Below are 55,834 nucleotides of genomic sequence, written 5' to 3'. Positions count from 1 at the left end.
TAAACGTGATCTCAGCGTTTCCGCCGACGTCAATGCTCTCTTCAGTCGGCGCAGCAGACGAGTGGGAAGGCAGACAGACGCTGGTGGAGTTGCACAGAGTTAAAAAAAGAAACATTAATTGTCCAATGGGGAGATGAGGGAGAGGTTATACCTCAGGTTTTTGTGTGTGTATCGAGCTTCCTTCATGAAGAGATCATACTCTGCCTGTTGTACTGTGGGTGGATGATATTCTCTGTCATGCTAGATTAGTATTAATAAGAATAAAATCATCTTATCACAGAAATGTGCATCTATGCTAGAGTAATGCTATGAAGAGGATGTATGACGGTAAAAAAATCAGCCTGTTCTAGTCGATTAACAAGGCCACATTTTAAGATATAACCGATTTAAAGGGCCATGTTGTTGAAGAAGGGAAGGGGTGATTACTATTCTTCAACCACTTAAAACGTTTTTTTTTTTGTCTAATTTTTATCCCATGTTTGTTGTGATAGGCCCCTTTTTTTTTTTTTACAACCATCCAATCAAATCCATCCTAATGTTGTGTCCCACCTTCGAACTTGTGATTGGTTCCATCCTGTTTCAATAGGAAATTTGCCACGACATGCTCTCAAAGTTCAGTTTAATGGGGACTTTAAATGTTCCAAACCGAGCACGTTGTGAGGCATTTGATGGGCCAGGTGATAGTTTAGCTTTAAACACATACACACTCTCATTAGTTTAGTTTTATGTTAGAAACACCAGGTTGATTTGGGCCATTTGAGTAGTAAGTTTGGGTTTTATTTTCATTTATTTCCACTAATTAGGAAGTTAGTTTCACACTCTGGTTTGGATCCACGTTCTGTTTAACTATGTTGGTGATTTGACCTTTGTTTGCCTCACTCTGTTTTGTTACTCAGTTTGTCTTCTTTTGTAATAAATAACTTCATTTTACCTCACACATCTATTTTTCATGTTCCCTTTCCCCCACATGAGCTGGGTTGTGCCATCAATCGATTGCGCCAAAACACAACTAATTAACGTCTTGAAATTCAAGCAGTCTAGACGAAATTTTAAAATACTTGACAGAGGCCCTACATTAGTCCAATAAGGAGCGAACACTTGGCAAAAAAAAAGCAAGGACCAGTGTCACTGAGGGAATAAACGTTCTACTTGCACAGAAACATTGAACAGTAGCAGACTCATTAATTGGACCCCATGCAGTCGGAAAGAAATCCTTTTAACAGACATGAACCTCCAACAAATCCAGACTCACTGGTAGACATTCATCAAACAATCAACATTCAGGGGCGCTGATGGCCGGGTGGTTCGTTTGCACGCCCCATGTACAGGGGCTGGTCAGCCCGGGTCAAAATCCGACCTCTGCCTTCTTTCCATCATGTCATTTCACACTCTCTCTTGCCCAAATTTCTAACTCTTTCCACTCTCCTGTCTATCCAAGAAAGACACAAAAATATCAATCTTTATTTGATTTCAAAACAAATGTTGTCACAAGACACTTTACAAAAGAGCAAGTCGAACCTTACTCTTTGTTATATTATCTACAAAGATCCAACATTGATCCATCAGGAGCACAGCACTAAGCAGCATTTAGCAAAGTTACAGTGGCAAGAAAAAACGTCCTTGAGCTTGGAAAATGAAAGAAAGAATCAGATGGACAGAAACAACAGACAGAGCAACAACAACAAGGAATACGATATTTTAATAGCTATAATGTCAGTAATAATGTTAAAAGTATGTGTAATGTTAGCAGTAACCGCTAAGTATGATAATAGACTGATCAGTCTAATATTAACATTAGCTACTGTAATGATGATGAAACAGGGAGGACTGGTTTTGTTAATTATCGAGGTTGAAGTTGAGCAGCTCTGAGATGTACTTTAATATTTATGATAATGATGATAGAAGAAAGGCTGATATTAATAGTTGTAGCAGTTAGAGGCAGAGGGGTTCACAGCAGCAGGCCGTCCACACCAACGATCCAGAGGAACCTACAGGACCAAGGAGCTCAGGAGAGAGAGGGAAAGAGAGAGAGAGAGAGGGATATGGAGAAATAAAAAAACAGAGACAGTGCACATAATACAGGGTTTTTAGCTGCGACGCATACTAACAGTAGAAATATGAGCCTACATCAACTGTGCCGTAAATACAGGAATACTAATGCATTCTTGTATTTCTTATAGTGTGTGTGTGTGTGTGTGTGTGTGTGTGTGTGTGTGTGTGTGTGTTTTTACACATTTGCATGTGTATGTGACAGCTCCCGTCAGCATTTTCTGTCCGCTCATGCAGCTGGAGCTGGACCGTGCCTGTTCAGTGTGCGTCTGCATAATTTTGTGAGTGTCAGAATGAACATTTCATCGCAGCAGGTTTCCATTATAGCCGTCCAGATTTAGCATATTATGTGTCATCTGGAGCTCGCCTGCTTTGACCTTGAGGGTCTCTTACAGTACTAAGAAGACATGTTGTACCTTATTCTGCTCAGGTGCTGCTCTCTCTCATTCCTATCTCTCCTGCATTTTTATTTTCAGCTTGAAAGGATTCTGTTTTAGTAGGAAGATCCACCCACCCTTACCCAACCACTGATGCTAGCCCTGAATTAATTTCACTCTGCCGATGTGTCATGACGTTTTGTCTGAAGTAACCCAAGCTTTCAAAGGACTGTCGCATCTAATCAAAGAAGACAGCAGCTCCACATTCGGTCTCATCGCTGGATAGTTTGTGACAGCGGAGGCCTTCACATCGGGAGTTTTGTCGGCTTAGTCATCGCCGAAGACGTGTGTTTGCAGGTGGGCACATTGTTGTTTTGACAGCGCTCACATTAGTGTAAATGAACTGAACCTGCACTAAACAGGTAAAGTTCACATTGCGCCGCAAGGAGTCTCTCAGTGAAAGCAACAACAGAGAGAGAGAATAAAAGGAGTTTAATGATTATGTCGAGTTGGTCAAAGGTGTTGTTGACTTCAACAATTTTAACAGAAGCAAGGTCACGTATTTAAGTTTTGTTGACACTGGCTTGACCTCTGTCATTCTGAGGTTACCTCATGATTTAAAAGGTGATGCCTAGACTCTGATGTCTTGTGCAGAAGTATTCATCGATGCTTGGTTGAGGATGTCAAACAGCAGTGTTTCTCTGATTTCTGAAGATTCTCCTCTCATGCTCGGTTTTCATTGAACTTTTATAACTTTTACGTACTTTATTAAAAAAGGGGACATTCTGGTTTTACACTCTGTTATTGAGAGACATGCTTCTCACACACATGTACAAACGGGACCTGCTGTGGACATGCATTAGTGGAGCAGATGTCAGAGTGGGGCTGCTACATACTATGCCTGTGTAGGAAGTTTACCAACTACTATGCTCAATCGTGTTGCTCATGCAGGTTGCTGCTGTGAGCTGCTTCTGTTGACTTTTTGCAGAGGCTTCGAGGGGTAGGAGTTACAATGACTCATTTCCGAAAGAGACTAAACTGAGAAGCTGCACAAAGCCCGAGTTAAAGATATAATAAGGATTGTTTTCAACTGTAAGTTATGTAAAGCGACTCGAGTGGAATCCCAAAAGAAAGAGCCAGAAATTGACACAATTGTTCGTCTCTAAACACACAGTATGTGATCCACATCCATAACTCTTCACCAGTTTTTACCTTGTAGGAGTTCTAGTTCTTGTACTTTTAGTTTGTACATGTGAAAGCATGTGTTTCCCTGTGTATGGTTACAAGTACTAAAAATCCTCCACATCACAAGGAGACCCCCCACTGTTGTACCAGGATGCATCAAAGCATCTGCAGAATGACTTCAGGCTGCCTTATGGCAAGAGTCCCTCCAAAACCCAGTCCAGAATGTGTGTGTGTGTGTGTGTGTGTGTGTGTGTGTGAGAGTGTTAGCTGTAACACTATGCAACAGTAGCATAACAGGACGTATCATTGCTGTTTGTTTTGTTCAAAATCCTTTTATAACCTTCTTCCTCGTGTGTTTGTTTTTCTCACAAGCTGCCTGATTACACGGTCATCAATCACAACTGATGGAAACTCCAACCGCAGCTAATGCTCCAGCAAAACACACACTGTGGTCGCTCTTAGTGTACCCACTGTTAGTTGAAGCGAGATATCCATCCACCCCACACACACACACACACACACACACACACACCCTTAGGTAATCACTGCTCTAAGGTCAAATCGTGTAGTGACGGGGAGTCTTAATTTAATGTTGTCATTCACTTGGATTTACAATCGAGGTCTTTCAGTTGCAAAAACATGCCCTTTAGCTGCTTGATTGGCTCACCTTGTATATGCACCAAAGGATTACATTGCAGCTGTTACACTTGTGCTGCGGTTGCTGTCTGATGCAATCTACTGGAGCATTTCAAAATCTTCAAATTATTTACATGCCCTAATCTATTAAATAGGAAAATGCTGTAATTCCCTTTAAGAGCAATCAATACCAAATGAATTGCTTGTACTGAAGTCTGCTTGACGTTCCACAGAGACCCAAACTCCTACCCCTCTTCAGTGCGAGTTTGTGTCGGAGAAGCTTGAGGGTGGATGAAAGGAAGTTGCAGATATGAAAGATCAACGAGTGAGGAGGGAGTCTGCCCTCCGAGGACGCCTAACTATTTGGGGATTTCAGATTCAGACAATATCTGACATCAGTGGAAGAACTGAAATGTACATTTAGCAGCTGTTTATTCACCCACACATAAACACACGCTCTCTTTTGTTATGGGCTCCAGTGGGAAGCCTGGGATGCCCACTGTTGCAGAGATGTTCGCCTGGCATCCTCTGCTCCCCTCCATTATTAGCTAAAGAGTTTTTTATCAGCCAATCACACGCCTCCCTCACAAGCCCACCCATGTCCTGTTTTCCACCCTCTTCTGACTCACTTTTTGCATAGCACTTTTTAACCACCGAGTGCAGGCGTGCGTGCGTGTGTGCGTGCGTGCGTGTGTGTGTGTGAACATGCACATACCAGTATCTCAAAAGATCCCTGATCAATGCTTTATGATTAGTTTTATGCTGTAAACTTAAAAAAAATAACAAATAATTTCCTGTCTTACTGAGGTAATGTTCTGTTCTAGTTCTTGGCTGGGAGCAGTAACTGTTTGAAGTCTCTTTAAGAAGAACAAGAGATACTTAACCCATTTCTACTCCAATAGATGATCTATTACATGTCCGAAAATTGATTTTCCTTTTTTTCCCCCTCTACCTTTTGTTATTGATTATTGCCACCTTTCCTGCGGTGGTTGACGATTGATTATCCTTACTTTAAAAGGTAGAGAATGAGCTGCACTCCAATTAGAGAAATGTCAAACTAAATGATAGACTTTTCTGAGACATGATGGACAACAACAATACACAACATTCCCTGCATGTTTAATGTTTAATGTTTTTTAATGCATAACCTGTTAACACTTTTGTGGATCTTTGTATTGTAATGGTTTGGGTCTGTGCCTCTTCCTTAATGCTGTTTTGGAGAATTCTGCAGACGGTTAAGTTAGCCACACGTGTCTGGGGTTTGCTTGTTGTTTCTTACAAACTACACATCAACCTTACAAAGCCCGTTTGTACGGCTTCTATTTTATCATACATGAGCAAAATAGTGTCTAAATAAACCCTCACATCACTTTTTTGCTATAGAATCAAGATTAGACATTGGACCTTCCTGATAAGCACATAGTACAAAAAGCAGTAGTGCTGTGTGTAAATAAAATAAAGGTCAAAGTATGTGACGATCCATTAAACCAAAAGGTAAAGAGAGAATGTTCTAGTGGCATAATGATCCTCATTAATCAAATTCATGTGTTGCAGGTGTCTATAAGTGCATTCTTTGTGTTGTATATTTGCTATAAGCAGGGGTCCCATTGTATCTGAAGGTCAGAACTGTCCAGGAAGTCTGTAGAAAAGACACTAGGGGGTGCTTGGGGTCCCAATGGGTCCAGTGTCATGGCTTCCTTTGTCTTTTGTCCTCCCACGTTGAAATCCAACCAATTTATACTGTCCGGGCCTTGCTCCCCCTCGGCATCTATGTCAAGGGTATTCATTGGAGATGGGGGAGGGTCCAGGATGCTTGGAGTGCACAGCATTTCACTGTGCAGGTCATCAATTAATGTCAGCGCACCGCCAGGCTCCACCCCAAGGAGAGGCTTACCGGTGGTGCTTTCGAGAAAGTCCTCAAGTCGTCCTCGACTGATGTGCCGCTTCTCATCTGTTGTGTCCGCCAGTGATTGAAGCTCGGACTGCCCAAAAGGGGCAGGTTGCGGGATGCCCAAGCAGGGTTGGATGGAAGGGTTTGGATGTTGACTGTCCTGAAAGAAGTCTGGGGCTTGTTTGAAGGTGGACAACATTTCTGAAGGGAAAAAAACCCAGAAAAGAAATAAAACACTGCTCTGAAAAAACTAAAAAAACTAAAAACCATCAAGGCTCAAAGTAAAAATAATTTTAAAAAAAAACCCTGCAAACAGCATTCATTTATTTTGTGCATCTTACCTCCTGTCTGCAAAAAGTCGTCAAGAAAATCTTCTTCATACCCTGTATCCTAGGAACAGTAGTCATCAGTGATACATTTTAAAACTGCCATGTACAGTTCACCACCCACATGCCATTCACATCCAACATGTTATATTATAAAAACTCAGTTCATTAAGCACAATGATACTGTCAAATGATGGTGTTTACTTTGCATTCAGATGATGGAGCAGGTGTCTTCAAGGAGGCTGAAGACAGAGGACTCAACAAATCATCCAGACTAGGGCACACCTCCTAAAGTAGTGTAGAAAGAAGTGCAAAAAAACATCAATGTTATCCACTTTCCAAAGACTGAGTTAATAATGAAAATCATTTACAGTCTGCTCAGGTTATGTAGGTCACTTGAAAGATTGTCCATGTCGTGTGGAGATTACTTACTCCTTTTTGAGAGGAAGGGAAGGTGTTTCTTTGTGAGACAGATTTCTCCTGGTGCTTGTTGAAAGGCTCACGGGTGGAAGGTGGTGATGCAACTTCCTTCTGTTCCTGGTATAAAGACACCTGAAGTCCCCCATTCACTGCCTTATAATAATAAAACAACAGAGTGGAAGGATTAAGATTTCTCACTGGGAAACAGTATTCAGTGGCACACACATCATTTTAGAAACATCTGATATCAAACGGCATCTTTCCCTACACAACCCTGAGACATTATTTAAGCAGTAGATGTGGATGAAACGGTAACATCTACCTTCCTTTTATGAAATGTTTTGAAGCCTCTCAATTGTATTTGGGATTTTTTTTCTGGTTGCATTTTGGAAAATTAGAAAATTAGAGCAAACTATTGGTTGGTAGAAAACCGCTCTGATGCCTTAGTTTATTGGCTGTTGCCATTTTGGTATTCTGGAGCCAGATGTGAGCATTATATTTGGACAAGATGGTGACACTGGATAGGAGCCAAGGGCTATTAAAACAAAGATGATTAGATGACACTAGCAATATTTTGGTTAAAAAGGTACATCCCAAATTTACTGCAACTGTAGATTTAATAAAGATGCTAATTTGGCTTGGAACATTTTTAATATATCATTCAAGTCCCATTTAAAAAAAAAAAAAAAAAAAAAAGAAAACCCTAAACAAGGCATTTTTAAGACTGCAGTGGGAGCCATGTCAATAACTTCTAGCTAAAGCTATAGCTTACTAATTTTACACAAACGGAAACCATTATTTTATTTTTTTTAAACCATCATGTTCTGTTGAAGAAAATGTAAAACAAGCCATTGAGACCATGATGTCATTACAAAAATGTTTACTGTTGAAATAAAAGTAGAAAGAAGAAAGTTATTTTGTCATAGACTTCTATACAATTGGACTATTTATTGCTAGCGACACAGCAGCCACTGTCATTAGGAAGACTGCAGCTATAAGGCACTTCCACATTGGCTGAAACTTTTGGGGTAAATTTGTTTTTTATTTTCATTCTATGCTTCCAGACTAAAATAATTGCTGCCATGGGACAGGTAAGGAAAACAAAATAGATTGCTTATAACAATAATATCAGCTCAGAGTATTCCACTAAATCTTGACTTCTTCCTTTTTTTTTGCATACTTTTATTTGGCACACCTGCACTCGAGGAGAGATGCTGTATATCTCAGTCAGCAGTGACACAATGTTGTCTTTGTTCATCTTCGTTTAACAACATTAATCACATTAATGGAGGATGTCGTCTGAGTAATTAGCAAAGCAATAATTATCAGCATCATGATAGTGTCAGACACTATTATCAAGTGATGCTGTCACTGTCTCAAACAGCATACATCATTAATTTCCACTGCTGTTGGACTTACTGGCGCAGTTCTGTCGCCCTTGGCTTTTTCTTTATGGAGTATTAACAGTCTGCTCTGTTGTTCAAGTGTCAGGAGCTTTGTCAAGAATGAAGTGTGTGTCTACATTAGTTTGATGAAATATAGAAAATAAGAAGTGTGTAAACATTGAAATTGTCTCTCTGTTCCTAAATTATTTCACATACTTGTTTTAAAATCAATCCACAGATGTTGACCATTTTCAACCCCTAACTTTTCACTGTATTTACCCAGCAGCCATTTTCCTCTTGAGTCACGCTCAGAAAATGTTATGTTGTTTCAACAGCATATTGTTGCACTGATGTGTTCATGATTGCAAATTGTATCAATGTAAGGAATCTGCCAATTTGTTGTCATGTCGTCGCTTTCTTATTGATAAGCAGCTGAAAAGATAATGGATTGTTGGAGGGACAATAGGCCACATTTCCAAGTCCTTTTGATAATGGTAAAGGTATTAATATAGAAAGCAGAAATGTTGCATGTCATCATATCTAGCTTACTAGCAAGGTTACTTTACAGCATTGCTTAGTTTCCAAGCTGACGGGCAACACCGCAGTGGCTAACATTAATGTTCGCTTGGAATTAACTCCAGTCTTATCCTATCATGTAACATTACATAAAGCAGTAATGTTAACTAAGAAATTAACTTAACAACATTAATTGTTGTCTGTCGGGAACTTGCAAGTTATCAAGTAGCCTATATGGTGTTCAACTTGAAACAAACACAGATTACAGCCATTTTTTTTTACTATCTTGTGCCAGTAGTTGCTAACCAATAAAAAGAGAAAAATGGCTGCCATGTGCATATGCCTAGTCACACCGTATCATATATTTGAGAAAGGTTTTTTTTTTCCTGTTGTAGTGAACTGAACCACTAGTATCTTGACAAGAATACGTCTTTGACTCTCGTTGTTACTGAAGTCCGGTATGCTAACTATGTTTGGTTTGATTATCAACTCGAAAAGCTGAAAACGTTTGTGTTCAGGAAGTTTAGCTGAAGTACACTTTTTCCCATGAGGATAATGTTCATGTTAAGAGAGTTGTTAGAATAACCATTGCAAAAGGCTGAATATAATTATCAAAGCACACCAGAAAATAGCAGGTTGATGAATCATGTGCGTACCTGTAGTCCGTTGTGATTGGCTGCTTTGCTCACAGGTGCATCTGCTCTTTGGTTGTCAGTGATGTGACTTGTCAGTGCAATGAGAAAATGGTTACCATGGATGTCGGTGACCAGAGTTTGATTGGAGTCCCTCTTAAGGAGATGTAGAGTTAAAGGGGCTGAACCTGTTTGCTGGTTTAGGTTTGCTTGAGGTACCTGTGGGAAACCAACAGAAAATCTGTAAGTGAAAAACTTGATACTTCTCCAAAAAAAAAATCTTCCCGGTAATTCAACAAATACCTTGAAACTGTGTATAAAAATTCAGTGTATTATCAATGATGTTGACATTTCCTAACCTGTTGTTGCTTGAACTGTTTCTCTGTTTGTAACTTTGCTGTTTGCGTCTGCTCCATCTTCTGCTGTTTATTTTGCTGCTGCAGAAATGACTTCAGTTGCTTCAGCTGCATCTGGTGATGCTCCTGTTTAAACTGTTTTTTGTTACTTTGATTTTTTCTCCGCTGAGGAAGTTTCTGCAGGTTCTGCTGATCCTCCGCCTTCAGATCCCGGTTCTGAGGCTTCTGCTGCCGGCTCTGACTGTTGTGATGATGCTTTAGCAAGTGTTTCTGTATGGCCACTGGCTGCGCCACTTGAGGGCTTTGATGGAGATGTAAGAGTTGTTTTGTGTGAGTGCTTGTCTGCTCTGACTTGATTTGGAGATGAATTTGCTCCTGCGCTTCCGGAGTTTGGGTGGAAGATTTTGGTAATCCCTGGGCATCTGGTATTTGCACAGATGCCTCAGAAACACATTCCTCAGCCTCGGGGGTTTCCAGTTTGACAGAAACCTTTGCAACATCCATCTCACATTGAAAGGACTCTGGTGTGGAGTTGAATGGTTGATGGTGAAATGATAGAGGGGGACTGGGCTTATCAGGTGCTTCCTGTTTAACTTTTACTAGAATGTGTGTCTCTGGTACATGTCCTCCACTCTTACCATGCTCCAGCTGCATACTCAGCATCTCCACCACCACCTGTATCTGCCTCAGCATCTTAGTCAACTCCTCTATCTGCTTGTCTTTTTCCTTCAGCACCTTGTCCTTGTCTATTGTCACTACTGGAGCTGCGGTTGTAGTGTTGAGGCCAGCTAATGAGACCGTGTGATGTTTCTGGAGACAGGCTGGCTTTAAAGAAACATTACAAGGTGCTGAGGTGGAGCACATCTGCTCTTCTTTAATATTTGTTGGAAGTGGAGCAGCTGAACATGCCGGAGGGCTCAGCTGGGTGTGAGGTGAATTCATCTGAACAGAAAGAGATGAAAAGAAAGGTAAGCAGACCTTGAAATTTAATTATAAATAACTGCAAGAACTGCAAGACCAAACTTATTTTGGTTAGAAATTGTCTACAGCCATAGAGCCAAATGAATCTATAAATAAACTTTTTCAAAATGATTATTTAACATGATGTTAAGCTAAACATCATGTGCAGCAGCATGAGTGGCATATGCCGGTCTGGCCCACTCATGTGCTGCGGGATATGCTGCATGTGAGTGGCATATGCCGCCGGTCTGAACCACTCGTGCCGCGGCGTATGACGCATATTAGTGGCATATGCCGGTCTGGCCCAAGTCAATAACTATGCTCAACTGTTAGAGATTATTTTCATTAAAAGGTGGAGGTTATCTAAGATCAGACTAATGTTTGCAAGAAAGTACAAGAGAAAAAAATCAGACCGTTTCCTCAAATTGGTGGGTTAGTAAAGTAAAGCTGCCGTCTCCTGGACTTATGGAGCTCTGCGAGTACTTTGAGGGGATGAGTGGGACAGATGTTGAGGAGAACGAGGCTGAAACATAAATAAAGGAAAATCACAGCAAAAATCAAATACATTATCTTTACAGCTCCATCATCTTTTAACTCTTATGAAGAGGAGCTGTGATTGATTGACTCATGTGACTGACCAGTCAGGAGAGAAGTTTGATTTTGTGATGTGTTGTTATTTTTGATGGTGGTGGTTGAAGCAGTTTTAGAGGGTTTTCCTTCTTCTCCAGCAGTCAGCCCTGTGGTACCCCCTACTGTTGGAGACGAGGAACTGTTGCAGCCTCCATTCAGTTCCTGGTATGTTCTCAGCCTCTCAATTAGGTCGACTTTGGTGCCAGAGACGGGCAAACTGCGCAGCTTTAACTCGTTCTTCAGTTCTGCAACCTGACAGATGATTAATGAAAAACAGAGAAATTAAGATTGGAGTACAATCTTAATAATCTTAAAGAGATAAGGATGAATATAAGGAAGGAAAAATTGTTAAAAGGCAACAAAGACAGACTAATCAATCACACTTTCTTAGCTCTGAGGCGGTGAGCATCTTTGGGGCCTTTTTTCAATATAGAAAATGTTCCTTTCATTCACAAGTTACTCAATCAGCTCTAGCTTTTTAAACAGCAAAAAGAGCAAATAGTGTTAGCTGTACTGAATTAACAATGCACTCTTCAAAATGTGTGTGTTTGTGAAGTTAACCTTCATTTCATCCAGGTTTGGAGGTAAAGATGCTGGTTTTGTCCCACCTAAAGGAGCAGAACTCAGAAGCCTGCGACAGCCCTGCTTAGAGGGGGCTGTTGAAGGGGCAGATGCAGGTGGAGTTGAGAAGGAGGAGACGGAGGTGATGGAATCAGTGGAAGAAGATAAGGATGACTGCTGATCTGGCTGAGGTCTAGTGGAGAGAATAACAAGCCAAAATCCTTTACAAAAGATACCAAACAATTGTTTATTAAAAACAAACACTGCTCAATCCCAGGCATCCCAACATCTGTTTCCCACCATTACAACCACACACTGGGAACTTGGTCATCCGTTAAAAGAAAAAACAACAAAGAATAATTACTTGGGTGGTGCAAGCAGGATGGCATGGTAATTCTGCTGCTGTTGATTGATAATCTGGAGCTGCAAGAAGAGCTGCTGCTGCTGGACAATTTTGGTGTAAGACATGTCCAGACTGGGAGAAGGCTCCTTACCTCCCTTTTGGTCAGGAGGGATGTACTGATGGTACTTTAACTTTTTAATCTAGGTTACACATATAAAATAACAAAGAAATGTTTTAGCCATTAGCATGAACACTTTCTTACTCTTCTACTGTTCGAAACAGGCTTTGTCTGTATGTCAGGAAACAAAACTCTACCTTTGGTCTGTCATCCTTTGGTTTCTTCTGTTTCTGCGCGGAGTGCTCCGAGTTCGGTTTTAGCTGGGACTGAAAAGAAAGGTGGGACGCTAGGTGGTAAGTATGTACCGTAAACTTTTATACAACAATCTATCTAGTTTTAATTATCCATCTGAATAACAAGAAACTTTACCATCAGAGTGCAGCACAACAAGATGTTCACACAAACTTATGCGGATAAGGCAAACAGCAGACGCTGCTCACCTTTGTCAATCACTAATAGAATCGTGTTTCTAATATTTGTAAGTCTGTATTTAATTATACTTTTAACTCTGTTTTTTTGGTCACTTCTAGTTCAGTAGAAGATAATATTAGGTATGCATAAATAAAGAGGGTCCCAAGAACAGTATACAGGTGTGCGTGTTCGACAGCTGAGACAATATTGCTGGGGCTGATTGTTGATCCTACCCGTGCAGGAAATGGGGGGGAGGACAGAGGGAGCAGGACCAGAGAAGACTCCTGGTTCACCGGTAGTTCTGGAGACAGACTGTAACAGCTGTCCTCATCACATGACCAGTTATCACCTGTAGCCTCTGGAAATTGTGTCTCTGAGAGAGAGAGGGGGGGGGGGGTTGACATTTAGGCAGGTGATACATCAAAACAAGCACCTGGGTCCTACAGTGACAGGCAGACATGCAGCATTGTGACAGTGAAGCATACCGGTGTTTTGAAGGTTGTTACAAAGGGGGCACTATATGCCAATACTGCATAAAAGGCATACTGTAGTCAGGTACGGTATCAGTGTCAGAAGTACTGCTTTTTGTACTTTTTCAACATGAGACGAGGTGCACCTCTGCCTCTTGTGGCTGAAATGTTCATCAGCACAACAAAAACGATCCAATCACAACTAAAGATCATGTTTCAATATCCTCCAGCATTAGTTAGAAATGAATCCAAGCTGCTCATTTTTTCCCTCAGGTATCAAATAATCATGTCATTAATATGCACAGTTCTCAGTCTTTGCATGGCTTCAAAGAGTACAGGCATGATCACACAGACTTATGATAGAGACTTTTCCTTTGCAGGTGGGTGTGTGTTATTTCATTATAAGAGCTTCTGTGGGCTGGAGCAGACAGCTATATGAAATGACCCGCTAGCCATTAATTCACCATCAGCAGGCGATGATGAAAAGACGACACGGGGGCTGATTTAACAGCCTCATCCAATAATGTGACGACGTCCCTGCTGCTGCACTGTGCTTGTGCGTGCCTGTGGTTCGTAGTATGTTTGTATCTTTGCCTGTCAGCTCTGTGTAACTCAAATGTAATGCAAGTGTGTGTGTGTTGTGCAGCGGTGACAGAGATAGATAATCCCGTGACACTGTACGTTATTGAGTCTCAGGATTCATCCCTGTGCACATCAATCAGGTGGCCGGACCTACTGTCTCTGATGTTTTCATCTAATATGTAGCACAACCGGCACTAGACCAATCATACATCATACACAATTAAATCAAACAGTACGGCATTTTTTCTATTCTTTTTTTTTTTTTTTGTTGATGTTGGAATGGAAAAGGACTAAATTGGCTACAAAGTGAATTCCCTTTCAATTTATTCCCAGCTCTTTATTTAGAATCGAATTCTCCTCCTAACATTTTTCGACGTTTAAAGTTCACGAGAGAAAAGGAAAGGAATATCTTAAATTCTTTACTGTCAAATATGAAGCATCAAGACTCAGGTGGCAAAGTGTGTTCTTACTGCATGGCAATGTGCATTTGTTCTAGGAGTCTTTAATTATGGGTGTGTATTGACATAATTTTCTTCTATATGTATGCAGGACATGGAGAGGTCATTAAAACAACAAAACAAGTAGAGCTGTTCCATTGACATCCATATCGGTATCACCCTGCTACTGCTCAAAATCAATATAAGTTCATGCGTGAATATTACCATATCAAAAAGCCCCCAAACAATCGACAGATTTCACTTAAATTACCATGTGACAATAAATTACAACAGCGTGGTGCTAGCAGATAGCACAGTGTTCCTCAACCAGTGTTATCCAACTTTTTTTATTGCCCTTATATCAGAGGGGTTAATGACATCGACTAATACTCAGGTCTACTATCTGAGTTGTCGACGGGGAAAAGTTGTACCGAAACAAACAGTCGAGAGGCTGTAAAGGCACTTTAACAAAAGGGCTTATAAGTTGTAACAGCTACGAGCTAACATGCTAAACACGAGCCTGAAACCAGCCACAGTTACTACATCTGTGCTCCAACAGGGTTTTGTTCATGCCTAATTATTTGTTCTACTGGTGTGCAAGATAAAGGGCTCACAGCAAGCTCAATGAAACAAAAATAAGTGAACAAAAAAGTCAAGCTTGTAATTGGTTCCACTTGTTAAAAGTTATAATGAAAGAGGAGTTATCTGTAGTGCAGCTAAAGACAGAAACAGTCCAAGATAAAAAAAAATCATTTGCTGGAAAATCATTTCAGATACACTGAACTATTTGGATGGATTTCATCCGCCTTTTGGTCACCCTGTAGGAGAGTGAACGACAAACCCAACAAATCCGTACCATGGTTGGGCTTACCTATGATAGCCTGTTTAATGCTACAGGGAACAGGTAGGATGTTTTTGTGGATTATCTCCATGGGCCTCGGCCAGTGTGAGATCTTATCATTCAGATGATCAGCAAGGCGAGCTCTCTTCAGCTGCAGCTGTCTTGCCCGGAGCCAAGGCTCTGCGAATGTCTCTGGATGCAAACAGAAACAAAGTAAATATTCCTGCCAGGGTGCTGGGATGCTTTAAAGTCAGGCAGACAAAAGGATGTACAGTCTGAGGAGCTCACCCTCCAGAACGTGCAATCTGATCGGTTCAGAGCGCTCTGGCCGACTCTTGATATTCCTCTTCAGATAGTCCTCAGTCTGCAGAAAGAGGGAGAAACAATTTGAGACAATCAATCACTCTCAGATCTATACCACATGCTTATTATTATTCTTATACAAACCCCTAGGCTACTGGTGCCGCACATTAAGTTTAAGATTTCAATACTGTATCTCTTACTTTTATCAAACTGATCAATTCATTTAGCTAAAACAAATTATTTCCCACCATTGATTGATTTCTCTTATCAATATTCTAACATTACTTTTAGATAACAATGCCTTGCAACTCAAAATTGTTTCCATATACCACCAACCAATGACTCAACCCAGAGGATAAAGTATGCATGGGAATGTATTCAATGATTATTTAAGAGTTGCTGAAATGATCTCAGATAACACAAGGTATACAGAGGAAAAAAATGTCAGCTTTAAACAGATCGATTTCTACCCCTGTGGTTGACATGGCTGTCCTACTCACCTGTGTTTGTTCCAAGCTCTGTCTGTTCTTGTGGAAAGCAGCTGGACTTTTGAAAGCTTGGGGTTAGAATGATGAGTGCGGGGCAAAAGTGTAAAGAAAGAGAGAGAAAAGACAATAACATGACAGTGTGTCTGTTCAAGCCTTAGGTTTTAAATGGATCTTTGCATCTAGTCCAGTTCCAGTGCAGTTTGGATAGTTTACTTAAACTGAGGATCATTACGTTTCTAGTGCTAAAGCTTTTGCCAGAGTAGTGATGCCTTCTCTTAATAAAGAGGCTCACATATTTATAATCCATGACACCAGAAAATGGAAATCAGCTTGGGCAGTGGGCCCATTAACAGGCGCTGTAAAAGGCCAAAAATCTCATGGTAAATGGAGAAATGTATCGAAGGGGTTCCAGTCCAACGAGCCTCTTTACAGCAGTGGAATTAATGGAATCTGTTCATAAATGACTCACACAAGACTTTCTGTAGGCCTTTGATTATGCAAAAACCCAGGGATTAGTAGCGATAGAATTCCAAAAGCCTTAAGGGTTGTGATGACACCAAAAACGCTATGTTAATGCAACACCACAGTACATGCAATATGAACCTGCTTCTAAATCAAGACTCTAAACCTCACACTATTAAATAACGACATATTGCATGCAGGATTATATAATGCAGGCAGGTTAGGTTGGCAATCTACACAAATTGAGCATGATTTTTTTGATCGTGCTCTGACTAAGCGTCAACATCCAGAGAGAAATAAGCCAATGAGGAAGTGAAAAAAGCTGTAGTTCCTTGAGTGTCCACTTGAGGCTGGCTCCAAAAGTCCAGGAAGCTCCATTAACGCCCATTATTCAGGCTAAGAATCATGCAAATATTTGCTTAACTGAGGTTTGGTTGATTTGATTCATAGATGGGTATATTATAGCTGTTTGCCAGAAGGCTTAAAGCTTCTTTGACTTGGGTTTTCCAAATGGGGCAACTGACTTATAATAGGGTGGCATTTGACAACTGAATGAATCTATTTCCACTTATCAGATCTACTTTGAAGTAACTAAAAAATGCATCTTAAAAATGTATATATATAGCCTATATATTAAAGGAAAACCAAGATGGTTATATATATATTCAAGATGACAAGATAAATACGTCGAGAACACAGTAAAAGTAACTCCCTATACATACAAAATGAAGTCTATCCAATGTAAGGATGCATGTCTGCTTATTGCTTATAAGTACACTCAGATGACTGCAGAAAAACTCTGACAAGGGAAGAAAACCACTTTAGATAGCACTTTAATTTTATTAAAAATGATCGCAACCGAAAATGTCCTATTTTTATACTTTCTGACTGCACACACACACACACACACACACACACACACACACACGTTGTGACAAGATTGGTTACCCTCGGGGAAGACTGCTGGTACCTGTACAAGCCTGAGTTCACGTCACTGAACACTGTCACACTGCAGATACACACTCACTCCTGCACACCCCAGGGACATTAACCCTCTTGGACCTTTCACCCGTCCACAAGGGCGCTATGTGACCTGCCTGTCAGTCAGCTACATCTGAAATGAGTGTTGCGATGGAATGGAAGTATGAATGAGCGCACAACTTGGGAACTGGGTGAAAGGTATGAAGAAGATGAAGAGACGGAGAATCAGAAAGAGAAAAAAAAAAAAAAACAGAGGGAGAGAAGACGTGGAGAGGAGATAAATGGAGAGAGGCAGCCGGAAGAAAAATGGAAAAACAGACCAAAGGGCCAACGAAGAGGAGGAAACAGAGAGTGGTGAGGTCAGAGGGAAAAGACCCCATTTTGTGCATGAGTGGCTGCATCATGGCTTCTTGCCACCCTGATGAAGCTCACCAGCATCCCTTGTCTGTAAACTGCGGGACCATCAAGCAGCTTCGCCTCCTCGGGCCCTGGCTGGTTTTATGTTCAGTCTGCTGCTGAGTAGATCCCGTTCTTTTTATTTAACTTACGACACACCTCTGTGTATATCACTGCACTGTCCAGCTGTTTAAACTACATGTGTGTATCTAACATTTCTAAACAAAGCCAATCGAACTCTTAGCTCTGTCTGTCTCCGTCTGTGTTTTTGGTCTTTTCTTTTTTTAACAGCGGGAGCCCTGACATCTGCTTCCAACAGGCAACTGAATACAGTGGCATACCTCTCCAGCATGCAAGGTTAAGCACCCACATTATCTCCACTCAGGAAAATGATGACCACACAGAACCATTTGTAACAGGAAATCAAATTTTGTTCTGACCTTGACTGCATCACAACATGCACTATTCTTGAACTACTCCTGCTTTTTTAGAAATGCTCAAATCCTGGTGTCATGTTACGGCTAACTGCATTCCAGGTTGTTAGTCAAATAAAAACGGAATATCTGACAAATCATTGTCATTTCAATTGATCAGCGACAGAAAAAAAAACAGACTTTGAATTCTGGACGGTCATTTTTCAAATTCAAACAATGGTTTAGCTAACTCATTAGCAACCGTCAGACAACAGCTAAGATCAGCATTCAGCTAAATGTTTATATGACCTTCTGAAAGAGTAACATGATGCCAAAGAAAAGGCATACTGTTATGTTAGGAAGGAATTAATACCCAATGATAATGAAATGGTAGCCATGAAATGGTTGATAGCTAGCACTTGCTGTAACAGGCAGGGTAGCTCATTCCCTCAGGTATGGTAGCTCATTCTTTCTGGTAGGGTAGGTCACTCTTTCAGGTATAGGAGCTCTTTCTTTCAGGTATGGTAGCTCATTCTTTCTGGTAGGGTAGGTCACTCTTTCAGGTATAGGAGCTCTTTCTTTCAGGTATGGTAGCTCATTCTTTCTGGTAGGGTAGGTCACTCTTTCAGGTATAGGAGCTCTTTCTTTCAGGTATGGTAGCTCATTCTTTCTGGTAGGGTAGGTCACTCTTTCAGGTATAGGAGCTCTTTCTTTCAGGCAGGGTAGCTCATTCCCTCAGGTATGGTAGTTCAGACTATCAGGTAGGGTAGGTCACTCTTTCAGGTATAGGAGCTCTTTCTTTCAGGCAGGGTAGCTCATTCTGATGGAAGGGGTAGCTCATACTGCGAGACTAGTTGTTTTCTGTAATTTCTCTCGGAATTTGCTGTCATGTGTCACCCCTTCCCACACGCCCATGGTGAATGTATTATCTGCTGTGTTCACACATCAGCTCACCCCGACTTAAAGGAGACATTTCACGAGGGGGCTTGCAGGACATTTTCAGCAGTTTTGTGCATAGCCTATATGTGAAAACAGCTGTTGCTAATTAGACACTTCAGCACGTGTAAAGCATCTTCAATTAATCCCATTCAGGGTTAACATAGTGAATACATTAAAGCATGAATGTCTTCAAAGTACAGAGCCATGACATGTTCAGAAAAATCCAGCATTCATCCCTACAAAACAAAAAGAAGTGTCTACTTACGCAGCATAATCCCCCGGTTGAGCATTTCTTCTCTGGACCTTTTTTGTTGGAGCTTTAGCTGGAGGACTGAACACATCAACATAGAGACAGACATAAAAGGAGGAAATATACAGAAGCAGAATGAATGGGGAGCCTCATTAAACTGCTATACATCACACCGCAGTGAACCACACAAGTAGGGACATTACTCATAGCTTAAAAGAGCATTAAATAGAAAGGCTCTCCGTCTATAAATATGAGTAATAAAGTTGTGCTACTACATCTGAGGTTCTCTGCAGAGGTTTTATGTGCCCTGCTAGCTCACATTGCTTCTCTGAGGTCCTCTGTGAGAGGATGTTTACAAAGATAAACTTGCACATTAACAGGGAAACATAAGCATGAACACTAACATACCAGATACATGCAGAAGCACCACAACCGTTTTCTGTTTCATTATTTGAATAAATTTCAGTCCCGACAACACTTAGCTGGTCATATGGTTAACCGTAACTAAATGATTATGTTCAGTGATTTACTATTTAAATATGATTATGTCTTCCTTTCAGAGGAATACAAGGCCATAATTAGGTTCAACATATAGACCTACACAGATCTCACCTCCACCAGTTCTAAGGAGCTATCTGTCTCACCGTGTCCCGAGCCAACCTGACATTTTCTCAGAGGACATATCTGCAAAGAAGTTTCCCCGAACCAAACTTTCAAGACTAAAATAGGACTTTGCCAGGAAATGATCTCCTGCAGATCAGCAGCTGCTCTATATCTGGGTCAGGAAATCAGCATTTCAGCAGTGTCATATCTCAGGGAAATGTGTGGCTCTTCAGCCAATGAGTGCTCAACTGTGTTAGGTGCTGTTCAGGTAGAAGGTTTGGTTTGGTTTCAGAGCATTTTTTGGTTGTTGCAAAAAATAACAGCTGCCTGCTGCGTGCAAAAACACAGATGAAAGCAGAGAGGGTGCAGCGTTCACTGTGTGGGCAGACGAACAAAGTCTTTATTAGCATTTTCACTTTTTTTCCCCCTAAATTCTGCATCCAAAAACTCTGTCTACTGAATCACAAAGCTTCCCTCACCCTCAGGTCTTCTTTTCATCTTATTCCTGCACTTACCAAAACACAACTGTTGTATTCTCTGTTCCAAAAAATCAAAGAGTTCCAATTAAGAGAGCCAACTTGCAAAAAAAAGAAAAAAAGTCAAGTGTAGCCAAAATAAAAACCTGCCATTATTCATCCCCTTAAATCTCACTTATTCAGACGACAGAGGGGACATTTTTCTAATGCATCTACCCATCTTGTTCCTCTTTCTCAGCGACATTTTTGTTTCTAAATCGATGTTATCCTGGACAGTAGAAAAGAGGCATGTGGTCCAGTGTTTCAGCAGCACTGCCCACATTCCTTTCTATGAAAAGTCTATAATAATGAGAGCAGGCTCTGTCGCCGCAGCTTCTTGAAGTCAGACCCAAGAGAAAATCCCTCTGTGCGTCCTACAGCGGCCTGACATGAAACATTCATCTGCCTTTGATTTCTGTGATGTGGACGTTGCTGACGCACGAGGGTGCAGTTTCTCCCCTCGGCAGAAGGAAAGATTTAACCAGCTCCTGCAGGCAAACACAGGCAGATTAACACAACAAACTAACACTTATATACAGGCCTGTATATCTGCAAACATGCAAACTATACTGAGGAGTGCACATTGAAAACACACTTTAATACTTCAACTAACACGCACACACCGATGCGGAGATACACAAACAAAACAGTGTTTTCTCTGCAGATGATTTGTGCCAAGAGATGACAGGAGTGTGATGCAATGTGCTGATACACAATCTATTCTGGGGAGGTGTGCTCATTGCTCAAATGTCACTATGACAGCAAGTGCACGTTCGCTCAACAGCAGTTTAGAGCACACAAGTGCAAGTGTATAAATCCTGCATGGCTACATCATAAAGGTTACATTTAAGAGGGGTCTTAGATCGCTGATGTGGAAGATAAACAATGCAATGTAAACATGATCAAATAACATATATATTGAGTTCTTCAATGTTTTAGTAATGGCTCAAGTAAGGCTGAATGCCAATACTCATACTCAATAATTAAATAGTTACAGGTTTTAAAGGAGCAATATGTAACTCTGACACCTAGCGTTTAAAATATGTACTGCAGTCCAAATTCAAAGCATTAGAGAGAGCTGTCTCCCCCCGCCCCCTCCTCCCTAGAGCGGATGCGCATGCAGGTTGCCATGTTGCAGACACGGAAGCTTCAGTGTTTATCCAGCTCTGCATCAATCTTGAAACCTTTCTGCGTTCTAACCTCTCTCCATTACAAAAAAAAAAAAAAGCATCTCCGATGTTCATCCTAGTTTTACTTTGTATCTGATCGTGGATCTTGTAAAGTTGAAGCTTTTTAAGTTGGGCTGAATAAGTTTTATTTGAACATGTTCGCTTGCACGCTTCCATCGCTGCAACACCTGTTGGTTTGCCGTTTGCCTGTCAAACTGAGGGGCGTCCAAAACAGCCGTGTGGGGTTGCCTGAAAACCGCCTATACTTCTCTGGTCAAAACACATACAGACCATTCTGGACCGCAGCATTGCAGCTGGTTTAAAGACCATAACCCTGGCCCTGTACACGCCAACATATACAGTATACACATACTGTATATACACATATATACACATATCCACCACATCTGAAATAATTCGCTCGAGACATGGAGAAATATGCTGTGGCATTTCATTTTTGTGTTTGAAAACACTGCTTTGAATTTAAATTTCTTGAGCAGACAGTAATGGACGGGTTTATTCCAGAGCTGTATGTGGTCCCATGTGGATTCTTTTAATCTGTTGCGAGAGGTCAAATTCACTTCTTAGCGTCTTGATTCAGCATTGCAAACTTGACAATTAATCGTTTCCAGTAGAGCTCTTTCCTCAGATCTCATCTTCCTGCTGAACAGTTTTCTATTTGTGTCCATGTTGTAACCGCAAGGAACCCGATCCCCCCCCACGACAGGCAGCTGAATTAAGATGAACACAAGTGTAAATTGCCAACACACACACGTACACACACACTCCCTCACCCACTCATAAGGGTGATACAGTTCAGAAGAGTGTGATCACAGGCTTTTACCAGAGAAAACAGAAATGTAGATGTGCAGATTGATAGATAAATTCAGTCTTAGTTTATCTTGCTGATAACTCTAGCATATTCATCACCTAGCTCCTGATAATCATGATAATAATAATGAGGTCTGTGTGTCACAGAAAATCTTTACTGAACCGATATGTGAAAACAAAATCCTGCTTCAAAAGGATCCGTTTCAGAATATTCTAACTCACATGAATTTGAACAAAACCAACCAGCTTTTGAAAAGTTTCAGGTTTAATCATGGGGTGAATGAAAAGAGAATGGAAAAAGGCACAGACCTATTTTTCACAACAGGTTTTGTTCACAACATGTCATTACACATCGCACTGTTCTGGATGACTCATGGAATCTTGCTTTGCCCGAGCAGTCCAAACCACTCTCAGTTCAGCTACATTTCACGACAGTCAACAGGTTAACAGGTTCATGAGCTCAGGGCGAGGCGTACCATGGCCAGGCTGGCTAAGCCCCAACTGTAACCCTGCCACTTGAAGATAATTGTATCCACCAAACACCTGAACCCAGAAAAAGTTATAGGGGAGGCCATAACTCCAAAATGTCATTGCAAAAAAACCTGAGGATCTCAACTGAGTGGACACAATTTTCTCCAAAACAAGCATTCCAAACATGAGCATAACAGCTGCAAACCTTTGCCTATGTAAGTCCTGGTTTATTGTTAGTATGATACACAACAGGTATCCCACCTTGTCTGAGACCTTGACAGGCCCGGCGCCTCAGCTCAAGCGGTACGGCTCGCTCATCGATGTCCCTGCTCATTGGCTGAGTCCTGAGAGGTGCAGGGTCAATGCGGACACAAGGCAGGTGTTCCAGCACGGCGGACATGAGTAAACCAGGAAATCACTCTGAGTGAGACTCAATGAAACAGGCGGTATAAAAAAAAAAACAGGAGGTCGACAAGGTCCAGGTGTTGGATACATGCACCTGTCACAAGCTACAAGTCTGTACAGCAACAACAATTAGCGAAATAAATGGCTTTGATCGTTGCTTGGTTAAGTGAAGTTGTAAGAAAATTAGAAAACAAATGTCCTCCTCATGAAAACAGGTTTTTCCCACTGCTTCAACAAAAAAATGTCGACAATACTGTTAAGATGTCCTTAAATGATAAAGTGACTAGCATGTGTAAACAAAATGCTAACTGAGCAGCTGCAGAAGCTGCAGCTACTGACTGACTGAGTGTGTGTGCGCGTGTGTGTTTCTGTGTGAGTGTGTGTGTCGAATATCATCAAAATATATGAACCAGCAGTCAGTCACAGCTGTTCAGTCAGTCAGCCGCAGACCGCCACACAAACACACTCTCACACTCTCACACACACACACACACACACACACACACACACACACACACCTAATGTGTACATTCTGAGCAGAGTCCCTGTGCTTCCTCTCACTTAGCACCTGTGATCTGAGCTCAGCATGGTGTCAGTGAAGTGCACCTGTGTTAGAACCTCGCAGTGTTTGTGCCTTCAGGCCTAAAAACATTAGTATGACATACAACAGCACATAAAACACCAGCTGACACTCTGCTTGCATGCTTTCTTTAAAATACGCTTTTCACACCTGTGTTGGCTGTTTTGTCTCTCTGCTTAGCATCTTGCAGCTAACTATAGCACCTAGTGGTAAAAAAATAAAACATGTTTTATGAAGTCGTCTGTAGGGACCTGGCTTGGATACCGGAGGGTCAGTGGTTTAAGTCCTGTTGCTCACCAAAGTATGGAAGTTGTTCTGGTGGCTGGAGAAGTGCCAGGTCATTTTCCAATACTGCCAAGCTGCTCTTGAGCAAGGCATCACAATCCCATCATCTATGTTGTGCGATTGCTGCGTTGCAGACCCACTCTGACTCATCCCCACATCTCACATATGTGTGTGAGATGTGTGTGTCTCTCAATAACAAAGTGTAAACCAGCATTTTCCCTAAGCGATTAATAATGTATGTTAAATTAAATTTAAAACATTTATGCCAAATACAAAGAAAGATTCCCTTCAGGTCATTGCTGAGATTTTGTGTTGCCGTTTTTTTTTTCATGGACCGACGGACTACAAATCCTTATGACATAAGAAGAGTGAAACTGCATCCACAGTCCAAAGCTGATCTTTCCTCTTTCAGCAGGAATATAAAGCGTACATGTGTGCTCCTCTGCTTTTAAATTGCCGTTATCACTCCGCCTGTCTTCTCCTCTCCCTTGCCTGCATGTCAGTATAAAACACCTGTCCCCACCCACTGACAGTTTCATTTATCTCCATTATCAAGGCGCTGTCTCGGCTGACATCCGACGATATAACATGACATTAAAGGTTAGAGAGGGCTCTTTCTAAAACAAGAATGGGTTAATGTGTCAATTACTGTTCCAACAACTCAACAGTGCTTGTCATGTTGGAATTAGATAGATGAGAAAAACGTGGCAAAAATGTGATCGTTAAGTGAGCTGATGCGCACATAAGTTGTTAAATATGCAGGGTGATGTGTCTGTGCGTGCATACTGGTAGCACAGAGGGTGTTAATATGCTGGGTGTGGAGGTCCCCTGGTGAGGAACTCAAATCAGGGCTGTCATCTGCCATCACATCTTGTAAGGTCTGAACCAAAACAGTCAGGGACATCGTTGCATGTAGGTGTGTGCATTTCTGTAAATTATACAAGTATTTACCTGTGACAATGTGTGTATCATGTCCGTTTTTGTTTTTGTTTTCAAATTAATTTAACAGCGAGAGTATGATTGTATCTCAGGATGTGTCTCCACATCTGTGTATGTATCTGACTTAAGTGTCTATAAATTCTGTTTTCCTATCATTCATACTCACTGAGATAAAAGCAAACAATTTGCTCAAGGCTCCACGTGGACTGTAAATTTCCATCCCTCTGTCTTTATCTTCTTGACATAGAGCTCAGTCTTGCAGGATCAGGGAAGGCAGATACTAATCACTGTTTTTTTTTTGTCAATAAGGAAACAGTTGAACAGCTCTTCTGTCGTAAAATTTGAAACTTGGACGGCTGCAAAGAAGAATATTTACTTTTTAATTATTTTTATTACACAAAACTTCACCCCCATAAAAAACACTACCCACATGACCTGCTTCATTATTATCATTACTAACATTATGTTATTATTATTTATTTTTTATTTTTTTAAAGATTTTATTTTTGGGCTTTTTGTGCCTTTAATGCAGAGAGAGGACAGTAGATAGAGTCGGAAACCAGGGAGAAAGAGCGGGGAATGACATGCGGAGAGGGGCCACGGGTGGAAGCGAACCCGGGCCTACCGCTTGCGCCCTAACCATTGTGCCACCAGCGCGCCCCCCCATTATTATTATTATTATTATTATTATTTAGCATCAATATATATGTATACTGTACAGTCTATATATTTTATTATATTATTATATTAGTCTATATTATATAACATTTCATTATATTACACTATATTGTTCATATTGCACTATATTATATTATATAACTGCACTCTGCATTACTGTGGTACAACACTGCCTCTCTTCTCTGTTGTTTACATTACTTGCTGCTATTTATCATACCAAGTCACTTTAATCATCACTTGTCACTTTATCTTGTCATTCTCTGCAAATACTGTCTCAATTCCATGCATAGTTAACTCCATCATTCATTTTGTACCCCCTGTTTTTATTTTTATTTATCTTATCTATTCTGTTTAATGTGTATTTTGAGCTTTCTTGTCTGTGCTGCTGCAACGCCCGAATTCCCCCCTCTGAGGATCAATAAAGTTTTTATCCTATCCTACATTAAAATCAGATTATGATGTCCGCTTCTTTCTATGTTGAAAATCCACCACTAGATGGCGACATTGTTAACAGCGTGCAACTCAACTGGTGGGAACCTTTGTTCGGTTCGCAGAGAGGGGAGCAACATTGGCGACGGACCAACATGACGGCGAAACAGAAGTAACGAACCCTGTACCAGCCGATAACAACAGATAATTGTAATGGACAGTGTTACCGCTTGACAAAAGCTGTCACTACCGCTTGTTAGAAGACCTTTATTTATCTGTAGTCTCTGTTAGAGCCACTGGAGACAAGTGTCGTGACGAAGTTCTTGCTTTAGTTTAAAATGTGGGGCGAAATCGACCCTCCCGTTCCTCCTGTTAGAGCACAACCGAGTTCTTGTCCTTCTTTGAGTTCTTGTGAGCCCGAAGATGAGAGTACATCACCGGAAGTACCACAGCCACGACCCCGACCTACAGACACGCTGCATCCACTACAAGACCCCCCGGTGAGAGACCCGGTCTGTTTCTGTACACCATCACAAAAACACCTGTCGTTCTTTGTAACTATGTTTTTTTTATTGTTGTCCTACAGTTTGTAAGCCAGGCAGAGTCAGTCTCTATAAATGACATGCTGGAGGCCATAGCCAAGAGCTCCAGTCCAGTGAAGAGCCAGCAGATAGGAGACGCTGAGCTGAGCCTGCAGGAGCGCAGAGACGAGCTGCTGCTGCAGTACAGGAGCAGACCTCTGGTGTTCCTGGAGAAGTACCATGTACGTGAACACACTTTGAATTGTGTTTCTGTGCGTATTTGTTTTGGTCATCAGATGCAAGGGGCCTCTACGTTGGAAGGTATTGTTGTAACCCCCCCCCATCTACCCTTAAAGTGGCCCTCCGGTCATCAATTAATTGGAAACATGAAGAAAAACTTGATGCAATCTGCCACGAAATCATGAAAGACAGAAATATGTCCATGATAATATTTGATCCACTGGTATATGTTGAGTTAAATTTGAGACATAATTGACTGTGATTGTTTTTTGTATCCTACAATTTGGCCCCTCTGGCAGTGAGAATTAAATGAATGTGACCCCTTGCTGTGACCGAAGTTGCCCCCATCCCTGTCGTAACCTATTGTCAAAACATAAATTCAGTGTGCAATGATTCAATTAAAAGTCACATTTACTGCTTTATTTTTAGTATTAGCTGTCACTACTGAGGACATGTTTTTGTTAGAAGTTATTTATATAAAAGGATGAAGCACCATAACAGATACCCTCCATATCCTCCTCTTGCCATGCATCATGATTGTTTTGTTTTTATTGATTTAACGTTTGATTGTGCTGCACATCGGTCCTTTGCCGCCATGCTTGCTTCTACACCAAACAAGTATATCTTCTTCTTGTAATTTCCCCATTTTTCCAGGCCTACCTAAAGCCCCAAGACTTGTCAGCGTTTGCCCACGTCTGCTCAGACCCCCGGACTCAGCACTACAGCAAAGTGATCGAGAGAAGAGCTGCAGCATGTACCAACCGGACCAGGGTCAGAAACCAGCGCTATGCCGCCCTCAGAGCCCTGCAAAGAGGTATGGATTATTCAACCACGACAAATATTAATGAATTCCTACAAGTTATGACTTCTTTAGTATAATAAACTTCTAGGCTCTGCTTTGCTTATTTGTATTTTATTCTAGGTGTGTTAAAAAGACTAAAAAATCCCTGACTGCGTTCACTGCTTGCACCAATCAGCAGAAGTCTTGTAGAACTTAGTCTTACTGTTCTGAAACCTGAACCTCTCTCTCTCTCTTCCTGCCTTTGCGTCCCTCCTCCTCTTTTAGAGGGTCAGTATTTCAGCGAGGAACAGATGCGGACGAGGGAGCCGCTGCTGTACGAGCAATATATCGGCCAGTACCTGACTGACGAAGAGGTGAGTGTGTGAGACAATGACAGAGCTGTCGTCATCGAATGTAGACGGGTCCTGATGTTGATTCTTCAACCAAAAAAAGAAATCTGTGTTCAATCTTATCAGTGTAATCTAAACAAGACCCAAGGCAAAAAAAAAAAAACATGTTCACAAAAGAAGTCAAACGGCGTCCTGAGTTAGAAGAGTCATTGACCCCCTTACTTACACAGATTTGTATTAGTTTGTACTTAACATGTTATCCTTCTATCATTTGTTCTGACTGATGTTTTTAGGTGCTGGAGCGCTCCCAGGAGGCCATGCAGGATGATGCACAGGGGGCACCAGCAGGGGGCGCAGGAGGGCTCGCCCACTTACTCCTCAACTCGTACCAGGAGCGTCTCATCCAGAACCGTCTGCAGGAGGAGCAGGAGAGAGAGGAGGGAGCACAGGAGGAGGAGGAGGAGGATGAAGAAGAGGGTGAGTGTGGATAAACACAATGACAACCTTTCTCTTAACTCCTTCTCCTACCTCTGTGTGCTGTCAGTCATCACGTCTCCCCCCCCGCCCCCTCTGCTCCCGCTGCAGAGTATCCTCCCCAGCCGAAGGGATGGGAGCCGAGCCCCGAGGAGAAGGCTCTGCTCAGGGAGGAGTTCATCAGTCAGATGCACCAGCACTTCCTGGATGGCAAGGACAAGGATTTCAACTACAGGTCGGCTGTAGCAGAACTTAATGCGCATTCAGACTCTGCTAATAGACGCATTTATTGACCCCAAAAGGGCAATTTGGTAGATGAAAAAATTCACTGGCCTAGAATACTTTCTATCAGGCAAATTAAAGAATGAATCATTGTGTGTGTGCATGAGTGAATATTGGTGTGTGTTAGCTCGCCCCTGTGAAACTCAGACAGCAGAGGAGCAGCCACTCCATAATGCAGTAGGGCTGGGCAATATATAAAGTTTTTAAAATATATCAATATATTTTCAAACAACATATAGGGTAAGACAATATCGTTAATATGGACACAGTTTATGTTTCATTAAAATAACGTTCTCGAGGTGCCAGTTCACCTTTTTCTCATCTCACTGATGATGACTGACTGTCTCTCCCTCTTAACCCTGCTCCTCCTCTCTCTCTCTCTCTCTTATTGTATTTAAGGAACATTTTTATTTTATAATATTACTTTTTAAATTCACAATTTTTCCATGTGTTTTCACAGGTACTAAAATACATATCGATATATGTTGAGTATCGCCATTCAGCGAATCAATATCGAGATATGAGTTTTGGTCAATATTGCCCAGCCCTATAATGCAGTATCAACTATAAGCATTATATAAGAAGTATAAGCATAGTTCTTTTTTTCATTACATGACTATTTAGGTACACTCATTAACTGCCTGCGTTTAGCACTTTGCTGATTTGAATACAGGACTGTGAATACACACATTTTAACAGGGCACTAATTAGCTTTGAGTGAGCTCTGAAACATGACTCTAACTTTTATATATATATAAAAAAAAAAGGAGCTCTGACTCTGTGCATGCCCGTCAGCACCTGTGTCCAATCAGACGCGGGTACTGTCCTGATATACAAACTGATGAAGGAACACATTAAAACACATTGAAACACATTAGCTGACCACTAAATATCTTGAATGTGTTGCTTAAACAGCGTTTGTTCGGTGTGTCCGTTGCAGTGAGGTGGATGAGAACCCGGACTATGACAACTTGGACATCGTCAGCAGAGACGCGGAGGATAAATACTTTGACGAAGACGACGAATCGGAGGAAGACGAAGAAGACATGACAGAATAGCAGATGTGACAGTAGGAACGACTGTTAAACTCTTGCTGCTTCGATGGAACTGTAAATATAATGTACAAATTCAGGCCTTGTGTTAAATGTTGAAAAGGTTACACATGAGTTGAAACTGTTAGAAATAAATGTTTGTGTGTTCTTTTGAAGTGTGGATCAGCCTCTTCCTCCTTGTTCTTCCCTTTTGTACAAAAATGCTCCATCTGGGTAGAGCTTTTCATCGGTTATGACAAACCGAAGACCATCAGCGGATGATAGATCGATCAAACCACATCACATTTAAAAGACAGAATGTCAAAACAGCGTAAGATACATTTCAAATCACAGTGGAGTGATGAATGAAAGTGTTTGTAGTTGTTCCTCTTACAGTTTGGCACGCTCCCCAGAGGGCAGAAGTTGACACTCCTCATGCAGGACAGGAGACTGGTCTGAGGCTATCTTCCCAGCCCGTCTCAGGATGTGCTTACTGCAGCTCTCGAGGAAAGAGCGCTCAACACAGTGACCCACCATCTTTGAGCAGATACCCAGGAGTCTGAGTATCCTAGCTTTTAGCTGGATTGAGAGGCCACGGAGCCAGATGTTTTCCTCCAAATGCTACTCCACTGCCCTTCTCGTACACCTTCCTGCTGTGAGTGATGTGGCTATGCTTCTTTTTAAAATGAGCGTACTTGATCTGAAAAGTTGGGAATGGTACCAAAATAACTGATCCGTACCATCATACTTTTTTGCTCCCCTCCTGCTGGGGTGCTAAGCGTACCGATCCGACCCTAAAGGGTTGTTGTTACACACCGCAGTCCCTCACTTCACGTGCAACAGTTGAAATATCCAGTGGATTTCGACAAAGACATTTCAAGCTCATATCTTTCTTGCGGCCTTCAGCCTACAGCTTCTCTTCCTGTGATAAACAGCCACATGCCGAGATGGATGAACACAAAATGCTGGACGTCCCACATTGTTGCTCGTCGTTTACTGTGTTGCCTCAACATCCTGGCATCTTTCATAAAGGGTGGGGCATAGCCAGGTTGTTAAAAACACAGCATAACCTACTTAACCACTAATTACTGTGCTGCAAAAGCGAAACGTCTCATTATTTAGAAGGATAATGGCTCAGATGTAAACCAGGACTGTGCTTGAGTTGTGGTTCAATTTCCCTGGCTCTCAATCTGAGCTTTAGGCCATATTAGAAAGCTGCAAAAATCAGCCTTTAGTTACATTTTCCCACACCTTAAGAGTCTTGGTGAGTGTCACGTTGAATGAATGTAAGGTGAGGTTTCATTTCTTTTGTTTGTCAGAAACCACTACTGATTCACGTACAGGACAGGATCATCAGCAGAGAGAAAAGACGTACTGCTTTGTCTTCTGGGTAATCCCAAAATGAAAGTCCCTTGTGATGAAAATGAAAACATTTTAATATATGTACAAAAACATATAAAATACAGAGCCAGGGCATCCGGGGGGATAAATCTTAATAATCCAGTTTATTGCAACATTTTCAAGTACGTTGACATCAGTGCACAAAGAAACCTGTCAAAAGTCTCAAATTCTCATGAATCACTTCAAACCACTTAGAGCTCAAACATCTGGTTGATTGAGGACATCTGTCCTTGTCTGTGTATCCACTTCAAACTTCTTATTATCACCTACAAAGCCCTCCATAACCTGGCTCCCCCACCGGCACACTCCCACCCGCACTCTCAGGTCTGCAGACGCTAACCCCCACCCACCCCTTGCAGGACTAACCTTCGGTCCTAATCCACTGCCGCTCCCACTCCCAAAAAAAACATCAGACACTCCCCCTCACTCTACCCACCGTCCCCAAGTGCTTGTTTTTTTTTCTTCTTCAAGATTGTAAAAAAGTAAAAAGAAGGAAGCAGCAAACTTCATTTTTGATGTTCCCTTTTGCGTTCCTTTAATTTCAGAGAGTAGTATTCCTCCTGCAGCTTCAACACTCTCAGTTGCATTTTAATTTTCTCCTTTTTCAATTGCTCGAGGTCCATCGTATCCAGGTGACAGCCGGTCGACGGCACGGGGGTGGACCCTTCCACTCTGGTTTCAATCAGGATTTCCGGGTCGATGTCTGCCGCAGATGGAGTCTGAGAGTTGCCTGCTTCAGGTCCGCGGTGTCTCTCTGCGTCTTCTTTTCCTCCAGCACTCTGTGTCACGTCTACAGACTCCTCCTCGTCCTCGCGTTTGATGGCCGTGACGGGCATCTGCAAATGTTCACCGTGAGGTGCCGCTGTGTCTGAGGGGTCATCGGGTCTTGAAGGGGGGAACTCTCTCTCCTCTTGGTTGTCCTCGTGCAGTAGATCGCCCCTACAGTCTTCACAACAAAAAACAAGGTTAGTAAAGACAAAAAAAAACAACAACATTTATCTGTCAACACATTACAACACAGAACCCACTGACGTATCTCTGAATTCAAATAATGGATTTAATCACACTTGTTTAAGTTGGACAGTCATTGCAGGTTCATTAACAAACCTGCTGTGTGCTCCATGCAGTCCGACTCGGAAATGCTGTTTATCTAAAACCAGAGCACATTTACAGAATCAGTAGAGCGATATTCAAAGGTAACAAAGGGATGTGTTTGAAAAATCATGACAGTAACTCTGAGGGGTTGACTCTGTTTATTAAGGGTAAATGATAAGCGGCACCTGCATGTTTTATATCGGCATGCACTGGTAACTATTTGCATCTGTACATTATTTATGTATAAAGTATGTATCCATAAATAAACTAAATATTTCTGTCAGCATATTATCAGCTTTGACTTTGACTGACTTTTATCTGCAATTATAGATACATAATTATATTAGAATGTTTCAGCAACATGGTAACTAAATATTAGAATCAGAGTGAATCCACAACCACAAAGTTGTTGGAATTTATAGAAACAACACTTTTGTATCAGCATGTAGCTTCATATTTCTATTGGTATCTATTCCTACATGATGATCTTCACTCTTTGCTACATATTTGTTTTGACATTTATGGCATGTATCCATATCTAAACACATATCTCTAACTACATATTCAAATCTGCATGTCCCCATTAATACATTTTTGTATCAGCTTGTATGTGTTACTATAACATTTTATTGACATGCATTTGTAACTACATATTTGCGTCACTTTGTTAGATGCAAAAAATGTGTTAATGTATTAATATATACCTGCATATTTGGGTCAGAATGACACAGAAAATGTCTTGAACACCACCATGTATAGGCAGCTATACATATTATTGGCAGCATTTGTAACTACATACTGTATTTGTATCATAAGGAATCAGCAACTATATTTTTATTTTGGCATATCCTGTGTCTGTAACTTCATATTTGTATCGACATATATCCATAACTACATATGTGTATCGAGATATATCAGTAACTACATATTTGTATCATAAAGAATCGGCAATTACATTTTCATATTGGCATATCCTGTGTCTGTAACGTTCAGAGTCGTAGCTACATATTTGGGCATGTGCTAATATTAAAGGCTAATATGTAGCTGTTACCACATGTCTGTATTTGTATCTTTCCACATGTATTGGTCATTTCGTACACCTTCTTACCTCTGGATGTCTTTCAATGATAACTCTTACTTCCATCTGTATTGCTTTCAACCTCTCCCCTGCAAACAAGAGGGACAGTAATGACTCATCTTAAAAAAACTTTTTCTTAATGAGCTGAAAACAAGTTCAGTGACAACATTTGTATAAATATACCTCGCGTTCAAAATCAGATTCATTGTCGTTAGCGGCAACAGCAGGGCCAGTCCTTACCTTCCACTTCTCCATGTGCCGCTCTCGTCAGCTCTTCCCCGTCATCCCCTCCTGAGTCTCCATCAGGCTCCACCTTCTCTTCCTCCTCTTCGAACAGTTCTTCACTGCCACGAGGCCAATCTTCATCTTCAACCTCATCGTCCTCACTGTCCTCTGTGATCTGATTTTCAGACCCTTTGACAGGAACAAAATACGTCCAAGCACAATTAAAAAAAAACAGAACTTGGCATTGCACTCTGTTTACTGTTGCTTCCATCGTGGTTTCATCTGCAGTTGCAGGAAAGACCAACCTTCAGAGGAGCTGTCTTTAGAGTGATTTGATGACGAGGTTTTCATCTGCAGGAAAAGATAACGCTGCTTTATTTGAAGTCTTTAACACCACATGAACTCGTATTCTGACATCAAGTTACCTTTGCAGTCCTAGTTCCCCTTCTTTTAAATCCCTTTGTGCTTAAGCAACCTAGCTGTGAGAATAGCAAGAAAGCATGAGATGTTTATTAAGTAGTTTAATCAGTCTTAAAAAGGAAAAGTAGTCTCGGTAAAAAAAAAAAAAAAACACCTTACCTCCATCCAGAACTCAAGGGGCCGTTTTTTATAGTAAATACTTGCTTTCCATTTTTTACTCGAGCCTCTCCCGGCAAAGGTTTCAAACTCATGAGGACGGAAACACTGGTCCTCGCACTCGATACACGGCTCGCCTAAACAGAGTGAAAAGCAACAAAAGAGAAAAGATACAAGAAGGGAAATCAAATAAGGCAATTAGGAAATAAGAAAAGATGTGTATTGTTCTGTTAGAGTGAAGAAGTGTGCCCCACAAGCTTACCACTCTCGAATTTTTCCACATCCAGGGAGCCCTTTTTCTCTCCACAGTTTACATTCCAGACTTCTAGGTTTTTTTTGCAGAGATGGAGGTGAGAAAGTTGCACACAAGCTTGAACTTTGGCTCGTTCATTAGCAGGACATGACAAGAAATTACCGTGACTGTGTTTTTATGTCTCAGGCATCGTTGTGAAGACATGAAATGAAAAGCAACTTGCCGTACAAATATTGGTAAGACGCTATTGTTTTGTTTTTTTTATCTTTAATGTGGAATATATGTTGTCAAAAATACATTAAAGATATCTTTTAGAGGACAAATGAACACCCACTGTTGTTGTGTGCACTTGGTTGTTGGTTGTGGTTGGAGCCGTCGGACGGGCCTGGTTGCCCGTTGTCTTCCTCATCCTCATCCTCATCCTCATCTTCATAATAATAATCTTCTTCCTGTTCTACATCAAAATTATATTTGATTCTCTTTCTTTGTCTTTGGCTAACTCTTCTGCCTATAGCTTCTTCCTCGCTTTCTTCCTCTTCTAAGGAATGTCTTGTTCTCATTTTCTTCACCGGTCATCTTTAAAAAAAAAAAATCAAAAACAGAACAACACATGAATAATGAAATGCTGATGTTAATTCTGATCTAAAGAGTTATTGGATTCGAAGCATTTCTTTAGAACCTTTTGCTTTAAACCATCTGGCGTCCTGTCTCTGTTATGCATCGTGTTTTCTTTTTATGTAGGCTTTGTATCTCTTTGTTTTTTGTTTTTTTTTAAATGTGCCTGATTTGAGGAGAACAGCATTTCACTCTCATGTATTTCTGAGAGTTGATCATGGAAGAGACAATATATTAAACCTTGGACTTTGTTTTCACCTGGACATATTTGTTTTGGGTACAATCTCTTCTAAAGTCTATTTCTTCTGATTCTGTGTGGGACATAATAAGCAAAACGCTTCATTTACTCTCTTTTTTTAAAAACCTTTTTTTTTGTTTTTTACTTCCTTTGCTGATGTCAGTTATGTATGTTTTTAAATCAAATATTTTAAAAGTCAAATCATTGTAATTTGAGTTTTTACTGAGTTATGGTGTGGCTGCACCTCATCTCTCCTCCTCGACAGTTTGAGTGTGTGAGTCTGACGGGGGCACACACACACACACACACACACACACACACACACACACACACACACACACACACACACACACACTAGCGCTCATCACCATTATGTGATTAATAATCTGACACCAACAACGAAAAGAAAGGCGAAATGTAAAACATTTTCCAAAGACCATTTAACAACAACGAGTGCCTTTAAGAGGCAGAAACCTCGAGCAGAATCAGATTAATGATGAACAGTCATCTGCTGAAACTGAGTTGAAGATAGAGACAGAACAAAAAATAATAGTATAGATTTAAGGCTACAATGTCAGTAGTAGTGGTTAAAGCAGGTATGTGTATCATGTATATGCTCATAAAATCAAGGAAAGTCATATCACACCTCTGAATATGAAAGTCTGATAGGACGTGGAATGAAAACCATGTAAAGAAACTCGTGACTCATGACACTAAACCAATCTTTAGAAGCTTTAACACATAATGTAGCCTATTCATATTCACTGACTGACACAAAAAAAAAAGAAAACATTACATATAATCGCGTTTGTTTGTTTTGGCTACAATCACACGGTCTTACCTCCTAACTTCTGCAACAGTCCCGCGATGGAAACGAAACTTAAGTTTGAATTTCAGCCGCTCCCACAAAATGATTTTTCACCCAGTCGTAAAGGAGAGTCTGTTTCGCGACGTTACCACCAGAGGGCGCTGTCTTTGAAGAAATAAGCGCACTGTGAGGAGCCACTGAAGTGACAGACGAAGACAGCGTCACTAATAATAATAATAATAATAATAATACATTGGTTTTCTTTATTTCTAGGAACCCAAAGACGCTTTGACAAAATATAAAACCATAAACGACGAGGACAGTGCAATGAAGAAGTAATGTAGGGGGAGGGGGGAGTTAGTGGTTGTAGGCAATGTTGAAGAGGTGAGTTTTGAGGGATTTCTTGAAGGAGGTGAGTGTGGGGGAGTCTCTGATGTTTTTTGGGAGTGAGTTCCAGAGGGTGGGAGCAGCAACAGAGAAAGCCGAAGGACCGAAGGTTGGTCCTGCAAGGGGGGGGAGGGGGGGTATCTGCAGACCTGAGAGTGCGGGTGGGAGGGTGTCGGTGCAGGAGGTGAGACAGGTAGGGGGGAGGAGCCAGGTTGTGAAGGGCTTTGAAGGTGATGATGAGGAGCTTGAAGTTGATACGCTGGGGGGATGGGGAGCCAGTGGAGGTCATGAAGGACGGGGGGTGATGTGGTCTCTGGTGCGGGAGTGTGTGAGGAGACGGGCTGCAGAGTTCTGAATGTATTGGAGTTTCTTGAGTGAGTATGATGGTGATCCGTAGAGGAGACTGTTGCAATAGTCTATTCTGGAGGTAATGAATGCGTGGGTGAGGGTCTCGGCAGCTGAAAATGAGAGGGATGGGCGGAGGCAGGCGATGTTTTTGAGGTGGAAAAAGGCTGTTTTGGTGATGTGTTTGTCATAGGAGAGGGTTTGGTCCAAGATGACACCAAGGTTATGGATGAGGGGGGAAGGGAGCACTGTAGAGCCATCGATGGTGAGGGAGAAGTTGTTGGTGGATTTTATGAGGGATTTGGGGCCGATGATGATTACTTCTGATTTGTCGCAGTTGAGTTTCAGAAAGTTGGTTTGAAGCCAGGATTTTATTTCAGTGATGCAGTCAGTGAGGATTGAGTGAGTGTCAGGAGTGATGGCTTTGGTGGCAATGTGGAGCTGGATGTCGTCAGCAGAACAGTGAAACTGGAGACCATGGCGGCGGATGATGTGACCAAGGGGGAGCATGTACATGGTAAAGAGGAGGGGACCTAGTACAGAACCTTGGGGAACACCTTGGGAGAGAGGAGCAGTGGGGGATTTGCAGTAGTTGATGCTGATGAACTGGCATCTGTCCGAGAGGTATGATTTGAGCCAGGAGAGTGCAGTGTCGGTGATGTTGAAGGTGGTTTCAAGGCGGGAGAGAAGGATGGAATGGTTGATAGTGTCAAAAGCTGCACTTAGGTCCAGTAGGATGAGGATGTTGAGATTTCTGGCATCAGAGGAGAGGAGAAGGTCGTTTGTGATCTTGAGGAGAGCTGTTTCGGTGCTGTGGTGGGAACGGAAACCAGATTGGAATGATTCATAGAGGTCATTGGCAGAGAGGTGGATTTTAAGTTGAGATGCTAATACTAATACTATTTCATTTTAAATATCACTTTTAAAAATTCTCCTAGTCAAAACGTTATTCTTTGGTAGTAAAGATATTCCCACGTTGCATTTTTACTATCAACAATTGTATCAACAATAGATATCCACAGCGTCCGTTCCACTTGGTTCATTTACGTCACTTTTTTTTTTCTATGGAGTTCTTCTTAAGATAAACTCCCATTTCAAATACATATAGTGCAGTTGTTAATTGTTATAATTCAGTTAAGAATATTAAATATTTAATTATAGACATCTGGAATAGTTATTTCATTTCATAATGTTTGAAAAATAGAATGAATGTCAGCTAAATTGAGCAACAACAAAAAATAAAATACAAAAAAGCATTGTCAAAACTTACCAAGAACTTCTTTCATTCTTTATTTCTCATCATATATAAAGTCACAATATCAAACATCACCAAAAACTTAAAGGATAATAAATCATTCTTTATGTAACTTATTAAAAGACAAGACTGACTGATTATAACAGTGCATTATACGTCATATAGGCTATCTTACACGCACATTTAAATGTTTATTCATTATTAATTATTAATTAAATAATTAATTCTTAATCATAAGAAACAAAAGTCATAAAATAAAATCTACTCGTGTTTTCTGTGCTTTTTTTCTGCATTTCTTGCATTAATGTTGAAGATCTGTTCTAGACTTCAGTAATACACGGCATGACTGATTACTAACGGTGCATTGATATCTCAACTATATTAATTTCTTGGAAAGCCATGGTATTTTTTCTGAATGAAATGGTAAGCCATTAAAGACGCACCAAATCAAAATAGCTAATACAGCCAATGGCCACATGTTTGGTGCTTGGAGAGCCCAACCACTCAGAAGTAACACCAGGATGGAGCTCAAAATGATCTTTATGTTGAACTTCCTCTTGGTCTCCTTCTCTGCAGCCAGCCTTGAATTGTCCTCTTCTTTCCTCCACAGCTCCCTCTTCTTCATCTCCAGCTCTTTGTCCTTGTGATGCTCCTCCAGCTCTCTCTCCTTGCGCCTGATCTCAGTATCTCTCTCTGCCAGGATGTCCTCCTGTCTCTTCCTGATCTTCCTCTCTTCTTCAGGATACAGGTCGTTGTGGTAATGCCCCCCTCCATTCAGGGCTACCAGGGTCTGAATCTTTTCGATGAGTCTTGTCACCTGGGTCTGATCCTCGGGTTTCTTGTTGTTGAAGACGTGGAAGCCGCCGCTGCACTTACGTATGAAGTTTCGGAGGTTTTCGTCGCTCTCTGCAACAACGTCGTTTATTGTTTTCCCCTCCAATCGATCCCCATGGGTGAACAGCACGACCGTGTAGTCCCAAACTCTAGGGCCAAACATTGCTTCGATCATAGCCTGGGTGTTTTGATCCTCCTGGGTCATCCGTCCTACAGGGACAACAAGCACGAAGGCGTGAGGTCCTGGCTCCTGGAGTTTGACACACTTCAGAATCTTTTGCACAATTTCTTCCCTCTTGCTGTCTTTTTCAAACAGGCCAGGGGTGTCAATGATTGCGACAGGAACATCCTCAACTGTCCCAGCCTCATCCACAAGCACGTCCTTGACAATCCCTTCCCCCTTTTCACAGTGTGGAGTGACTCTCACCACCCTCATGTCTGATTTGAACTCATATCTCCCGAGGATGGTGTTCCCACTGCAGCTCTTGCCAACCCCGCCTTTCCCAAAAAGCATGATCCTCAAAGGCTCTGTGAAATCAACAGATAGGAAACAATTCAAACGTGAGACTTTTCTGATTTCATATGCCTGCATTTCCTTAAACACCGACACAATCATTTCTACAAAGAACTTAGACCTACTCTGAGTTATGGTAAAAAAAAGTGTGACTGATAAACTGGAGTTCAAAATATTCTGACAGCAATATTTATACAACCATGAACATTAATTCACAAAAAACTTGGAGAGGAATTGTCTGTATTTCTTGTTTTTAGACTCTGATAGCTGAAACTAAAACTATCTGTAATGAAGGTAATGAAACTAAACTCAGTTGGGACACTAGTCTGTTGCTTTTCACTGGATTCACTCAGGTGTGTCGGCCAGAACACCACTACAGGCCTTATTCCAGAATATGAATAAAGAGAGTGCAGAATCGGTTGAATGTCTGTTTACTTCTTCTCTTGTAGTGAAACAAAAATACAGGCATTTCAGTGGCCATGCAATATGACAGAGTATTTGGTCTTTTCTATAAGAAAAAGAATAGCAGAATATACACAAATCTTACCTCTATAAAAACATACAAAACACTATACAGTAATATAATCGGTTATAATGTGTAAATAAATAAAGGTCAGCTACATGTCTCTTTAACCTAAAGTATTAAATACAGAAAGGCTATCATAGGTTTAACAGTCTTACAATCATTCCCCTATAAAAAATACTACGATGCTTTTATTGTGAAGCACGGACATCAAATTATCCTCCTCGTGCAGAGAGCCACACAGTTAGCAAACTTTGTAACTAACAGGCAACTAAAATAACACTGTTATTAACACGGGCAAGAATTAGCACTAGGTAGCATGGGCGGTTCTAGGCAGGGGCCTAGACACTGAGCTTGGTCCCCCCTGTGGCCACCCCTCCAAAAGGAAGAACCCCCCCCCCCCTAGTATTTGACTCAACAACCGGACTCACAATCTAGTATTAAATTCTGTTACTGAAACAAATTTTAAATCATGGTATTTTATGGTGCACGCTATTATTTGGCATAATATATATATATTTTAAAGCGATCATCTTTGTGTATTTTTCACCAGGGTTTAATGTTCCCCTCTGACAAAACAACTGGCCCCTGTTTGGCCCCCTCAGTAAAAGTGGTCTAGAACCGCCACTGCAAGGTAGGCTAAGCACAAACATGTAATGAATTTGACATGACTCTTATTCAACTTCTGTGTAGCTCCAACTGAGCCGGGGGACATTTAGCAAGCATGTCGGGGGCCGTGACGTAGACTAATTAGCATATCTAGAATACGCCGAACATCTAAACTCTAAAATCTAAACTCCAGCTCCGCGGGAGTTAACAACTTTGCCTCAACATTAAAGAACACACAATATCACATATAAGACGAAGTGCAATATATTTATTCCATACCTGTCACCTGCAAATGAATTGTATATTGTATACTATATTGTATTATTTAATTGTATTTCTTATTTGAATATTTGGTTTTAGTATTTGTATATTTCTGATATTAGGCATCTACAGGCTTGTTCCAACAATATTTCGTTGTACTTGTACAGTGACAATAAACACATCTTATCTTATCTTATCATCTGTCATCGACTGATGCACACTGCTCATTACTACATGATGTAATTCGCTATATGACCAGCAGGTGACACCTCTCCCCTATTGAGCACAATATCATCACATTAAACAGAACAGGAATCAAACACTATATTAACATAAAGCAAAAACCTTAACATGTAACTTTGGGGCCTTTTCTACACTATCTGTCTCTAGTTTGTATTAAATTAAAAACGAAAAATAAATATAATAAAAATAAAAATAAATAAATAAAATGAAAAACTACCACATTGAATCGACTCTCAGATGGCAGCTCACAGAGCTATAACTCGTTTGCAGCCCTCATGTCACTGAAGGACATGAGGTGATAGGACATGCTGTACCCTGACTGGTCTATAGGCAGTGAAGGGTTAAAGTTTTAGTATTATGTTTTACTTGGTTTGCCTTCACAGTGGCCCCAGACTGAGTGTGCACGAAAAACCACAGATAGCCTATAAAACAAATCTAAGATACAATACGTGCTTTTCCTCTGTGACCTGCCTGGCAGTGCCTTTTAAGGCTTTGTGTTAGCACTTATCATTGTCTCCTCCTCTCTAGATCCTTGCTTGATTTGTAGTGCTACTAATTCTCAGATGTTGATGATTTTGACAAAATCATCTGCTTAAAGAATTGTCGAAAAACAAAAACTCATGTAAAACCACTTTCTGTTTCACTCATTTCCTTTATAAGACAAGCATGCAGCAGCTTATGTGCTTAATACAAGTGAGAGATATGAAACATAAAACTACAGCTGTAAGTAAAAAAAAAAAAAGTTTGGTTGCTCAGTGACACAAAGTGAAATCTTTTAAAACATAGTTTAGTTTGATTTAAAGAATTTGGTATTTTTAATCAGCTCAAAAGAGTGAGACTGACTCAAACACTTGCATTAACACGTCTTGTCCATTCTTACCTTGTTTTGGATCCTCCTCTTGCTCTGCATCGGTCATGCTTCCAGAGTTCATGGCAAACAAAGATCTATTGTGTTGCGCAAACCAAAAACTTCCACGTCTTTGTCACAGTCGTGTTTGAAGCAGTTTATGAGAAAAAGTTTTGGTTAGACTTGTTTGTTCTGATTGGTCCCCTCCCAGCTTCTGTAATGTAAAAGTGAAAGTATGCAGAGGGGGAAAAAAGGGAAGGACTAGTGCTCAATAGCTTCAGTTGTGGTAGGAAATTAACCCAAAGGCTGCGAAAGCAGAGATAGTGAAGTTCCAAAACATCTTCATAAAAAAAAGACAAGAAGACAAAGCTTCAATGACAAGGGAGAGGCTGTCTTATCCAAACATTAAAAAGTACAAAACCATCGAGGTCAAGAAAAAGAAAAAAGAGAAGGAAACAGGTCACATGGTAATGCTCACCAAACCTCAAAGAAATAACTGGCCCTGATTTGAGACAGTGTTATACAAAGACCAAAGAAGAAGCCCTCCCCGCCTAAGGGTTGATACCAGAATTCTCACCTCATATACAGGTATCTTTTCAGTCAGACAGTCCATAGTGAATGGACAGAGGCACAGCTAGAGACTTCAGGTGAAGCTCAGTGCAGGTCAGAGGTGGATCAATCCTGATTGTTACCCTGAAGTATGTCCAAGAGGCTGTTTTAGCCCTGAAGACCAGTATCACTACTATTATATTACACTATAACACAGCTAACAGTAGCAAAAAGTATAGCAGAAAAAAACACACTGCATTATGTTATCATCTTTATTATAACTATACTGTCATTACACAAATCCTGTATCAAATCATTGTTCTTTATTTATTTTATATTTCTTAAACATAAATTTTCTTTCATGCTATTTTATACAGTTTGAGACGGTGTGCTTTTTGTAAACCAACTTCAATGGTTGTGTTACAAGACAGTAGATTAACTTGTTATCTTAAAGGTCAAATATTATTTTCCTTTTCAACAAGTTTAAATAATTCTCAGAGCTCCCCAAACCATGTCTGTAAAAATCCACTCTGATCCTGTATTTGATCAGGCCTATAAACATCTATAAACATCTAGCGCTAAAACACCTTTTCAGGGTTTTCTTTGAACGCCACCACATTCTCTAGTGAGGCTATCAAACTAAAATATAAGCATTATAGGTCACACTTGTGGTTAGGGGACATAGACATATACTATAACAAACAAACATCCATAACACAAATGACCCATACAAAAAAAAATGCATACATCGGGCATGTACCAAATACTTGTGCCAAAAATTCTATGACTTGTATCTCACTTTTGGAACCTGTTGGTTGTGTGGTTCTCTTTTTCCTGTCACATATTTTGTACCATCTAAGGTCCAAACTGCATTCATTAAAGAAATCTGATTGATTGAAATTTCCATACATTTGGGTGACGATTTCTCATTAAGGAATTGGTGGTGGTTCCTGAATTGAGAACGACTGACTCAGAGGCCCAATGAATCTAAATGGATGAATTATTTCAAAATGTAGCCCTGTATAGTTGTCATGAATAGAGAAATCAGCTATTAGTTTTACTACAAGGCTAGAAGGTCTAATGGGGGGGACTCTGCTTTGGAGCCAGCATGTAGAGGCTACTTAAAGAGCATCAGGATTTGGAAATTCTGCATTTGAGGTTGACTCTTCTTCTGGATGATAAAAACATAAAATGATTGCTATTACTATTACTAATACACATAATGTGCGAATTAGAATGTTCCAATTGTCGGGGATCCTCTTTCTCTGCTTCTCTGCAGCCAGCCTTGCATTTTCCTCTTCTTTCCTCCACAGCGCCCTCTTCTTTATCTCCAGCTCTTTGTCCTTGTGATGCTCCTCCAGCTGTCTCTCCTTGATCCTGATCTCATCATCTCTCTCTGCCAGGATGGCCTCCTGTCTCTTCCTGATCTTCCTCTCTTCTTCAGGATACAGGTCGTTGTGGTAATGCCCCCCTCCATTCAGGGCTACCAGGGTCTGAATCTTTTCTATGAGTCTTGTCACCTGGGTCTGCTCCTCGGGTTTGTTGTTGTTGAAGACGCAGAAGCCGCCGCTGCACTTGCGTATGAAGTTGCGGAACTTGTCGTCGCTCTCGGCAACAACGTCTCTTATTGTTTTCCCCTCCAATCGATCCCCATGGGTGAACAGCACGACGGTGTGGTCCCAAACTCTAGGGCCAAACTTTGCCTCGATCAGCGTCTGGGTATCTCGATCCTCCTGGGTCATCCGTCCTACAGGGACTACAAACACGAAGGCGTGAGGTCCTGGCTCCTGGAGTTTGACACGCTTGAGAATCTCTCGCATTATTTCCTCCTTACGATCTAGCTCAAAAAAGCCGGGTGTGTCAATAACAGAGACAGGAACATCCTCAACTTTCCCATTCTCATCCACAGGCACATCCTTCACAGTCCCGTCCCCCTTTTCACAGTGTAGAGTGACTCTCACCACCCTCATGTCTGATTTAAACTCATGTCTCCCGAGGATGGTGTTCCCACTTGAGCTCTTGCCGGCTCCACTCTTCCCAAGAAGCACGATCCTTAGAGGCTCTGTGAATTCAGAAGATAGGAAACATTTTACTTAACACAATGATCTTTCTCTCTTTATTGATGTTCTTAACCTTGACCACCATTGTTCTCATTTCTCATATGTGCTGCTATGACTTCCATTTTGTCAACAAGGTCTACTGCCATCATTGGTGTCATATCGCCTCTTTAAAAACCAATGGGGAGCGTCACTGAGACTACGTTCATGTTTAATACAGTCTAAGGGACAAACACACGGTTGGAGGTTTCCCAAAATGTTTAACAAAGCAATTATTTATAACTCAACTATATATAATGCTAACCAGTAAATCGAAATTGTGGCTGAGTTGTTAACATAATCATAAGGCATTAAAAAATTTGAATTCAGTGGACGCCTTCTTTCAGACAGGATCCAAAGAAAAAACTGGAGCACACAGATCACTTAAGGCAAATTTTATATAGGTGCAAAGGACTAACATTTCGATGCTCTGCGTCTTCCTCAGAGTCTGGATTTTTAATCCTAAAAATACATTATACCTTCATTGATGCAATTCTAGTCAATCATTTATACACACATCTGCACGGGGACCTGCGTCTTTTTAAATACACAAGCAGTCCAAACTGGTTTAAGCTGCCATTTAGACATCACAGGAAGTGATAGCACATGGTGTAGCCTGCATTTGATGTTAGACGAGTGAAACATGTTACATGAGAGGTTACTGTCTGTAACCAGTAGGTGGCGTCATTACAAACATTGAATATTGGTATGTAGCCTAAATACGTTCAGACATGAACTCTGATCAACATTGTGAAATGAAAGGAAGCTGTGTGTTTGACTTCATCCTCTTTCATGAGCAGACATTATTCTCTCTCTCCGACTCTCTGACAGCCAATCACAACATCATCATACAAAAGCACGCAAAGGACCCCGAGCAGATCTGATCACCCGAACACATCTCTATAGTAATGTGAACGCAGACCAGTTCTCCTAACCGGGGGGGGGGGGGGGGGCACGGTTAAAATGTGAAAACCCACCATGAAAAAAGTTAAGGTTCTTAAGACTTTTCCACTTGAAGCATCTAAAATCAGAGAGACTAACTCAGAGATTTAGACAGTAAGTTACCACTTGTTTTCCATAATTACCTTTCTTCTGATCTTCTTGGCCTGCAGCAGGTAGGGTTTCGGCGTCCATGGCAGACATAGATCGAGCTGTTGTGTCACCAAGCAGTCTCCTAAATACACAGTGCAATGTCAGGGGTTGAAACAGTTTGCGACCGAGTTTGACAGTTTGCTGATCCGTCCCCTCCCCAGTGTCCTTTTTTTGCTGACGCTCAAATGCGAAAGTGAAAGTATAAAACTGTTTTATGAGGCGTTTGGAACAAATAGATGACCCATTGCTCTACAGTTTAAGGTTTCACAAGTTTGAAGGGCTTGAATAATGTTCTTTACAACTTGGACTACGATTCCAAATAATGTAATTTAAAGTATGAATATAGAAATACTGTATCTTACTGTGTCAAAAGATTTCTAACTTGGTGGTTGACCTCCTGTTCTGAAGTTAAACCACATTTAGAAATCTGACATTTGGTCAAACTCTGATACGTTGGTGAACTACAAAAGGAAAAAGAAACTATTTAATGTGTTTGCATTTCCTTGTACCAGTCCAGGGGTATGAAAACTTCAGCTGTTCAAAAGCTCCATCTAGTGGCAGTACTCTGGAAGTGCCTTGGCACCTCGAGCTACCAGACCAACTCACATATTTTGGTCCGTAACAGGACTTGATCAGGTGACCCTCCGGTCCTGACCTGAGGTTCCTACTGAGATTCCTACTGAATCTTTTCTATGAGTCTTGTCACCTGGGTCTGCTCCTCGGGTTTCTTGTTGTTGAAGACGTGGAAGCAAGTTTGTATAAAACTACTGTTAGACCATAGACTGTAAATAAATATGAGACATCCAAAAGAAATCAATATTACAAAGCATACAGTTCATGTTACTGTTCTGACAAAAAGAGGAATGTCTGTGTTTTATATTTACTGATGTCAACAGCGATGTGGGTGAACATGACAATTGAAAAATAATTATTTAGTATTTATTACAAGACATTTGTTTTCTATTGAACCCCGTAAAGTCATGAAGTCTGTGGACAGTGTCAGCGTCACACCAAAAACTTTAAGTATTAGAAAAAATAGTGTTTAAGACTGGCATCTATTATTCGAAGTTGCAGCTACCTTGTTCAATATTATTCCTGCAGATGTGGCTAATAACAAAAAAACACCCTGAGCTGTCACATGTAGTTAACTGTACATTTTGTCTTGTCTGAGGCATTAATTGAACACCTTTGTATTTCTCCTATAGACACAGTGTGGATTATTGGTGACTGGTCCATTGAGGTGCCCAGAGAGCTGCAGAGACAGAGGAAGAAACCTGAGCCTCAACAACATCTGTATTTGTTGGTTCTTCTGAGGTGGACTTCGGTTGCTTCCCTTCTTCAATAACGCGCTGCGAGGGAGGTCTCCCCCGGATGGCCTGAGTGATGACACCCACAGACTGAGAGCTGGAGCTGAGGTAGGTTTTAAGCCTCTTGACAAACCGTTACACCGCACCCGCCTGTCAAGCTGGTCAGCTACACGCCTTATTGTGAATAACTCTTATCCTTCATCAAATCAAACGACCCCCGTACAGTGTGTCGATCGAGACATAAGCTAATCAGACCTATTTGTTTGTTTTGTACCAAGCTGTAAACATGTTAATCTCTGCTGTAAAAACAGGCTTTTTGAATGTGGTTTTTCAGATTAAATAAATATTTCTATAGAAATGCACTCCTTATGTCTACTTATGAGTATACATTTCAGATTCGAAATGAAAAGACTAAAATGTGCATTAATGCTCAACTCAATAGCTAAGGGAAGGAAGTCTACTTTTACACAACTTCTTATTCTTTGGACATTTTTTTTAATCAAATACTAATGCAGTTCATTTCTTAAAATGGGATGGAACAGAGTCATTGCAAAAATATGCCCTTAAACACAGCCCCATTCTTAAATCAAGATACACCGAGAGTAAATAAGATCAATAACTTGTGAATAAAAACACAGTTAAAAATGATTTAGAAATGTAGTCTTCCCTGATCAATATCACATAATATCAACTTCTCCCATCTAAACTGGACAAAGGGTTTTAAAATGGGAAGAAAATGGTTTGATTGCAAGTTGTTTGGAGGAGATCTAGTTTTATTTGAACAGCATGAATACAGTCTTCCAAGGTGCAAACCCTCCTCCTCCTTCTCCTGAAGCCTGTGGAGCTCCTTGATGTACTGCCGTCTTTTCTGCTGGCCATCTTCTCTCAGCAGAACTTCGACTGTTGAAAAGTAATTCAGAAGAAGCTTGAACATGTGACATGGATCCAGGAGAAGATGGACTTGTAGTGAGGGGTCTTCAGGATGGCAAAGAAAGAGAGAAAATAGCGGTTATTCATTAAATCATTTTTTTGTGCATTTTCTGTATTCATCTGTGTGTAAGAGCACATTTATAAATTCAACAGTGTACTAACCAGACAACAAAGGTACAGTATTCAGGTAATCAACATCTATTCAAAGTTAAGAAGACAAACATTATTGTAGTCATGCTATTTTCAGCTCTCTCACTCACTTGCACAATGATATTCCACATCAAATGGTCTCAGATTTTGTGTGAGGAAAAATTAAGCAATTTATTGTGGATAGTACTTAATCTTAACATGAAACAAATATAACCTGAATTATTTAAATCATTAACAGGTCCCAACTGTCTGTGCTTTAGTACAGAACATACAGTAACTCATTTATTATTAACATGAGCTCGGTACATGGCCGTATCCTTAAAACTATTTGTTTTACTAATTGCTTTATATCTTATTTTCATTCCAGTGAGCGCAAATCAGTCAAATCAACAAAATGAAGCTCAGGCACAACGAAGGACAGATCTTGGAATGAGAGCGTTTGGCACGCACCTCTGCACACGGGCTCGCTGTCATGGGGATTGCTCGGGTCAATACACTCACCTTCGCCCGGGGAGCAGGCGAAGGTGACGGTGGTGCCCAGCTGATACGTGATGTCACATGAAGTTTCCCATGGGGCATATGTCACAAATATTAAACAATAATCAAGTCATTGTTACTGTAATTCGTCGACATTAAAAGGAGCATCATTACTCACTTTTTGATTATTTTCTTGCACATGTTTTGAAATTTGCTCAACGCAATTAAAAAAAAAAAAGTTCCTCATGGTGTAAATTCACGAGTCGTTGCTGCCATCTAGTGGTCACAGTAGTGAACTGCAGCAACAACAACTCAGTTAAGTTGGCGCTAATGTAAATGATAATGGACTTGAGCTTATATAGCGCTTTTCTAGTCTTCCAACTACTCAAAGCGCTTTTACACCACATGTCACACCCACCCATTCACACACTGATGGTAGTGATGATCACTATGTAGTATCATCCATCAGAAGTAATTAATGCCATTCATACACTGCCACCGAAGCAGCGGGAGCAATTCGGGGTTAAGTGTCTTGCCCAAGGACACATCGAACATGTTGCCCAGCTGGGGATTGAACCCTCGACCTTCCCCAATGTGGCAATAAACGCTTTCGGAAAATACTTTCAAAATAAAATATCCAAAACGAATTCAGAAACGACTGCGTAGAGTTTGATTCGTACCAAACCAATATTATTTTAGTCCATTACATTACACTTCAGTCAATGGTTTAAAGAAATTGACAGTGTGAACTTTTCAGTAAATAGCAGAAACATTTTATACTGCTTAGTATAATCCCTCAGTTGTTTTTATTGTTTAGTTTCTAAAGGTGCTATGTTAATAAAGTTATTAATATTATTGTCAGTACAGATGGAAATAAGCGACTCGCTAAATTTGAGTGCAACCATCTTTTCATTTTTCTTTTTTTCGACGTTGTTGCACAATGTCCCCTGATTAAGAAAATAAATAAAACTATGTGTTATGTGAAGGAAAGAAAACACATCTGTACACATGTAACACCATTCAACAGAGACTTTATTAAATAAAGAATTAGATTGATAGATAGGAGAATTAAATAAACACTGCCTTCGTAAACAGTACCACAACAACAGATGAAACACTTAGAGCAGTGGGGTCCAAACTTTTTTTCTTGCGGGCCAAAATTGTCGTGTTAGAATCGCTCGCGGGCCACAGGTTTTGTTTTTTTAAAATATAGTTGAAAAAATAGTAAGGCTTTGTAAATCAAAACCTTTCTGCGGTCTAACCTCTCTCCATTTTTTAAAAGCATCTCAAATATTGATCCTAGTTTTAAGCACGTTTCTGCTTCTGGAGCTTATTAGAAACATGCAGAGGCTTTTTAGGTCGGGCACAATCACGTCTATCTGAACCAGTTCTCTTGCCCGCTTCCATCGCTGCAACACCTGTTGGTTTGACCTGATAACTGCTCTCATATCTGGCAAACCGAGGGGTGTCCAAAACGGCCGTGTGGGGGGTGCCTTAAAACCGCCTACCTTTTCTGAGTCCAAACAAATCCAGAGCATTCAGGACCAGAATCTAAAGTTAGAAGGAGGACACAGCACTTCAACATGTTTCCTTAATGTCTGATCATATAGTAAGGTCACTTTATCATTTCACTCTCTACACATCTCACTGATTGACCCTTTAAGCCCTCTCACTAGTATAAAAAATTAAAAAAACCCACCTTAAATATTTAATTCAAGACTTTTTAAGACTACACATGATCCACATGAACCCTGATAGAAATGAGTCTAAGGTCTGAAGGGTTTGTTTTCTACTCACCCCCGCCTCGTAAAGAGGGTTGTTGAAATCGGACTCGACTGTGATGGGACTGTAGGAGTGTGTGTTAGAAAGAGACTTCCAGAAGAGCGGCTTCCACTCTAGTCTGCATATGCTGAGCGAGAGAGAGCGAGAGAGAGAGCAAATAGAGCGACAGATAAAGAATCCAGAGTGCACAGCGCAGGGGAAGAAAACACACACAGAACAGTGACGTCACACTCACTTTGTATAGCACATGTAAATTCCTCCGATCAGCAGGATGACCAGGATGATCGGCAAAATGATAGCCGAGGCGATGTTCTCACTCAGGATCTGATGAGACGGCTCGAACGACTGAGACACTGAGAGAGGATAAAAATAAAAAACATCATCACTGAAGAACATTTTCATCACATCAAAGAACTCGACTTCAGAAACCCGAAGAGAGAAGAGAGAAGGTTTGGAGCGTTGGTTGTCCTCTGAAAGTAACGCTATGTATCCCCGAAATGCAATATGCACATAACCACAAGGAGCAGTGTAGAGCTGTATGGTGATGAGACCGCAAACGACAGCAACGGAGGCGCTACAACAATGTCGGAAAGTTTAGAAGAAAAGTAAATAGACCGAGTCCGCAACCACCCGCACCATGATGTCTCAGCGCCGTTGCAAGTATGTGAAAGTTTACGATGCAGCAGGTTGTCAAAGCAGGTATAATTGATCTGGTGTAAAAAAAAAAAAAATACACAAAACATGCAGCTTTATCTCAGTGTAATTCATCAAACCACCACTAGATGGTGCCAATATTCACAAGTCAGTGCTACATGAAGTCGTTTCAAACACTCGGCGTAACAAACTTTTAATGACTTTAGCGACGTCGCAAACAGAAGAGGAGAAAAATAAATCACTCTTCCAATTTGTGGTCATCCAGAAGCTCCTCGTAAGTCACTGTGAGAGAGACGAGACACAAAGTCTGTTAACGCTGATCTATGACTGAAGACAGGTAACAGCAGAACACCTGCGAGAGAGAAATACAACGCTGCTAATCTGACAGTGAAGAGACTTCATGAGACATGTTCTGGTTCTGCTCCCTGATTAAAAACAGTCACAACATGTTATAATAATTATGACATAATGGTAACTTTTACCAGTGTCTCGTCCGTGGCAGGAGATCTGGCTTGGACCCTCCAGTTGGTAACCTTGGTTACAAGAGAAAGAACGACCGTACCGACGGCAAAACCAGCCTCAGGGCGCACTGAGCGTGCTCCGTTGACCACCTCTCCTGGATTAGGACACTGCTGGCATGTGAGGGACAGAGAGGGACAGACATGACGGCATTTATCTCCACCCTGTTGACTATATTCTAAGTTCATAGATAAACCTTGACTCTATATTTATCTAACCTTTACCTACTGTAAGATTATTTTTCCACTGCACAGCTCCCACATTGCACCTTTTTAACATTTTATGTTTTATATTTTTAAATTCTATTTTATATATTGTAATATGTTATTATACTGTATTATTTAAGTTGTTGCTAGCTTTAAAAAACTGTAAAGTGGTTCTGTACAGAGTACATGCTTTAACTTTCTGTCTGGCGCAGCCATCTTTAAAGTCTGATCCCACTGGCAGGTGATGATGTCGGAGCTATTTACAGTCTCAAATCAGGGCCAGTTATCTCTTTGAGGTTTGGTGAGCATTACCATGTGGCCTGTTTTCTTACTTCTCTTTTTTTCTTTTTCTGGACCTCGATGGTTTTGTACTTTTTAATGTTTGGATAAGACAGCCTCTCCCTTGTCATTGAAGCTTTGTCTTTTTGTCTTTTTGTCTTTTTGTCTTTTTTTTATGAAGATGTTTTGGAACTTCACTATCTCTGCTTTCACAGCCTTTGGGTTAATTTCCGACGACAACTGAAGCTATTGAGCACTAGTTCTTCCCTTTTCTTTTTTTTTTCCTCTGCATACTTTGACTTCTACTTTACAGAAGCTGGGAGGGGACCAATCAGAACAAACAAGTCTAACTAGAACCTTTTCTCATAAACTGCTTCAAACACGACTGTCATAAAGACGTGGAAGTTTTTGGCTTGCGTAACACAATAGATCTGTGTTTGCCATGAACTCTGGAAGCATGACCGATGCAGAGCAACAGGAGGATCCAAAACAAGGTAAGAATGGACAAGAAGTGTTAATGCAAGTGTTTGAGTCAGTCTCTCTCTTCTGAGCTGATTAAAAATACCAAATTCTAAATCAAAATCAAACTAAACAATATTTTAAAAGATTTCACTTTGTGTCACTGAGCAACCTTCACTGCCTATAGACCAGTCAGGGTACAGCATGTCCTAGCCGCAAACGAGTTATCGCTCTGTGAGCTGCCATCTGAGAGTCGATTCAATGTGGTAGTTTTTCATAGAATTTAATTCAAACTAGAGACAGATAGTTTTAGTTTCAGCTATCAGAGTCTAAAAACAAGAATAACAGACAATTCCTCTCTAAGTTTTTTGTGAATTAATGTTCATGGTTGTATAAATATTGCTGTCAGAATATTTTGAACTCCAGTTTATCAGTCACACTTTTTTTTTTTTTTTTTTACCATAAATCAGAGTAGGTTTAAGTTCTTTGTAGAAATGATTGCGTTGGTGTTTAAGAAAATGCAGGCATATGAAATCAGAAAAGTCTCACGCTTGAATTGTTTCCTATCTGTTGATTTCACAGAGCCTTTGAGGATCATGCTTTTTGGGAAAGGCGGGGTTGGCAAGAGCTGCAGTGGGAACACCATCCTCGGGAGACATGAGTTCAAATCAGACATGAGGGTGGTGAGAGTCACTCCACACTGTGAAAAGGGGGAAGGGATTGTCAAGGACGTGCTTGTGGATGAGGCTGGGACAGTTAAGGATGTTCCTGTCGCAATCATTGACACCCCTGGCCTGTTTGAAAAAGACAGCAAGAGGGAAGAAATTGTGCGAAAGATTCTCAAGCGTGTCAAACTCCAGGAGCCAGGACCTCACGCCTTCGTGCTTGTTGTCCCTGTAGGACGGATGACCCAGGAGGATCAAAACACCCAGGCTATGATCGAAGCAATGTTTGGCCCTAGAGTTTGGGACTACACCATCGTGCTGTTCACCCATGGGGATCGATTGGATGGGAAAACAATAAAAGACGTTGTTGCAGAGAGCGACGAAAACCTCCGAAACTTCATACGCAAGTGCAGCGGCGGCTTCCACGTCTTCAACAACAAGAAACCCGAGGAGCAGACCCAGGTGACAAGACTCATCGAAAAGATTCAGACCCTGGTAGCCCTGAATGGAGGGGGGCATTACCACAACGACCTTTATCCTGAAGAAGAGAGGAAGATCAGGAAGAGACAGGAGGACATCCTGGCAGAGAGAGATACTGAGATCAGGCGCAAGGAGAGACAGCTGGAGGAGCATCACAAGGACAAAGAGCTGGAGATGAAGAAGAGGGAGCTGTGGAGGAAAGAAGAGGACAATTCAAGGCTGGCTGCAGAGAAGGAGACCAAGAGGAAGTCCCACATAAAGATCATTGTGGGCTCCGTCATCCTGGTGTTACTTCTGAGTGGTTGGGCTCTCAAGCACCAAAAATGTCGCCATTAGTTTGGCTTTCCAAGAAAAAATGATAGTTGAGATATCAATGCACCGTTAGTAATCAGTCATGCCATGTATTACTGAAGTCTAGAACAGATCTTCAACAACATTAATGTAAGAAATGCACCAGCCTGAAAAACATTTTTTTGTCTAATCATGAACTCAATGCAAATAATCATGATTAAAATCATATGAACTGTTCACTTCTGTAAACCTCAATGACTGGGCTGTTTTTATGACAAGCTTTACAATTGAGTGCATTACCTTGTAAGACCAGTAAAATCAATAAAAACATTCTTCTTCAACTTTCAATTTATAAGGTTTTGTCTGACTGGTTTAGAAAGCAATGAGGGCTGAGTTACATGACATCACCATCCTCATTTACGCACAGCCTGCTCCGGTCCCTCCTCAGCGGACCAAACATTTGGACGATGACCACTTGATTTGTGTGAGAAAGACTACTGTAAACTTGTATAACATTCAGCGGAACTCGATTATTTTCACAGACCAAGGACTGCAGATTAAACCTAACATTTAATGAAGGTGAGATGGCGGCAATAGCTCTGTCTGTAGGAACCGGAGGGTCACCAGATCAAGTCCTGGTATGGACCAAAATATGTAAGTTGGTCTGGTAGCTAGAGGTGCCAAGGCACTTCCAGAGTACTGCCACTAGATGGAGCTTTTGAACAGCTGAAGTCTTCATACCCCTGGACTGGTACAAGGAAATGCAAACACATTAAATAGTTTCTATTTCTTTTTATAGTTCACCAACGTATCAGAGTTTGACCAAATGTCAGATTTCTAAATGTGGTTTAACTTCAGTACAGGAGGTCAACCACCAAGTTAGAAATCTTTTGACACAGTAAGATACAGTATTTCTTTATTCATACTTTAAATTACATTATTTGGAATCGTAGTCCAATTTTTAAAGAACATTGTTCAAGCCCTTCAAACTTGTGAAACCTTAAACTGTAAAGCAATGGGTCATCTATTTGTTCCAAATCCAGAAAAAAAGGACACCGGGGAGGGGACTGATCAGCAGACAGAAACGTCTGCCATGGACGCCGAAACCCTACCTGTTGCAGGCCAAGAAGATCAGAAGAAAGGTAATTGTGGAAAACAAGTGTTAACTTACTGTCTAAATCTCTGAGTTAGTCTCAGTCTTTCAAAATAAACAGAACCTTAACTTTTTTTTCATGGGTTTTCACATTTTAACCATGTGCCTGTGGATGAGAATGGGAAAGTTGAGGATGTTCCTGTCTCTGTTATTGACACACCCGGCTTTTTTGAGCTGGATCGTAAGGAGGAAATAATGCGAGAGATTCTCAAGCGTGTCAAACTCCAGGAGCCAGGACCTCACGCCTTCGTGTTTGTAGTCCCTGTAGGACGGATGACCCAGGAGGATCGAGATACCCAGGCGCTGATTGAGGCAAAGTTTGGCCCTCGAGTTTGGGACCACACCTGTTCCCAGTTGCCTTCTTTTTTCATTTGCCAGCCTCTTTTTTACATACAAGCCTATGGAAAATGGAAAAAGTATGACGTCTTTTTAAAAAAGCGCTGCGCCTGATGCCTTTTTCAGTTGAATTATTTCAACTTTTCAGAAAAGCGCTGACCAATCAGGACGAGTATTAACCTACGTCCATATTTACCGTTGCCCAAAAAGATGTAGTATGCCATTTCTGAATAGCCACAGTTCAGTAGGCAGTACGTACTATTCAGTAGGGAGTTTCAGTATACTGAATTTTCGTGGTCATTCAGTATGCATTTTTTGGGTCCACCTCAGTATATTGAACATTTCAGTATGGATACTAAC

General features: G+C 41.0%; 6 protein-coding genes and 1 long non-coding RNA gene across 8 annotated transcripts; 2 read left to right on the top strand and 5 right to left on the bottom strand.

Moving 5' to 3' along the window:
• Positions 1-5,365: 5,365 nt before the first annotated feature.
• On the bottom strand, positions 5,366-23,755 carry LOC109996503 (myocardin-related transcription factor A-like). The gene is made up of 17 exons (XM_065964377.1): positions 23,209-23,755; positions 19,374-19,439; positions 15,930-15,985; positions 15,415-15,490; positions 15,157-15,318; positions 13,030-13,169; positions 12,583-12,651; positions 12,289-12,467; positions 11,925-12,117; positions 11,372-11,615; positions 11,147-11,256; positions 9,777-10,715; positions 9,442-9,636; positions 6,897-7,037; positions 6,669-6,752; positions 6,480-6,528; positions 5,366-6,339 (listed from the first exon to the last, which is right to left on the bottom strand). Exons 1-17 carry the CDS (start codon positions 23,345-23,347, stop codon positions 5,837-5,839), a joined length of 3,345 nt encoding a protein of 1,114 aa, XP_065820449.1. The 5' UTR covers positions 23,348-23,755; the 3' UTR covers positions 5,366-5,836.
• Positions 23,756-26,394: 2,639 nt separating this feature from the next.
• ccdc97 (coiled-coil domain containing 97) lies at positions 26,395-30,118 on the top strand. Its single transcript, XM_065964381.1, has 7 exons — positions 26,395-26,763; positions 26,850-27,026; positions 27,679-27,838; positions 28,091-28,179; positions 28,449-28,632; positions 28,741-28,864; positions 29,852-30,118. The coding sequence occupies exons 1-7, from the start codon at positions 26,602-26,604 to the stop codon at positions 29,967-29,969; spliced, it is 1,014 nt and encodes a 337-aa protein (XP_065820453.1). The 5' UTR covers positions 26,395-26,601; the 3' UTR covers positions 29,970-30,118.
• A 1,588-nt stretch (positions 30,119-31,706) lies between these two features.
• LOC110003511 (probable serine/threonine-protein kinase kinX) lies at positions 31,707-36,411 on the bottom strand. Of its 2 annotated transcripts, none has more exons than XM_020659018.3 (10): positions 36,265-36,411; positions 34,905-35,146; positions 34,580-34,642; positions 34,321-34,454; positions 34,167-34,220; positions 34,047-34,092; positions 33,757-33,930; positions 33,547-33,605; positions 32,451-32,493; positions 31,707-32,289 (listed from the first exon to the last, which is right to left on the bottom strand). In XM_020659018.3, exons 2-10 carry the CDS (start codon positions 35,128-35,130, stop codon positions 31,850-31,852), a joined length of 1,239 nt encoding a protein of 412 aa, XP_020514674.2. In that variant the 5' UTR covers positions 35,131-35,146; positions 36,265-36,411; the 3' UTR covers positions 31,707-31,849. The 2 variants fall into 2 exon arrangements, with proteins under 2 accessions (XP_020514674.2, XP_065820451.1); XM_065964379.1 differs by having other exon boundaries at positions 34,580-34,639.
• A 1,825-nt stretch (positions 36,412-38,236) lies between these two features.
• On the bottom strand, positions 38,237-42,468 carry LOC136182997 (GTPase IMAP family member 7-like). The gene is made up of 2 exons (XM_065964380.1): positions 42,083-42,468; positions 38,237-39,580 (listed from the first exon to the last, which is right to left on the bottom strand). The coding sequence occupies exons 1-2, from the start codon at positions 42,132-42,134 to the stop codon at positions 38,595-38,597; spliced, it is 1,038 nt and encodes a 345-aa protein (XP_065820452.1). The 5' UTR covers positions 42,135-42,468; the 3' UTR covers positions 38,237-38,594.
• A 388-nt stretch (positions 42,469-42,856) lies between these two features.
• LOC109996501 (GTPase IMAP family member 7) lies at positions 42,857-45,969 on the bottom strand. Its single transcript, XM_029280544.2, has 2 exons — positions 45,780-45,969; positions 42,857-44,660 (listed from the first exon to the last, which is right to left on the bottom strand). The coding sequence occupies exons 1-2, from the start codon at positions 45,835-45,837 to the stop codon at positions 43,720-43,722; spliced, it is 999 nt and encodes a 332-aa protein (XP_029136377.2). The 5' UTR covers positions 45,838-45,969; the 3' UTR covers positions 42,857-43,719.
• A 1,626-nt stretch (positions 45,970-47,595) lies between these two features.
• LOC114921125 (uncharacterized) lies at positions 47,596-51,529 on the bottom strand. Its single transcript, XR_010668841.1, has 3 exons — positions 50,668-51,529; positions 50,448-50,559; positions 47,596-48,068 (listed from the first exon to the last, which is right to left on the bottom strand). It is a non-coding gene; the product is annotated as an uncharacterized lncRNA (long non-coding RNA).
• Positions 51,530-51,727: 198 nt separating this feature from the next.
• Positions 51,728-54,333, top strand: LOC110003513 (GTPase IMAP family member 7-like). Its single transcript, XM_065964382.1, has 2 exons — positions 51,728-52,584; positions 53,132-54,333. The coding sequence occupies exons 1-2, from the start codon at positions 52,533-52,535 to the stop codon at positions 54,028-54,030; spliced, it is 951 nt and encodes a 316-aa protein (XP_065820454.1). The 5' UTR covers positions 51,728-52,532; the 3' UTR covers positions 54,031-54,333.
• The last annotated feature ends 1,501 nt before the right edge of the window (positions 54,334-55,834 follow it).

Source organism: Labrus bergylta, chromosome 16 (genome assembly GCF_963930695.1).
Source record: "Labrus bergylta chromosome 16, fLabBer1.1, whole genome shotgun sequence".
Taxonomy (NCBI): Eukaryota; Metazoa; Chordata; class Actinopteri; order Labriformes; family Labridae; genus Labrus; species Labrus bergylta.
The sequence above is the reverse complement of the archived record's forward strand: the minus strand, read 5'-3'. Positions and strand labels throughout refer to the sequence as shown.

What these genes read in the sequence shown, in the direction of transcription:
- LOC109996503 (XM_065964377.1), bottom strand. Translation starts at nt 23,347, where the DNA reads ATGTCCGCCGTGCTGGAACACCTGCCTTGTGTCCGCATTGACCCTGCA. An exon ending in ATCCTGCTTGCACCACCCAA is followed by an intron (nt 12,118 to 12,288) that starts GTAATTATTCTT and finishes TCTCTCCACTAG; the next exon opens with ACCTCAGCCAGATCAGCAGT. An exon ending in AACAGTTCAAGCAACAACAG is followed by an intron (nt 9,637 to 9,776) that starts GTTAGGAAATGT and finishes GGTTTCCCACAG; the next exon opens with GTACCTCAAGCAAACCTAAA.
- ccdc97 (XM_065964381.1), top strand. Translation starts at nt 26,602, where the DNA reads ATGTGGGGCGAAATCGACCCTCCCGTTCCTCCTGTTAGAGCACAACCG. An exon ending in ATCCACTACAAGACCCCCCG is followed by an intron (nt 26,764 to 26,849) that starts GTGAGAGACCCG and finishes GTTGTCCTACAG; the next exon opens with TTTGTAAGCCAGGCAGAGTC. An exon ending in AGTACCTGACTGACGAAGAG is followed by an intron (nt 28,180 to 28,448) that starts GTGAGTGTGTGA and finishes TGATGTTTTTAG; the next exon opens with GTGCTGGAGCGCTCCCAGGA.
- LOC110003511 (XM_020659018.3), bottom strand. Translation starts at nt 35,130, where the DNA reads ATGAGAACAAGACATTCCTTAGAAGAGGAAGAAAGCGAGGAAGAAGCT. An exon ending in ACCAAGTGCACACAACAACA is followed by an intron (nt 34,643 to 34,904) that starts GTGGGTGTTCAT and finishes AAAAAAACCTAG; the next exon opens with AAGTCTGGAATGTAAACTGT. An exon ending in TGTGGAAAAATTCGAGAGTG is followed by an intron (nt 34,455 to 34,579) that starts GTAAGCTTGTGG and finishes CACTCTGTTTAG; the next exon opens with GCGAGCCGTGTATCGAGTGC.
- LOC136182997 (XM_065964380.1), bottom strand. Translation starts at nt 42,134, where the DNA reads ATGAACTCTGGAAGCATGACCGATGCAGAGCAAGAGGAGGATCCAAAA. An exon ending in AGAGGAGGATCCAAAACAAG is followed by an intron (nt 39,581 to 42,082) that starts GTAAGAATGGAC and finishes TTGATTTCACAG; the next exon opens with AGCCTTTGAGGATCATGCTT.
- LOC109996501 (XM_029280544.2), bottom strand. Translation starts at nt 45,837, where the DNA reads ATGTCTGCCATGGACGCCGAAACCCTACCTGCTGCAGGCCAAGAAGAT. An exon ending in CCAAGAAGATCAGAAGAAAG is followed by an intron (nt 44,661 to 45,779) that starts GTAATTATGGAA and finishes CTGAATTCACAG; the next exon opens with AGCCTCTAAGGATCGTGCTT.
- LOC110003513 (XM_065964382.1), top strand. Translation starts at nt 52,533, where the DNA reads ATGAACTCTGGAAGCATGACCGATGCAGAGCAACAGGAGGATCCAAAA. An exon ending in ACAGGAGGATCCAAAACAAG is followed by an intron (nt 52,585 to 53,131) that starts GTAAGAATGGAC and finishes TTGATTTCACAG; the next exon opens with AGCCTTTGAGGATCATGCTT.